Source organism: Hyaena hyaena, unplaced genomic scaffold (assembly GCF_003009895.1).
Source record: "Hyaena hyaena isolate Hyena2069 unplaced genomic scaffold, ASM300989v1 scaffold_332, whole genome shotgun sequence".
Classification (NCBI taxonomy): Eukaryota; Metazoa; Chordata; class Mammalia; order Carnivora; family Hyaenidae; genus Hyaena; species Hyaena hyaena.
Window position 1 is genome coordinate 1,140,099 of NW_024080964.1, and position 72,089 is coordinate 1,212,187.

At 39.1% G+C, this 72,089-nt stretch overlaps 2 protein-coding genes and 1 non-coding gene across 4 annotated transcripts in view; all 3 read right to left on the reverse strand.

The window, feature by feature from the left end:
• Window positions 1-1,240: 1,240 nt before the first annotated feature.
• On the reverse strand, window positions 1,241-1,347 carry LOC120243171. The gene has a single exon (XR_005531238.1). It is a non-coding gene; the product is annotated as a U6 spliceosomal RNA (small nuclear RNA).
• Window positions 1,348-8,350: 7,003 nt separating this feature from the next.
• On the reverse strand, window positions 8,351-34,630 carry CUNH2orf73 (chromosome unknown C2orf73 homolog). 2 transcript variants are annotated; one of them, XM_039249213.1, is made up of 5 exons: window positions 34,490-34,630; window positions 30,342-30,555; window positions 22,924-23,077; window positions 9,987-10,102; window positions 8,351-9,194 (listed from the first exon to the last, which is right to left on the reverse strand). In XM_039249213.1, the coding sequence occupies exons 1-5, from the start codon at window positions 34,513-34,515 to the stop codon at window positions 8,826-8,828; spliced, it is 879 nt and encodes a 292-aa protein (XP_039105144.1). In that variant the 5' UTR covers window positions 34,516-34,630; the 3' UTR covers window positions 8,351-8,825. The 2 variants fall into 2 exon arrangements, with proteins under 2 accessions (XP_039105144.1, XP_039105145.1); XM_039249214.1 differs by lacking the exon at window positions 30,342-30,555 and adding an exon at window positions 26,084-26,224 and having other exon boundaries at window positions 34,490-34,627.
• Window positions 34,631-54,952: 20,322 nt separating this feature from the next.
• Window positions 54,953-72,089, reverse strand: part of ACYP2 (acylphosphatase 2) — a 163,791-nt gene continuing 146,654 nt past the window's right edge. The window contains exon 4 of the mRNA XM_039249212.1: window positions 54,953-55,387. Within this exon, the coding sequence (XP_039105143.1) occupies window positions 55,273-55,387 (115 nt within the window). The 3' untranslated portion in view covers window positions 54,953-55,272. The remainder of the gene's footprint in view (window positions 55,388-72,089) is intronic.

Genomic DNA, 72,089 nt, shown 5'->3' on the forward strand with positions numbered 1-72,089 from the left:
AAGCACCCTAAAAATGGTTATTACAGAAAAACTTAATCTGGAAATTTGGTTTCTGTTAGTGCTACAATTAAGATGCTAGCCATGAGGGGTACTGGGTGGTTCACTTGGTTAAGTGTCCAACTCTTGGTTTTGGCTCAGGTCATGATCTCACAGTTTTGTGAGCTTGAGACCCGTGTCGGGCTCTGCTCTGGTAGCATGAAACCTGCTTGGGATCCTATCTCCCTCTCTCTTTTTCTCTGTCCACTCCCTACTTGTGCAATGTCTGTCTCTTTAAAAATAAGTAAATAAACTTAAAAAAATATATAGCCATTAAAACTTGGTAGGTCACATATTATTTCCATTCATTTGCTTAGGATTGTGAAACAAATTGCTGGGAACCCTAGGGACCATTTTTGGGGTATCTTTCTAATGCAAAATTGACCAGAGAATGAGGAAATTGTGTGATCTATAAAATTCCTTAAGAGTAAAACATTTGGCATTCTCTGTCTACAGAATTAACAAGTTGGCAGAGCAATTTGAAGAAAATTTTTATAATAGCTAATATTACAAGTAAGTAAAAAGTAACATGTTTTCTCTATTTCTCCCAAAATTCACTCCTTCAGAAGTGTTCAGTATTGTTGTCCATCTTTGATTTTGGTGGGCATGTAATAGCACTGGGCTCTGCCTTCTTGGATAAAATACTGTAGATGACCTTGATATAATTTATCACCAAAAAGCATTCTCTCCATAAACCTTAATAAGTTAGCAACGAGTTTCTGTAGTGGAAGGGGTTTTTTCTTCCTTTTTTACATTTCAATTTATAGTATGTCCTTCACAGGAGCCATGTTTGAGGAAAACAGTGATTCTCACTAAAGGTTACATGCAGCCTGTCGTCCTCACAGCATGAATCTAAATAACCAACAAAATATCCTAATATCAATAAATATTTTTTTGCATGACACACTAGTAATTAATTTTGCAGATTTGCTTTTTCAAAAAAAAATCTTTGTTGCACAATAGATCGATAGTTGCCAGACTATGATTTCACATACTAGGAAAATTACCAAAATTTTGGGGGGAATTGACATAGAGTTGTCAAATATTTTCTCTTGCCAATTAAAGACACTACAAGGAGAAAAAATCCCCTAGAATCTATTGTCAGAATTATTTCATGAAAGAATGTTTTGGGGTTAATACATAAGTTAATCAATATGATTTGCTGATTTAGTTTTTTTGGTTTTCTGCTTATATCCTACTTTTTCTGTCCAGGTTCCATACCAAGCTTTTGGATGTCATCCTTGTGCAGGAGCCATGCAAACTTTCTCTGGATCCTTTCAATTTTAGCAGATGTGCTGCTAAAGTGAACACCATATCAATCTTTTAAATGACATCTTTCAGGGGCACCTGGGTGGCTCAGTCGGTTGAGCATCTGATTCTTGATTTTGGCTCAGGTCATGATACAGCTTCATGGATTGGAGCCCTGCATTGGGCTCTGTGCTGGCAGCTTGGGGCCTGCTTGGGATTCTCTCTGTCTCTCTGTCTCTCTCTCTCTCTCTGTCTCTCTCACTGCCCCTCCCCCATTCACACTGTCTCTTTCTCAAAATAAATAAACTTTTAAAAAAGACGTCTTTAGGGGCACCTGGGTGGTTCAGTTGGTTAAGCGTCCAGCTTCGGCTCCAGTCATGATCTCTCAGTTCATGGGTTCGAGCCCGGAGTTGGGCTCTGTGCTGATTGCTAGCTCAGAGCCTGGAGTCTGTCTTTGGATTCTGTATCTCCCTCTCTCTCTGACCCTCCCCTGCTCACACTGTCTCTCTCTCTCTCTCTCTCAAAAATAAATTTAAAAAAAATTTTTAACATCTTTAAAAATAAAATAAATGACAACATCTTTCAGTACTTTCATTGAAGATGAGTGATTAAAACCCTGGAATCTGAAGCAGAATGCCTGTGCTGAAATCCCAATTTGGCTGCTTACTAGCTGTGTGACCTTGGGCATGTTACTTAGCCTTCCTGTATCTTAGTTACATCATCTGTAATATAGTACTATTAATAGTATCTACCTTAGAGGGCTGTTGCAAAGATTATGAGTTAAAATATATAAAGCACTTATAACATTGCCTTGTAAAGTTGTATTATATAAGTACTTGCTATTATTGCCAATCTGTGTATATCTGACAATGTCCATATTTTGTCCTCATTCTTGAATTATAGTTCAGTTAAGCATGGAATTCTATGTTGAGCAGTATTGCCTACCAGCATTTTCAAGATATTACTTCATATTCTTGCGTCTCTCACTGCGGATGAGAAGTTTGTTTTTTCTTATGGGTAACAATCACTTTTCTCTCTGATTTGCTTTTAAAGTTTTTCTCTGTACAGTTGATGTTCTGTGGTTATATTATTCTGTGTCCGTGTGTGGATTTAATTTCATTTTTTCTAGCTCAAACTTCATTTTGCCTCTTCAAATAGAAGATTCACATCTTTCTTAAATTATAGAAAATTGTCAATCATTGCATAAGTTACAATTAGATTCTGCTGCAAGTGACCTTAAAAAACAACTCTAAATCAAAGTGCTTCATACAAGATGGAAGTTTATTTCTTTTTCACACAGATTAGGCTATCCAGGTGGTATTTGATGGTGTCAGGGGCTCAGGGGCCCTATAATTTTATTCTACCATTCATCCACAGAAAGTAGATTCTCTAATCAAACTTAATACCATCAGCATTTCAGCTACTAGGAAGGAAAAAATGGAAAATCCTACCTCCTCCTTTTAAGGACATTTCTGGAAGTTGTACATGCTGTTTTAGCTATATCCCAGAACATAGTTGTATGGCTAATCCAGGTATAGGGGAAACTGGGAAACATTGTCTTCACAATGGGCAGCCAAGTTCTCAGCTCAAAATGGGGGATTCTATGAAAAAGGCAGAGGGGCAGATTAGTTATTGGGAACAGGTAGTGTCTACCATAGCCATTTTTATTGCAGATTTCTCTCATATTCCCTCTATTGTGTCCTTCTGGAACACTTAGTAATGTTCTATTCTCTGTGCCTCTTTCTTTTTAATATTTCTTTTTATCTTTTTGTGTTTCATTCTGTGAGATTTCTTCAACTCTCTCCCAACTTTCTTTTAAGCTATGTTTAGTCTACTGAAATAAGTTTTTTATTTTTTGTTTTATCTACTGAGTTAAGTTTTAAAAAATGATATGTATTTTTTATCTTTAGAATTTTTATAGCTTTTATTCCCTGAAATATGCCTCTTATTTTTTGGGCTGTTCTGGTTTTTCTGTATCGTGTTTATTCTTTTATGTCCTGAATCATTTAAGCTTAGTTATTTTACAGTCTCTTTGCTCTCTTGTCCATTATCCTTGGGGCATGAATTCTGCTATCTCCCTCCCCTGAAAGATGGGTACATTTTTTCCATCTCTTAGGTATTGCTTTCCATCCTCTCTTGTCTCCTGTACCCAGGGTGGTAAAGGGGCAGTATTATATTTGTCTCTTGTCTAAACTCGGGTCCTTCATGTTTCTCTGATTCTTCTGGTTCTTTGGTTATCAGGTTTTCTGTTGCAACCGTGGTTTATGTTTTCTGCACTACTACTCAAGAATACATGCTTGGGTCCCATTTTGTGCACAGGTTCGTTTCAGAGGTGTGTTGTCTAGGTGGTAATCAGTTTGTTTCACTCCCTACCTTGCAGTCTAATGAGAGAGAGGTTCTAGAATCCTTTTCTTTTTTTTTCTCTTAAATTTTTTTTAAATATTTTATTTATTTCTAGGAGAGAGAGAGACAGCGTGAGCAGGGGAGGGTCAGAGAGAGAGGGAGTCACAGACTCTGAAACAGGCTCCAGGCTCTGAGCTGGCAGTCAGCACAGAGCCCGACACGGGGCTCGAACCCACGAACCGCGAGATCATGACCTAAGCGAAAGTCGGACGCTTAACCGACTAAGCCACCCAGGCGCCCCTCTAGAATCCTTTTCATAGCAGCAAAACTCTTCTGGAATCCTGGCTCTATGCTCAGCTCCAGTTCTACTGCACCTGGGACCTTAACCCCCATTGCAGCTCCTAAGCTCAGCTTCTGATTCCACTTCTCCAGGGGCCTCTGTAGGCTTACCTCTTAATCACCACTTATTAGCATTCTCTTTCTTTTTGGCACTTGAGGATTGCTATGTCTTGTTTTATTGTTTAGTTGTATACTTCAAAGGTTTTTGTCACATTTCATCCAAGCTTTGTCTGTGTAGGAATGATGGGGGCTTCCCACATCAACTTAGTCCATCATATTGATAAGAAGTCTAACACAGAGCCCTAAATTTTTTTAATGTTTATTTTTTTTTTTTTGAGAGAAAGAGAGCCCCTAAGGGTAGGGGCAGAGAGAGAGGGAGACACAGAATCCAAAGCAGACTCTAGGCTCTGAGCTGTCAGCACAGAGCCCAACACAGGGGGCTCGAACCCACGGACCATGAGATCATGACCTGAGCCAAAGGTGGACACTTAACCGACAGAGCCACCCAGGCGCCCCTAATAAAGAGCATTTTAAATCCCAAAAAGCAATAAAGTGACAATCTCTTAACAAAAGTTTTGAAGTATTTTCTTTGATACTACTTACGCTGTCCTTGTTTTTCCATTTGTCATGGGCCAGCACTGCCCTGTGCATCGACATTTGGGAGCCTTGGGAGGCTTAGGTTCTGGCCCTGGCTTTGCTGCTTGTTAACTACAAACTGCCAGGGGGATGGGAGGGACTCCTTCAGTTCTCTGAGCCTATTATTAGCTGTAAGATTGGTATTATTATTTGCCCTGTATCATAAGATTATTATAAAGATCCAATGAGATAAAAGATTGGAAAATGCTTTAAACCTTAAAACATACATATATGGTATTATTAATTAATAGCATTGTTAAGGACTGAAAGCCATTATTAGCACATTTGCTAAGATATTTTAAAAATATTAAATTTTATGAAGAACCATGTGTTTTTGTTGTTGTTGTTGTTTGGTTCTCTTTGGTAAACAGAAAAAACAACACTCAACCCTGGTAAAAGCTATAATTCCATGAAAATACCTAATAATGGAACTGCTTGAAAGCATTCAAATATTCTTGTGAAACTTGAGAGCACTATTTGTATCAACAGGCAGTTATAACTTTAATAGACTATGGAATTCATTGTGGAGAGACACACCCTAGCAATTAAAAAAAAAGAAAGAAAAGACAAAAAGAGAATTGAAACTGGGAATCATCAGTGCATTTTGTTGTTACGTGTTTTCATAAGCAGTGGATACTGTTTTGTAAAGAACCATAAGCTTTTTTAAGTGCAGAAAGCATGTCCCTATACTTGAAAACATTGAGAACCACTAATCTAGCCTATGATAGTAGTCCACTAACTGGGCTATTTGACCCCAGACCCTCCATCTCTTGCTAAAATATATTCCCTAAGACAGAAGGACTATGTCAATCCTCAGTGATGTCTGCCAGTCAACTGTGAGGTCTATTGCAGAGAATGTGTTAATTTCCTAATGGTTAAAGTACTAGGTTTGCAAATGATTTACTTAAAAGAAAATAAGAGACTAATTCAAGATGGCAGACTGATTATACACATCTACCACTTACTGCTCACTAAATCTCATAAAATATATGCAAATAGATACTGATAATAAAATATAGTCTAATACCATTGGAAGCCAGGGAAACCTATTATCAGAAGAAATATGTTTTTATTAAATTCTGAGAGATATTACTGGTGGACGACTGTTTGGAGGAGCAAAACTAAATGAAAGAAAAACCCAACACATGTATAGAGATGACTGCTGTTGAGGTAGGATGGATAGAACTACGTGCTTAAAGCCATTGGATACTAAGAAGTGGAAGGCACTCCAGGGCATTTATCAATTTGAAAAGTTAGGAACTGTATTGGAGTAGGAAATCAGTAACCCTTACCTGTTCTGCATGTGTGAAGCACATGTGGATGAATTGAATCATATAATGGGGCTGGAAAAGCAGACCAGGGCTCAAGTAACTACTGACCTCCAGGAGAAGCAAAGATACCATCACACAAATCATCCTTAGATTCTGTCTCACTATATATCCCAACCCTGTCCCAAAGTCAGGCTGCAGTAGACAGAAACAGTTTATACTGACAGAGATCTGGAAGTCAAATAATCAAAAAAGAGTATACAACCAAAAATCACCAAACATTTGAGAAAAAAACTACAATACCAAGAAGGAGGCATTATGCTCAACAATAGAAATTAACAGAATTAAGGGAGCAGAAAAAGATATTAAGCTTAATTACAATATTTTAAGATTATCATATTTATAATATAGGAAGAGTCATATGTATTCATGAAGCATTTATATATCTTGGAAATTAAAAAAATAAAATACGTATTACAAAGTTTTTTTCAGTAGATGGCCTGGAATAACAATTGACATGGCTGGAAAGCAAATTAGTTAGTATAAAGTTAGTGTCAAGGGATGCTTACATTCTTAGTGGTAAAGTACCATGAGGAGGACAATGAGAGAAAACCTACAAAAGATAGAAGATAAATCCAAGTGTTCCATCATTCACCTAGTAGCTGTTCCATAAGGAGAGAAGAGAGAGAATGGAGGGGATGGAAATAATAGAAAAAGGCTACAGAGTAAAATTTTCCAAAGTGAAAGAAAGACAAGTATCTTCAAATTGAAAGTGTCTTAATTCTGCTCCCTCTAATTTTGAGGTTTTTAACCATTCTCTTTGTTTTACCACAGACTCTTACTCAGTTGGGTTTCCTTTTTGTGTGTGATTTGCAATTATTTTTGTGCCTCACCTTCAGTGGGGACTGTTTTTTCTGTGGTTTATAGACATATCTCTCCAGAAGGGTTCTGCATTTTCTTTAGTCAGACAGCTCAGTGGTATCACCAGCAGGACGAATTTTTATGTAAATTTGGTGTCCTATGAAACGTTCTATATGTGAGTTCATAGCCCAAACTGGAATGTGGCACAAACTTGAGATTTTACTTTCTCACAAAGATTTTAACTATCTATATAGCTGTAGGAAGAGGCAAACTTTTCTTGCATCTGCTTGGTTACATGAGTGAAGTTCTTCTAGTCTGCCTTGTACCAGTAGGCCAGCTCTTTGAGGGTTGTGGCTTTACGATAGTTTCAGTCTCAACTCTGTACTATGGAAGCCATAATGTTCCATCTCTATTCCAATCTGGATTAAAATTCAAGTGTCTAGCCTTTAAGACCTCTCTCTCCATCTTTGCTGTCAAACCCCATCTCTGCCCTTTCCCTACACATAAAGCTTGCATTCTTTTTGCTCCAACGCTGTGGTATAACTATACTATGGAAGTCTATTCATCTATTAAAATAATGACATATTCTACATATGTTGATAAAAGATCTTCAAGATATATATTGATACACAAATAATCAAGTTCTCTATTTTGAATCATGAGGGTTTCTCTGTTTTGTGTGCTTGGCTATATATTTGTTTCTTTCATTTTATTCAGCATTTCAAGCTGTTTGTAATGAAAGGAGTTCACTATTACCCTTTTTTTTAAATGTTTTTTTATTTATTTCTAGGAGAGAGAGAGAGAGAGAGAGACAGCGTGAGCAGGGGAGGATCAGAGAGAGAGGGAGTGACAGGCTCTGAAACAGGCTCCAGGCTCTGAGCTGGCAGTCAATACAGAGCCCGACGTGGGGCTCGAACCCACGAACCGCGAGATCATGACCTAAGCGAAAGTTGGATGCTTAACCGACTAAGCCACCCAGGCGCCCCTCACTATTACCCTTAATCTGCTGTAAAACTGAAAGTCTCCAATACACAAATATAGAATAATGGCATCCATTCCTTTGCAGTCTATTAAAATATCTTTAGTGAAGGAGAAATGGATAAAGATATACCTGTAGTTTTATCAACACTACATATGACAGTGTGAAACTGATATATTGCCATGGAGATGTGCTGGGCGTATACTCTCTTGGCACAGATACTCCACCTACTTCCACTTGTGTGCAACAGAACATAGCTTCGGATAGATACATTTTGGCATACCAAATGTGCCAAATACAAGAGCTGGTAGAATTAACTATACCAAATGCATCTAAAAAGCAAAAATTGAGTTAGTGCTAGAAATGTTCTAAGCAAAATAGAAACCAATTTAGAAAATGTTTTTATATTCTATAAAAGATACCCATGTGTCTTTGAATTAAGTGTGCGTGTGTGTGTGTGTGTGTGTGTGTATGTATAAATATCCTAGGAAAAATGTTTTTAGATTTTTCACACTCTTAATTGTATACAGAGGGACTAAAAGTTGTAAAATAAGGAGGAAAAATTAAGGTTATAGGAGAATATTATCCTTAAGTGGAAATTTTAATTATAGTAATAGTAATGATGTAATTACATGGGTCACTTAGCGATCAATGTACATAATCTCATGCTCCCTAACCTTGAGAAGTTGCTATTATCCTGATTTTACAGACGAGGAAACTGAAGTCTAGAGAGGTTAAGTAACTCACCCAAAGTCACACAACTCATACATGGTGGAACCAAAATCTAACCCTGGTTTGATTCCAGAGAATGACTGTCTCATGGGGCCTCTCCTCTAAAAGTATTATATTTGTCAATTATGTTCATTTTTGTGCAAAACAAAGTTGTTTTGTTTATAAATAATATAACGTAGGAATATGTCTCATAACCCACCACTCATTAGGGACAATTCTAAAATTCCTGGTGTATTTTAATTGTCATTTTTTCATTTTCCCATTTATGTAAATTGAATTTCTTTAGTTTATTGATAACAGAAAAAGCAATTGTGAGGGCTTGTATGGTGATTCTGAAATTTGTCTACATTCCAAGGATTAGATTTTCATCTGAAGAAAGTAATTTATCCTGATTTATCCTGGCTTTTTATTGGTGGATTTAAAGGATCATGCCTGGGGAGAAGAGCATTTACTGCAGTTATGTGGAAGATGTTTGCAGCCTTCTCTCTTCTCTCAGGACTTCGGGGGCATGCCTTGGCTGCCTCTCCGACGTCTGTTTCTGATAAGTGAGTTTCAGTCTCTAACAGCTCTGGGGAATTTTGTCGGCAGAGACCCGGTGAGGTCATTTTGCTTTCCGCTGAGTTTCCTTTCTCTGTTTTTTTGGACTGTTCTGATGAGCATGACCCTGGAGCATTCCGTAATACCTCTGTTCCCGTAGGAACTATTGGCCTACTCCCTGGTTTTATCTCTGTCTGCACAAAAGCTCCATGTCGCTGGAAAAGAAAACAAAGTTGACATTAACCAGGGCACGCAAGTTGCTGGAAGATGCAGCTGGGAACTCAGTTCATGTGTGAGCTCAAGTCCTGGCAAGACAGGTACTTACTTATTTCTCTGCCGTCACTTGACTCCAAAGCTGGAGACAGCGACATAATCATTATTAATGAAAGTTTTAAATCACTTATAACATAGGATGTGCCAGAAAATAAATGAGAAGGGAAAAGCAGAAAGTCAAAGAAGCAGCATCTACTTTCCCATTCTCAACATTTCTATCAGTTGGATTGTTTAAGACTCGTCATGTGAAATTTCGTTTCTTGCTCTATAAGTTGTAATGGATACAAGGGTAACTATGGTTCATAGACCTAAGGATTTGTGACTGCATCCCAAATGCCTGTTAGCTTCAACGAAAGACTTAAGGTTAAATATGGAAACAAACATCTGCAGTTGGAAAAAAAATCCAGCAACTATTACATTGCTGTTTGGCTTTGTAAATCTTAGACACATTCCCCGGCCACGCCCACATGAGCATATCCAAAAGCTTATCAAACTGCTTTCACCTCAAGTGAATGATTATAATAATTTAAACCAAGCCCCAAAGACTATGATCCAAAATTCTGACATCATTCCTTAGCTTAAACCGCTATATGTCGTTAAGATTTTATCCTATCAGCCATGCTAGTTTGTTTAAATAGACTTTTAGAAAGATGGTTATGACTTGAGAAGGCATAGTGTTCTACCATAAATCTGTCCCATCCTAAAATATTAAATAATTAATTCTGAAAACTCACCTTTCCCCGGATGGGCTCATTGGGACTTTTCCTAGCATCATATTGATGTAAATAAGAGATACATTCTATAAAATTCTTTTGAAGTTCTGCTGATGCTTCAGGAGAGGCAAGTGGAACTGAGAAAAAAACAGATTTTGTGAAGTCAAGACAAAAATTAGACTTGTCTGTGGAAATATAATCAATATTCATAATCATGCCTTAACAATGATAATAAAACTAAATTCTTTTAAGTATGGATAAATATAATGGATGCATCAACCTTTTTCCATAAAAAGAACCAAATCCAAACAATCAAATTAGCCCCATATGTGGAATTATTAGTAAATTCTAAAACTAATATCAATGCAGTGATGGCTTTAAAAGTCTATTAGCGGGGCGCCTGGGTGACTCAGTCAGTTAAGCATCTGACTTTAGCTCAGATCATGATCTCATGGTTCCTGAGTTCGAGCCCCACATTTGGATCTGTGCTGAAGCGCAGAACCTGCCTGGGATTCTCTATCTCTTTCTCTTTCTCTGCCCCTCCTCGACCAAAGTAAATAAATACACTTAAAAAAAAAAAAAAAAAAAAGCCTGCTAGAAATGTTTCTTGTCCAGATACCAACCAAAACTTTAGGAAAAGTATAAGTACAATTCATTTGTCCACTTATATTTTTACTACTAGAAAGGCTATGAGAAATTTATGCAGGAGTTGATTCCAAGTTAGCACGAACAGAATGAACTGAAGACTCCAGTGCTGCTGGAGTGATTCTTTTCATTTCCCATTGACAGACATTCTGAAAATTTGTAAGAATGTTAAACCCTTTAAAAATTACTTTTAAATAATCTTTCAAGCTGGGCAATGGGTATATAGGGGCTCATTAACTCTTAAAATTTATTTTATTTTTATTTTTAGTATGCAAGTTTATGTAAGGATCAGAGCAACTCCTAGTTTTATTAGTGAGGTAAATTATGTCAAGGAAAAATAGAAAATTTCTCCCTTTTATAAAAAATTGATACATAAGAGGTTATGTTCACCTATCATATCACTGGAAGAACATTCAAGAAACTGATAAAGTGATAGCTGCAAGGGGGAGGGAACTAGGGTGACAGGAGCAGAAGAGATTCGCTTTCACCATACATTCTTTTGTGCTGTTTGAATTTTGTCTCATATACATGTGTTAACTATTTAAAAAATGAAATTAATTTTTTAAAAATCTTGCCTTTAAAATTAGGGAGAATATATAAGAAGGAGAAATATGTTAGTAAACTCATACTTATTAAGCATTCATGAATTCAATTCAACATTCAGACATTGATATAAACTAACGTTAGTAGCAAGAATGAGGAGTCTTTAAGTGTTTATATATTTATATGATAGGAAATGGAAATCTTTTCCTCATTAGCAGTGAAAAGCTGCTAACTGATAACATCCTCTTGATTTCTTTTTTAAAGTTTTTAAAATTTATTTTTGAGAGACAGAGAGAGAGAGAGAATGAGTGGGTAGTAGCAGAGAGTGAGGGAGAGAAAGAATCCCAAGCAGGCTCCTCACTGTCAATGTGAAGCCCAATGCAGGGCTTGATCCCATGAACTGTGAGATCACATCCTGAGCTAAAATCAAAAGTCAGATGTTCAACCCACTGAGCCAGCCAAGTGCCCCAATTTTCTTGATTTTTAATTAAGATCAGTAATTCAAAACTCATTTTCTTCTTAAACATTACCATTTTTTTAGGATTTGCTAGTGCACTAAGAAACAAGTGCCAACAAGTTATTAAAAATGTGTGGGCAACTATGACCCTGAGACGATTCTAACCATAACTTGCACATATTTTTTCTACCAGTTGGGAAAAGACTTCCAGGTTTTGGGTGAATACCATGGTCCAGCTCACAGAACACTAGTGTTTTTAGAAACATAGTTTGATAACTTCTTGAATAAAATGAAACAGTTCTAAATTCAGTTATTAATCAGGTGGGGTTAATGGAGTGTCCAAAGCATGGCTTTGGAATACGATAGACATGTTCTCAAATTCTACACCTACTGCATATCCTAGTGGTGTACAAATCACTTACCTTCATTGAAACTCAATTTCCTCCTCTCTAAAATGCCAATAATAATATGCTTTCAGAACGGAAAGATGCTAGATCAAATTAGAGAGGGTCTTCAAAACTAGGCAAGGAGCCAGGTCTTTTGTATCTTAATGAAAGGGGAAACTGTGAAAGGGAGAAGAAGCAGGACTCTGATGAACTTTTAAGAAATTCAAAAGCTATAGTGGACTGGTGTGAAGGGTCAGTGGCAGCTGGGACTGGAGGGTAGGAAGGTCAGGTTTGGCCAAAAGAGAATAAGTGGGGAAGAGGTCTCAGCACCTGCTGTTGACTTCCCCCCACACTGCCTTCGGAAGATCATTGCTTGCCTCCAGGGGCAAGAAACTGGCAGCAACTGCCCAGCCAAGTGTTGTCAACTTAGTAACATTCGAACAGCACAGAAATCTCTTCAGGTAAGGAGCTGATGAAAATGGGTGCATGCTGTCCCCTTGGGCATTTGTTCTGCTACCATTCCCCCAGCAACCATCAGTGCTGGCAGGGTTGAAAATATCTAGGGATTGTCTTTTCTTGTGATGCCTCTTTATAAGAATTTAAAGTACGGGGGAGGTATGGTGTTATGACTAGAGGACTGGCCTAGTACAGGGAAAGCAAATGAAAATGGTCAAAATTGGTTTTGTGGGGTCTAACACTCTCTAGTTTCATTTCCTTTTCTTTCCTTTAAATTCACCGAGAAGCACTTAAGCCAGACCCTAGTCCTTCGACTTTTCCCCTACAGGGCCGTTGACCCCTTGGGGAACATGACCTAGGATAAACTAGACAGACACTGTAAAGAAAGACAATAAAGTTTTAAAACATGTATTAAGTGAGGCAGAGTAATTAAGAACTGGTACTCCAAGAATTTAAAATAAGCATATAAAATATCCTCAAAGACACAGAAGGTATTATTAATATGAAGCAAGAAAGGTCATAAAAAAGAATCATGTAAATATCAGAAATGAAAGAAAATGTAATAGCTGAATTAAAAAAGATGAGATCAATAAAAAGACTCATAAACTAGAAAAAGAAACTCTCCCAAAAGGCGGCAGTAAAGGATAAAGAAATTAAAATATAAAAGAAAAGTTAAAAGATATGGATGGTAGAATTCAGGAGACCTAAAGAAACAGAGGGAAGGAAACACTTTAAAGAAATAATGATGATAGGGGTACCTGACTGGCTTAGTCCACACAGCATGTGACTCTTGATCTCAGGTCATGAATCTAAGCCCCACGTTGGATGTGGAGTCTATTTTTTAAAAATGATAAATACCCAAGAATTAAAGAAAGATCAAAGATCTCAGATTGAAAGAGCTCAAATTACTAAGCATAGTGGTAGGTCCTGTAATAAGTTGAAGCAAAGTGAGACCCATGGGATGTAAAATTGAGGGAGGCATTTGCATAGTCCTGGAACTGAGTGCCTCAAGTTTTGCTCCCTGGGTCTCTCATTTGCCTCACTCTCCCCACAATTCTGCAGGGTACATAAGGAAAAACTCACATCCAAGACTCTTTATAAAGATAATAAGGTCATCTGGGACAAAGAACATTCTAAATGCTTTGAAAAAGAGAAGGTAGATTACTTTCAAAGGAGGAAAAAGCAGACATATTAGAATTCACGGCAACAATGTTGGACACAAGATACTAATTAATATTTTTTAAATGTTAAAGGGAAAAGAACTTTAAGCCTAGAATTTTTATGTCCAACCAATGAGTCATGCAACTGTGAAGCCAAAATAAAAAATATTGGGAGGCAAGGAAGTCCTCAGACTATTTCCCCATAAAACAGACCAACCTGAAAAAAATTCTAAGAGGAAGAACTCAACTAAGAAGAGAAATAAATCAAGGAGAGTGTCTAAGATACATAGAAGAAAATAACAACATTTTAAATTTCTTTAAAAAGACATGGACTAAAGAAAAAAATAAATATTACATCCATAACAACTTAGAATGAAAATTCTACTGTTTATTAACATATTAATGGTGATACTGGTGAATATTTTATATATATATGAAAAAAGTAGTAAAATGATTGCAGAAGAAGAGAAAAACTGTCATTATTTGTAGGTAACATGATTACCTGAATATATAAACCACTAGAATCAACAAAGTATAAGACCAAGAATATAGGAAGGTAAGCAGTTAAGTGTATAAAAATCAAAACCATAATCTACTAGATAACAAAACAAAAAATAAGATACATTCTCTATGGGAACAAAAACTGTACAATATCAAGTTTTTAGAAACTAACAACTAACTTGCAAGACATCTACAGAGGAAAAAATATTTAACTCTATTAAAGACATAAAAATAGAACTGAATAGGGGTGCCTGGGTGGCTCAGTTGGTTAAGTGTCCAACTTCGGCTCAGGTCATAATCTCACAGTTTGTGAGTTTGATCCCTGCATTGGGCTCTGTGCTGACAGGTCAGCCTGCTTTGGATTCTGTGTCTCCTTCTCTCTCTGCGTCTTCCCTGCTTGTTCTCTCTCTTCTCTCTCTCTCTCTCTCTCTCTCTCTCTCTCTCTCACACACACACACACACACAAATAAACACACACACACACACAAATAAACATTAAAAAAACATTTTTAAAAGTCTATTCAGACTTTTCTATTCCTAGATAGGATGAGATAGTAGGTTACTGTAAAAATGACCATTTTCCTTAATTAATCTACAATATCAACACAACCCCATCAAAATTCTACATGGATAGTTTGAGAAATGTCATAAACTCCAAAGATGAAATGGAAAAATAAAAGTCAATAGAGAGGTCAATTCTGAAAAGGAAGGGCAAAGAATGGGGATTTTCCTGATCAGATTTTCCCTTTTAAGACAAGCTAAAAATCCAGAAAATTAAAATACGTTAGTACTAATCCAACTCCTAAAATCTAACCAAAGGAACATAATGGAGAGTTCAGAGGCAGACCCATAAGGGAACCTAACATACAAGTAAGGAAGTCCAAGTCAACAAGGAAAACGTGGATTGCTTAGTAGACGGTATCCAGGAAACATCTTCGCTCCATGGAGAAAAATGGAATAGGTTCCCTATTTAACACTGCACATAAAGGCAGGATTAAAGACATAATTATGGAAGGTAAACTTATAAAAGCAAGGAAGAAAATGTAGGAGAATTATTTTTGTGACTTAAAGATAGGAAAACTCTTCATAGACACCCAATGCACAATCCATAGGTGAAAAGTTCATAGAACTCGATTACATCAAAGTTTAGGCCTCCTGTTCAGCGAACAGCATGGCAGACAAAAATAATAAATAGCAACATTGGGAGGAAACATTTTTAACCTGAACACTGAAAGGTATAGGATATCAGTGGGAATGGCAGAGTAAGAGACTTTGTTTTGTTTTTTTTTTTAATTAAAAAAAAATTTTAAATTAAAAAATTTTTCCTTAAATAGTTTATTGTCAAGTTGGTTTACATATAACACCCAGTGCTCATCCCAACAAGTGCCCTCCTCCATGCCCATCACCCCTCTTCCCCTCTCCCCCAGCCCCCCTCAGCCCTCAGTTTGTTCTCAGCATTCAAAAGCCTCTCATGGTTTGCCTCCCTCCCTCTCCCCAACTATGTTTCCCCTTCTCCTGCTTCGTTCTCTGTTAACTTCCTCCTAATCCACCTATATGTGCAAACATGTGATATTTATCCTTCTCTGCCTGACTTATTTCGCTCAGCAAAACACCCTCTGGTTCCATCCATGTTGCTACACATGGCCAGATTTCATTCTTTCTCATTGTCATGTAGTATTCCATTGTATAAATATACCACATCTTCTTGACCCATTCATCAGTTGATGGACACTTAGGTTCTTTCCATGTGTTGGCTACTGTTGAGAGCGCTGCTATGAACATTGGGGTACATGTGCATCAGCACTCCTGTATCCCTTGGGTAAATTCCTAGCGGTGCTACTGCTGGGTCATAGGGGAGTTCTATCGAGTCATAGGGGGAAATAAGAGCCTTTGAAAAGCTGCTCCTCCATAATAGCAATGAGAACACTAGCAAAAATAATCAAAATAAATGTTTCAGAACTCTGGAAATTATGGTCACTTGTGTGGCTCAGTTGGTTAAGCTTCTGACTCTTGATTTCAGCTCAGGTCATAATCTCATGGTTCACGGGTTTAAGCCCCTCTTTGGACTCTGCACTGACAGTGCAGATTTCTCTCTCTCCACCCCTCCCCTGCATGCACTCTCTCTCAAAATAAATAAATAAACTTTAAAAAAAGACTCTGGAAATTAACCAAAAGTTCACAACAATCCAAGGAGCATTTATTTAAGAAAAGTGGCATTTTAACTTGCCCAATTTTCATGCTTCTGTTCCAATCTCTACAGAACCCTTAAAAACAAATAGCCTCTCAATGACAGTGAAACAATATTTAAAAATTAAAGGCTTAAGAAAGAAATATTTTCCATTTGTAATATTAAATCTAGAATATTAATTTAAATAGTAAGTAACTATAAATAATTCTTTCTATATACAAAGTCCCCTTTAGAATATTAAAAATCTTATACTGAAACATATTACTATTGAAGGATTAACAATTGGACTTCCTGCAAACTTGAATACTGTAATAATAGGATCCAGCAGACAATGGAATAATGTCCTCCAAGAATAAAAGGTAAATAACCATAAGCTCAAAATTCTATGCCCAGCTGTACTTTTACTCATTCAAGTGAGGGCAATTTAAAGACATTTTCAGACAAAAGAAAAGTGAAGAGTTGGCTACTCCTACACTGTCATGGGAAGAAGAGTTGAGGGACATTGTGGTAGTCTGTAATATAGATAGCCCTGATTTATTGGTCTCCCATTATTCACATCCTTGTACAATCCCCTCCTTGGGGATATGGGCTGGACTTGTGATTAGGTTTAACCAACAGAACATGGCAAAAGTAACACTCCGCCAGTTCTAGGCATAAACCTTAAGAAAGCCTTTCAGCTTCTGGTTTTGCATTTTTGGAAACCTTAAGCTGCTATGTAAGAAGTTCCGCTACCCTACCGGAGAACCCACATGGAGAGACCACATGTAGAAAGAGAGGCCTGGTCATTCCAGCCTCCTAGCTTAATCTAGTCCTCAGATGACCTGCCAACTTAATGCAGCCACAGCAGTGTCCACCACCAAGACGAGCAAAAGAACTGCCCAGCTGAGCCTAGCCCAGATTACAGAATCATGAGCAAGTAAAATGATGGTTGTCTGAGGCAACTAAATTTGGGGGTGACTTCTTATGCAATTAAGAAACAGAAATACTTCAGAAGGAAGTCAATTAAATTGATTAAAATGGCTTATCTTTTAAATAGTGATCTAGAACCTCCCAGAATCTCAAAAATAACAACTTAAAAGAAACACTTCTTCATGGGGACTAATAAAGAGAGAGGAAAGGAATCTGAGCTATTAGAGAAATTCCTTACCCAGACATTATATCTATTAAAATTAGACATAACTACCACATGAATTTATGCAGATATATGAGACTTATAAACAAACCCACAATAGTAAAGAACATCTAAGTAGGAAAACATCAAAGAAGATATTCAAGTTCTTAGTGGTTATTCTACTTCAGAATTCAAATTGAACCCAAAGTAATTACTTAAAAGAAGCCTTGTTACATGAGGATTACAAAACATAAGGCAAAGTCCATGAAGAATGTTTGAAATCCATTCTCTGTTTCTTGGAAACTTGATCTAATTAAAATAGAAATTTTCTAAACAAGGATACACCAAATAAGTTGGTGTCTAGCCATCTATACTTATGAACAAAGCCAGGATTTATTCAAACACACAACTTGATCCTTGTATTGGTGGGAACGTAGCAGCTTTTACTTTGAGAAATCTTCTTAACTTTTTGTGTCTACTTAAAAAACATTCATCAGTAATGTTTTTCTATTAGAAACTCCATTCTTCTAAATGGTATTTATTTTAATGTTATATAAAAATAATATTAGTGTAAAAAATAACACCATAGATGTTCAAAATACAGTGAAAGAAACTTGAACGTATTTATTTAGCAAGAAATCATTGTTAAACTACACTTTGGGGCAAAAGAAGCAACACAAAATAAAACTTACTTCAGAAAATTATTTTTAATAATAATCTGAATTTCAATTAAAAAAACATTAAAATAGCAAGCAGTTGATAAACAGCCAAAGTTTCATTTAAATGTGAATGACTTCCTTCACAAGTTAGATCAGCCTTTCCAATTTATAAAGTTTTATTATATAAAACCCAAGATGAACACTTATTCTTACAGGGACTCAGATATGATGGAGCATAGCCATTTGTTGAAGTGACCATGGATGGCAGCCAGGAAATTGTGTGGTAGTACAAGAATAAAGGGCACTTTCATTATCAGCACAAGATGACATTGCTGAAATGCCAAAGACCAAGCGTAATTAAGTGGGCTGATGGAACAGAATTACCAGGAGATGACTTTTAATTGGTATTATGCATGTTTACATACACATTTTTTATGTCTGTATGCATGCATATACATATATATATATGCAAATCTGAATTATACAAACTAGTATATATACACATTTTAAAATGCTACACTAAAATATTTTCTTTTAAAAACCCTTTTCATAGTTCTCAAACACCATCTAAAATATGAATAAATTACAGGCCTACATTGTAGTGTGTGTTAGTTTAAATTACATGATGTCTTTAATCTGTTGAATAGTATGTAAAGTTACCATTCTTCGATAAGCCTTTGTGAAATCTAGGTATCATACTATGATCTGGGACACAGTAATGAATTTGGCAGCGAGAAATACCAATAAGAGAATTGAGAAACAAAGGAGCAGGAGGTGGGTGGTGAAGGCAGATGGAGGGCGGGGAAAGGGAAAAAAGAGACTTCCACACCTGGTTTTCAAAGCTAACTTCCAACTAAACACCTAACTTAGTACAATGCAAAATTAATAATAGAAATAACTTCCTTTGTTGTCTACTATGTACTAACATAGTACATAATGCTCTGTGGTAGGTGCTGTACATATTTTTATTTCTCATAACAATCCTGCAGAGTGGGGATTATTATTCCCACTTCATGAACTGAGTAAATCAAATGATGAAATTTAAGTAATAAGTCTACAATCAAACCACTGTAAGTGCTAAATCAATAGTAAAGTCTCAGGGGAGTGAGTGCTGATGGTGATAAGGTGACCGTGATTCCCAGTTAAACGTGGCAAATTCAAAATGTGCATTTTTCCCCTATTCCCTGCCCAAACACCAGTAATGATAGTAGAGACATTAAAGAGCTTCAGTCCTTAGAAAAAAAGAGAACCAAAGGAGAGCAAAGATCTTAACAAATTTGGAAACTGGAAAGCAAATGGTTAGGCGGCAAATACAATAACAAGTACACAGGTACACATCGGTTTAGAAACAACCATGACTTTCACAGAAATTCTCTACTTCCTTGGCCTGAGTTACATGCCCCTTTTCAAAATCCCCCTATCATGATGTCATGAGCAATAGGAGATAGATTGATGTCATAGATTAGACCACCATCTAAGCCACTACAAACCATGAGAAGTAACTAGAGGATCTAAGGGAGGAAAGTTGTATCATTTGTGTTTTTAAAAGATCCTTCTAACAATGGTGTGGAAGACATATTTTGGAGGAGAAAGAGAGGAAGTGGGGTAAGAGAAGCTTACCAACAACATTGGTAAGAAGATTTGGGGTATATTTTGGAGATAGAGGGTCAAGATTTGCTGATAGATTGGATAAAGAGGGTAGAGAGTTTTGGAATGACCTCTAGGTTACCAAAACTTGAGGAGGAATACAAGTGGCACTTATTGAAAAGATGGGTTTGAAGGGGGAAATGAACCATTCTATTCTAGCCATGTTCACTTTGAAAGGAGATTAGCTGTCCAAGAAAAGATGTTAGGTGGTGACTGGATAGGAGTTCAAAGTTCAGCAGAGAGGCCAGAGCTAGAGAGATAAATCTGTCCTTATACTAGCTCCTTTGATTTCAATCTTGAACTTCTGTTGCTTGCTTCATCTATTTAGGGTAGTATCTTGAGTACTCATGTTAAATAAAGATATTAGCACCTTTCTCTGATACTCCCCATCCTCTATCAACTGGACATGTGCTTTTCTTGGTAAGGCTAATAACATAATTCTGTTCTGTAATCACATTTAATATTTCCATATTCTGTCTATATAATGCTAAAAGCTGAAAACTATGAAATAGCAGTTATGATGTAATTATATGAATTTTGTTCACTTAAGGGTGAAATATTGAGCTAGGACTACATTTCTTTCTTGGTGGGTTCAATGCCTGGTGCCACTTGAAAAAGAATGGTTCTAGTATTTGTGTGAAATAAATCCTCTTTCCTAAGGAAAGAATCTTTTCCCCTGGAAACTTTGAAGACGTAAATTCTGCTTTTGCGTCAGTGCTGCTTAATTCCATACTTATTTCTTAGATGGTGACTTATTTTTCTTTCTCTTTATGGGAACTGATAGAATCTTCTTTTTATAGTTGTTGCTTTTCAGTTCTGTAATGGTGTATAGTTTATATCTTTTTCCCCCCTTCCCACTTGGAAGTACTCACTAGACTCTTCTAATGCCTCCTTTACATATTGGGAAACTTTCCTAGTCCAGGAGCTGTGTAGAATACTGGTATAATTATAGGTAGATTGAGTTCAAATAGCAGTTGTTTGCTGTGTAGCCTTAGACAAGTTATTTAAACTCTGTGCTTGCTTTCTTACCTGAAAAATGAGAGTATTAATAAAATATTACCATATTAATACATTTCAGAGGGTTGGTATGAGAATCGAATGAGTATTTAGAAAGTTCCATAAAGTGCCTGGCAAATAGGATGTGCTCAATAAATGTTACATGTTGATAATTATCTCCACTTTCATTTTTTATTCTTTGCTTTTCTGAAGCTCCAGAAAAGTTGGACCTCATGGACTGATTCTCCATTTTGGTTTTATTCTCTCATATTTTCTAATTTTGTTGTTGTTGCTGTTGTTGTTTTATGCTGTGTGTTATTTCTTTGACTTTACCCTCCAAACATTAAAAAAATAATTTGGTATAATTGTACTTTGGCTGTCCATTTGTAAACTAAGAATGGGATAAGAGACCAGCTTGAATTACAAAAAAAAAAAATAATAATAATAACTGGTGTGGTAATTGACATCTGGCCTTGACACTGGGCTCAGCTAGTCTTAATGTTGGCATAGAGTAGAGTGTTCATGACTAGAGTGGTTATTTAAAAGACAGACTTTCAGGGCACCTGGGTGGCTCAGTTGGTTAAGTATCCAACTTCAGCTCAGGTCATGATCTCACAGCTCATGGATTTGAACCCCACTTTGGGCTCTGTGTAGACAGCTCGTAGCCCGGAGCCTACTTCAGATTCTATATCTCCCTCTCTCTCTGCCCCTCTCCTGCTCATGCTCTGTCCCTCTCTCAAAAATAAATAAAAAACATTTTTTAAAAATTAAAAAAGAAATAAAAGATTTTTATGTAACCCTTGGACTGCCCCCTCCCCCCTTCATTCTTGCCTGCTGCTATGCCTGTTGACTGAGCCTACAGCCTACTTTGGGGTTTTGTCAGGCAGATTGGCTCTTTGTTGCATTACCCTCTATATTTTCTAGGCTATTGCTTCTTTGCTCTCTTTATTCTATCAGCAAGCTTTCAATCCTTCCCACACCACAGAAAGTTCTTCTTTCCATTCTCTTCTTTATGGGTTGATTGCTTTGCTCTCATTGAAGAGAGTCTTGGGAGGTGGGAGATTTAGATGTCTGTGTTCAGTCTACCACTTGAATCACAAGTGAAAACTTCATTACCTTTCTAAAGGAGAGACCATGTTACAGATGATCTAACAGTTCTCTCCATTAACTACTACCCTTGAGGTTGAAATCATGCTGAATATGACCATTTTCTATTGTTTTGACCTTGAATCTACCTGCCCTTTGTATCCTTCACTAGACTGGCCAAATTACAGAGGCCTGAAGGCTAAAATTAAGTAAGGGCCTGTTAACTACTAAAAGTAACCCTTCGTTGTCCACTGTCATGTTCAGAAAGTTATTTGAAGTTTATGAACTTTTGTATGGATTTGACTTGACCATGCACTTCTTTCAGACTTGCTAAATCCTACTCCAGCAGTAGAGATGACTAATACATATGGTAGGAAACAGATACCACTTGACTAAACACGAAAGACAGGTTATTATTATGACATTGTCAGGTAAATAATTTTTAGACCTGAACAATGTTTTAGTGGTCCATGTTAATAGTATGTCCTACATTGTTTGGTGGGATTCCAGTCCTGTAAAATAATCTTCTGGAAAAAGAGTGAGGTGGTCAATAAGTGGGGAAAACATAGCATTCTTTATCCCTTTTCTTGGAATGGATGGATTATGCTTGTGCTCACAATAAAGGTTTTAAAAGTTCTGTGGTTTAAAATTTTTTTTTTGATGTTTATTTATTATTGAGACAGAGAGAAACAGAGCATGAATAGGGGAGGGGCAGGGAGAGAGGGAGGCACAGAATCTGAAGAAGGCTCCAGGCTCTGAGCTTTCAGCACAGAGCCCAATATGGGGCTTGCACCCACAAACCATGAGATCATGATCTGAGCTGAAGTTGGATGCTTAACTGACTGAGCCACCCAGCACCCCAAGTTCTGTGGTTTTAAAATATCTGTTCAACTTTATAGATTCAGTTTTTGCCTTTATAGCAGTCATCTCTCCACACGTGTTGGGTTTTTCTAACAGTTCTCTCCGTTAACTACTACCCTTAAGGTTGAAATCATGCTGAATATGACCATTTTCTACTATTCTGACAGTAGTTTTGTTCAAGAGGTACCAGTATATCTAAACTATTTTAATTTGAGAGTAACCTAGGAGAATGGGAAAGAGATTTTATCATAGCTAACCTTACCTATTCCACAAGAAGGCTTTTGCAACTTGCTGTGTTTGACTGGCAAAACCAATGGACATGTTGGTTTTTGAAAGTCACTCCTCTGGGTGCTCTTAGTGTCATAAGGTGGTTGGAAGGGATGTTCCAGTCCTTTACCATGTGACCACCAGTCACCCTTTAAGGAAAAAAAATGGAAACATAAAATTGGATACTGTAGAACGTTTTCATGTGCTGCCTGATGGCTGTGAATGTTTAGTAGTTTGATCCAATAAGTTCTTGGATAGTCTAGTACTAAATGGAATTCTGAAATCTAGGAATAAGTATATTTTTTCAAGGACTTAATTTTTAAAATGATACTTAAAAGCAAATTACAACATATTTTTAGCTAAAATATTGCTGCTAAATTCTTAAGCTACTTTCTATCAACAGATGGAGTGGTAAAAATCAACGAAGTAGTTATATTTTTCTATTTTATACCACCATTTTATTATATATATGTATACACATGAGTGTATATATAATGATTTAATCTAAAAATTATGTTCTATACTTTTCATTATGAAAATACAAATAATGTATTATCATCTAAGATGGTGGTTTTCAGATTTTAGTCCATGATCAACATCATGAAATACATCTTATGTCATGAAAGGGCACACAGTGCATATACATATGCATAAACTAAGTTTCGCAAGACAATATTTATTCTTACTATATGCAGTGTACTTAACTGTTTTTCTATTTTATCATTTATCTCTTCTATTGCATTTCACAGTGCTAGTTACAACCCACATTTATTTGGAATTCACTGATGCCTCAGTTTGAAAAAACTTTGTTCTAAGGAAAAATGCCTCCAATGTTACTGAATTTTTGATGGTAAAACCTGACTTAGGTACCCAGGAAAGGGAGAATTGATTGATTGTCCATTAGTACATACACAATCTGATCTCTTAGAAGTTGTGAAAACAGTGAGGGGAACTGTTACTCAAGTTAATCTTAACTAAACATTTTTTTAGATCTGGTTGATCAGTTAGACCAGAGACAACCTGGAGAGAAAACAACTGTGACAACTAGGAGTTCTTAGATATTATTAGACAATGAAAGTAACTTTGGGTATAATCAGACATCTACCTTGGGCTTTGAGGGAAGAGATCAGGCTTTTAAAAAATCAACCATGATGTTATAGTCAGAGACTTTAAAAATATGATTCAAGGAGGATGAATATGAGACTCAAATAAGTAAAATTCTGACAGTGCAATTGAAGCTACACTGATATAAAAAGTAAGAGGCATTTGAAGACATCTATCTGGCTCCATAGGCAGTCAGCTCCCAGCTTAGTTTCTAAAAAGACAGGCATGTGTAAAAGAGGTGCACAGGATCAAATTTTAAAAAATAATAATTTCATCGAGTCAACTTGTCAGGAGATTGTCAGGAAGCTTAGATAGAAGAAATTCATGAAATATGCCAAAGGCAGCAAAAAAATAGGGTTTTCTGCAGGAAAAAAATCTGTTACATCAAAAAAAGAATCACAGAAGGGCTAAGAATTTGGAGAAGAGTACAGAGTTCAGAGCTGAAAGTCAGAGCTACTCAACTTTCGGTTCTTCGTTAAGTGAATTATCTTCAAACTGAAAAAGACAGGATGAACATGGACCTAAGAGGGAACTGAGCCCTGACTAATTAAAGAGAGAGCTAGACCTCCCTTGGCAACCTTAAATGAGTGCCAGTTTTCAGGCCAATAACAAATTGTTACCATGGGTAATGAATAAGATTGCAGAGATCAAAGAAATTTAGGAAGTAGGGAATTTTGGAGAATAGAAGAGATAGGCTAACACCTCATTTTTCAGAAAGAGCTGAAAGGTGAATTACCAAAATTAAGACCACTTGATGTCGATCCTGGGAATTCTAGAACAGATTACTAAACAGATGGTGTCTTCTCACTATCTGGCTGAAAATAGTCACATCTAACTGTTGTCAGAATGCGGGCTTCTTGCAGCCCTCCTCCACTGCATGATTATCATAGTGCTTATTATGCCCCGAAGTCTAAGATTTATAGGCCTTCTCTCACTTATCCTTGTCACGATTCTGCAAGTAGATATACCCACTTCACAGATGAGAAAACTGCTGAGAGATTAACTTCCCCAAAGGGTATCTGTAGCAGGCAGCAGAGCTGTCCAAGTCAGGCCCCTGCCCCCATGTGTACATGCCTCTCACATCTGTGCTACATTGCTTAACAAATCTGTAGAGGGGTGCCTGGGTGGCTCAGTCAGTAGAGCATGCAACTCTTGATTTTGGCTCAGGTCACGATCCCAGAGTTGTGGGATCGAGCCCTGTATAGGGCTCTGCCCTAAGCATGGAGCCTGCTTATGATTCTCCCACTGCCCCTCTCTTGCGTGTGCACACTCATGCACTCCCTCTCTCTCTCTCTCTCTCTCTAACAAAACAAAAAAACCCAAAAAGCTGTAGAATGCAAAGCCAGATAAGCACAAACCTACCTATTTCAGAAGTAACAATGTAACAATAAAGAGATTTTAAGTAAGTACCTTGAGAAAGATCTTCTGGGAAAAGGTTTAAAGGAGCTCACTGTGTATTATCTTCTTTTGTTGATCAGAAACTTATTTTGCTAACACCCAGGTTCCTGGACAAATGACTCTGGGAGAAGTAAACCACTAGGATACGCCTGGAAGCATGTCAAGTCAAGTCAAGTGTTCAAGTCATTTCTTGAACAAGAGTATAATATGAAAGTTCTCCTTAAAGCACGAACTTCAGAATTTTACCAAAATGGCCTCTTTAGTTTCACAAAATATAATGGGAAGAATGAATAATGTTTCCTAAAGTGTGACTGATGACTTGAAGACCTCAGAATTGGTGGAGGTATTCTGATTAGTGTCATAAATTGGATGAATCTTCACTTCAGCAGAAGGAGATCCTACAGTTCAAAAAACCCTGTTTTTCTCTTTTCTATTTCTGGAGAGCCTGCCCTTTGCCTGAAAAGTCTGGTTTGTTCCTGGAAGAGGGAGAATGTGTATGGGCCCATGCACATGTGCATGCCATTTTGGTCCAAACATTTGCTCATAAGAGATTATAAGATTAAGGAGATAGGTGGAAGCTTGTTTTTTTCCCTTCGCTTCATGCGAAGCGAAAGACTTAATAAAAATTTACTACTCTGTGGACCATCACTTACTTGAAATAGGTGGTGAAGGGTTGACATGAGTTATTTATGATGCAATAAGCCAAACTGGGAAAAGTCCTCTACTGTGACTGCTTTGTCTGAACTTCCGGGGTCAGCCCATATTTTGTGGATTACAGATGGAAAGGGTTTTGCCTAAAATGATAGTTGCTGTAAGTTCAAAACTTTGTATCCAGAGAAAGGAGGCTGTCTTCCCTTCTAGCCCAAGGCCTGCCTCCTTTCCTGCCCAAGGATCACAATCATTGGAGCTCCATGTATGAAGAGATCCTGAGGAGGAGGCTCCCACTAATTCCTGTCCCTGAAGGCCTGTTGGCCGTTACCCTGTGAGCTCCTTAGCCACAGTGGAAACCAATATGAGACCATCTTTCTTATACTTCTGCTATCTCTAAGGGTTCAGAAATGCATTAGGAGGCATTAATTACTTTCCATTCCTTGGGAAATTAAGGGAGATTCTTTGGGGGAGAAGTAGTAAAAGCAGTCAGGGTGCCCTGGACAAGCTGGTTAAGAGAATGCAAGAGCTAGGGACCAGACCTTCACAGCAGCAGCCTGGCAAAGATGGCTGCCGGTGGGGTGGCCATCTGTGGAACACAGAATCATGCTTCAGGGGTTCCCGGGGAAATGCGGACTTCTGACAACATCTTATAGAGAATTATGTTTTCTTAGTAGAGCTCAATGGCTTGAACAAATTGAAGTGCTACCAGAAACAGTGGAGGCTCGCTGTAGCTATGTTCCTCTCTGTTTTGCTGTGGAGACCAGTGCTGACAACACTTTTAAGCAATTCATAATGTCACTGATAAGTTATTCCTAAATTGTGTTCTGTGGGATACTAGTTCTGTAGCATATTAATAGGTAATATATACAAGATTCCCAAGTTAGATAAATTTGGGAAATATTAGGAGAAATAAAGTTAAATAAGTTTATCACAGGATTTCTTAGAGCCTTTATGTACAAATGTGATTTGTGAAATTTTAAGATCTAAAAATTCAGCTTTTCCAAAATGTATTTGACTTGGGAATTTTATTTTGTTGACCATGTAGGCAGGGCTAATCCTTTGAAACATACACTTTGAAAATAATGACTAGTATAATCTCTTAAAATACCAATACATTTAAAAAATTTTTTTATTTATGGGGCCCCTGTGTGGCTTAGTCAGTTAAGCGTCCGACTTTCGCTTAGGTCATGATCTCGCGGTTCATGGGTTCGAGCCCCGCGTCCGGCTCTGTGCTGACTGCCAGCTCAGAGCCTGGAGCCTGTTTCAGAGCCTGTGACGCCCTCTCTCTCTGACCCTCCCCTGCTCACGCTGTCTCTCTCTCTCTCCTAGAAATAAATAAAACATTAAAAAAATTAAAAAAAAATTTTTTAATTTATTATTTGAGAGAGAGCATGAATGGGGGAGGGACTGAGAGAGGGAGACACAGAATCTGAAGCAGGCTCCAGGCTCTGAGCTGTTAGCACAGAGCCTGATGTGGGGATTGGACTCGTGAGCCACGAGATCATGCCCTGAGCTGAAGTCAGACACTTAGCCGATTGAGCCACCCAGGCGCCCCTAAAATACCAATATTTAAAAACACAAGAACACCAAGCTGTTTTCTTTGGAAGTGACTGAACTACAGCCCCTTTTTCCTTTTTTTTAGCACCCCCAACTTTATGTCCCTAGGTAGAACTGTGTGATTGTTTCATTTAAATATGTTGTAAATAAGTAAAATCAACCAACCTGGTGTTAGGTTCTTAAGATATTATCTTAGCAAAATACATAAGATGGCAGATAAATCCATTTAAACATGAGACAACTTTATTTTCTTTACTTGTTTTAAAGCCAGCACTACTACAAACCAGTTAATTAAAAACATAAAACAAAAAACCCCTAACCTTTAAAAAGAAAGTTGTCATCTTAAATAAAGGAACAAAGTGTACAGACCTTAACATGAACATTACTTCCTCCTCAAGTATGTGGAATTGAGGTTAAGGTTGTTGTTTTGTTTTTTTAAATATGACCATTGCCTTTACTCCACACCCAGATCATATACTCTCTTAACCCTGGGACACACCTTCATTCATTCTCTCTACCTCCTCACTCATACCCACAAGCAGCCTTTCCTACCCATCCTCTTCCTTCCTTTCACATGACGTCTCACCCTCTTGTACAGGTGTCCGGCTCATTTCGCCTTTAGCACCAATTAACAAGGATCCTACTACCATGATACTCTGTTGCCCAATCTTTTTTTTTTTTTTTTTTTTTTATTTCTAGGAGAGAGAGAGAGAGAGACAGCGTGAGCAGGGGAGGGTCAGAGAGAGAGGGAGTCACAGACTCTGAAACAGGCTCCAGGCTCTGAACTGGCAGTCAGCACAGAGCCCGACGCGGGGCTCGAACCCACGAACCGTGAGATCACGACCTAAGTGAAAGTCGGCCGCTTAACCGACTAAGCCACCCAGGCACCCCATCTGTTGCCCAATCTTGACAGCACCTCCTAACATCTATTTTTTTCCCCAAGACACCTACAAACTAGGAGTAAGAGAAAAGTTGTTGGATTAATTTTTGAGATTTTTACATTTTATATCTCTATTCTCAAACCCACTTGTTTTCTTAGTATCTCCAGGGTAAGGATAGGTTCAGTTAACAGCTGGGTTTTAATTCAGCCCTGAATAAAAAAGCTCAAGAGAGTTTTTCATTAACTTTGTAGGAAACATGGGAATTCACTAACCTGGATTTCTGTACTAGACTTATTTCCCCAGTGTAGGCCTGGACTATCAATTTCTTTAAATCCCAAATTGCTTGTTTATAAAATAAAATGGCCTTAAAGCTGACCATGTAAAGTTTACTACATGACATTAAAGCATATTTGACTACAGGAATTCCTACCCCAAGAAGATCTCCCACTCACAGACAGTGCTCTAACATGCCATCTATTTTATGACAAGAATATTCGATGTTACAGATGTGAAGTCAGGTCACTAAAAGCAATCTCCATTTAAATGTAAAGTTAAATCACAGCTACATATAAACTGAAATGACAAAAGGAACTTTGCAACTACGATGTTTAGCTTTCCCAAGTTAAACATTTTGGGACATTACCAGGATTATCTGGGTGGGCCCAATGAAATCACAAAGGTCTTTGGGAAAAGGAGGCAGGAGAATCAGAGAGATTTGAAGATGCTATGCTATTGGCTCTGAAGAGGAAGGGGCCAACCAGCCAAGGAATGCAGGCAGCTTCTAGAAGCTGGAAAAGGCAAGGAACTGGATTTTCCCTTAGGTCTTCCACAAGGAACCAGCCCTGCCACTGAGACTAAATTTGGACTTCTAAGCTCAAGCAATGTTGAGAATAAATCTGTGTTTCTTTTTTTTTTTTTTTTTAATTTTTTTTTTTAATGTTTTATTTATTTCTAGGAGAGAGAGAGAGACAGCGTGAGCAGGGGAGGGTCAGAGAGAGAGGGAGTCACAGGCTGAAACAGGCTCCAGGCTCTGAGCTGGCAGTCAGCACAGAGCCCGACGCGGGGCTCGAACCCAAGAACGGCGAGATCATGACCCAAGCGAAAGTCGGACGCTTAACCGACTAAGCCACCCAGGCGCCCCAAATCTGTGTTTCTTTAAGCTAGTGTTTAAATTTGTGGTAATCTATAACATCAGTAACAGGAAATTAATACAATAAATTAAACCTCAACAAGACTAACTTTAAAGAAATAAGATAATGGAATATATTTAGTATGACAGTGAATAAAAGGTGGTTTGACTAAACCAATAGTCCTGGGTCAGAAACACAACTGTAACATTATAACATATCTCAGATATGTTAACTTACTTTTTTGTGTTATGTTATCACCCGTAAAATATTTCTAATAGTACCTTCTATATACCTAATATAAAACACTTAGCTCATCCCTAGCACTTCATACACTTTAAATAACTGGTAGCTATTACTTTATAGAGAGTATCATGGGAAATTTTTGTATTAGAATGTGACACAAATACAATATTATAGATTTCTTCAGTATCTGCCAAGCTCTACTAAGTGTCTATAATCTGACCCAATCTAGAAAAACGATTATTTGGATTCCTTCCTTATTTATATATTATTTGTATGTGACAGCTATCTGTAAGAAAAGTTCCAGGTTACTGCTTTTCTTTTAACTACTGTATTATAAGAAGTATTGGTCTGAAATATGTCACATCTTTATGTAGTCTCTGACCAAATTATCCTGCAAAACAGCTTCTGAATCTAAATCTGTATTTGTATATAAGGAACATCCATCCAACCTGTTTTTCTGGCCCTTTTTGGGGATCTATGTAAGGAACTGGTTCATTGAGTGTTCTTGCATTTGTATGAATGAATTTTGCATAATATACACGTCCTCTCCCGACACATGGTTTTGAACGCTGTACACTTTTCCCAGGTTTTTTGTCATGTTTGATTTCTTCTTTTCTTTCAGTTACATACGCTATACCAGCATCTTCTATATTTTGATGCTGTCTGTAAAACAGAATTAAATAGTAAATAATTTATCCCAGTGAGCATTTCTGTACTGTGACATGATTGTCTAAAATAAAATTTAAATATATTTCCAGTATCAGTCAAGACATTTAAAGCTTTATTAATAGTTATAAGGGAGTATTAAAATATAAAGGGGTATCTTTTCATTTTAAGTCATGTAAGAGATAAAGGGATATGTGTTACTACTGATTATTTATAACAGTGTGTCAGTGCAGTGCACAGACTTGGATGTGCTTGGAGTAAAGTATGAGTAGGGATTTGATCATGGTTACAGGTCATGTTTGCAGTTTCATCCATATAGCTAAGTTACATGCTAATCTGAATTCATCTTTAAAAGTTATTTAGTAAAAATCGGTTACTGGGACGAGGATCGCTATTTAATTTTAAAAGTTCACTTGCCAAATTTATAAAAGCTACAAATGACCACTATAAGTTATTTTTTCAGGAAAAGAGCACTGTATAAGGGTCAGAACAGTGAACTGAATCTAATAACTTTTTGCTTTTTTGTACACTGGTACAAAAAATGAACATTATTGAATTTTTTAAATGTTAAAAAATGCTTAGAAAAAATTTATAGCATTTTCTCCTTTGAAATAGTGATAGACATTATAAAAGGCACTATTTTAAAATTTCACATACTAGGAAAATAAATGGCAAGGATGAAATAGATGAATGTTAATGCTTTTTTACATAGAAGCATTTAAAATCAAAGCCCTGACCCATGAAAGATAAATAGGATTTCAAATTTGTAAAGTGAGTAGTTCTGCTTAGTCTTGGCCCTTAAAAATATAACCTCTGCCTTAACTTCAAACCAAAGCTGGGTCCATCTTTTCAATTAAAACCCCCAAAGGGAGAGGCACATGGGTGGCTCAGTCAGTTGAATCTCGAACTCTTGATTTCAACTCAGGTTATGACCTCACAGTTTGTGGGATGGAGACCCATGTCAGGCTGCATAGGATTCTCTTTCTCCCTCTCTCTCTCTCTCTCAAAAATAAATAAACTTTAAAAAATTGGTTTGTATTGCATTTACAGTGAATATTGCTTCCTTATCATAGCTCTGAGGCCACGTGACCCAGTTCGAACTAATCTTTTCAAAGGCACTCAGACCTCTCTCCCCTCCCTTCTCCAAACAGCCTGTCTACTTTCAGTTCCTGGAAGCACAAGTTTTTCCCCTTCAGGGCATTTGCACACACTGTCCCCTCTCCCTGGGCAGCTCTTTGCCAGCTCCCTGCAGGACTGGTCCATTATGATTCAGGTCTCAGCTTAAAAGCCATCATGAGTCTGCCACATGCAGTCTCTATTTTAGTATTTTCTTTCATAACACAATTTATAATTTATGTACCTAGATTTTTGTTTGTCTTTGGTAAGCTCTATAAATACCCTTTACTAGTCAGTGAGCTCCATGAAGGTGAAGACTGATTCATCATGACGTAGCCACATGCGGAAGCATCCTGTCGGTCACAGGTAAATGGATGGCCGTGATAATATTTGCATATTTTGGTGGATCTGTTATTATTCTGTTTTATTTTTAATGTTTATTTATTTATTTTGAGAGGGAGAGAGAGAGATAATTCCAAGCAGGCTCAGAGCCTGACTCAGAGCTTGATTCCATGAACCATGAGATCATGACTTGAACCAAAACCAAAAGTCTGATGCTTAACTAACTGAGGCACCCAGCACCCCAACTGGAATTGTTTTTCCGTCTGGCTGAATGTAGCTGTATACTGTTAACCCCCACTCCAAGACACATACAAACAATATTCAACAACCGTGGATTCTAGTTCCTTGCATCCCAACAAAAGTTGCTCTTTGTAAAGGGTCTCGAAAAACTGATTGCTGGTAAAATAGAAATAATTTCTAAGGCTTTTTCTATTACCTTTCCAGATACAGAGGTATTTGCTTAAAGGTCATGATTGATTTATTATAGACTTCTGATGTCAGTTTTTTTCTATCTGCTTCTCTTGGTTGTAACTCAGCAATACAATTGTATTCCCACCAGGTCCTTGAATGAAGGACTGTGGCAATATGCTTACATATGTATGCATTCCTTCCATTAAGTATTTGTGATGTGAGTAGTTATGGATTAACACATAAACGTGAACTATATGATTTTGTGGTGATTTCTTACTAGAAGGGAACACAAAAATACTAATAGGTAGTGAAGAAAGAGGAAAGTTGGAACCCCAACTCTGCCATTTACAATCTGAGCCTTGGTTTCCTCGTTTGCATGGTAAGGGCAGGAATACCTATTGTGAGCGGTGTGACGATAATGTTGAATACGTCATTCTTTCAGCATGTATTTACTGAATTATGTGCCGGGTGCTGTTCACGGCACTGAGGATAGAGGAATAGCAAAACCAAAATTCTTGCCCTCACAGAGCTTACATTCTAGTCAGGGAAGGCAGATGAGAAATCAAATAATAGGTAAAACATACAGTCTTTTAGATGCCGTTAAGTGCTAAGGACAGCAAGAAAGCAGGGAATGGGGACAAGGAGTATATGTATGTGGGAGAGAGCCTGCATTTTTAGACAGGGTGGAGGCTGCATTATGAAGGTGGCAACTGAAAAAAGGAAAGAGGGGAGCAAGCTAAGAGGATATCTGAGAAAGAGCATTCTAGCAGAGTGAACTGTAATTGCCAAAGCACTGCAGCAGAAGCACCTGTCCTTAGGTGCTTCTCAAAGTGTGGCATCAATGGTGACCTTGTTGGAAGTACAAATTCACTGGCCCCATCCCACCCTGAGGCAGGTTTCCTGGGAAACTGTTTTAACCAGCTCTCCAGGTGATTCTTTTTTTTAATGTTATTTATTTATTTATTTATTTCTGAATGAGAGAGAGAGAGAGGGAATCTGAAACAGGCTCCAGGCTCTGAGCTGGCTGTCAGCACAGAGCCCAACGCGGGGCTCGAACCCACGAACTGTGAGATCATGACCTGAGCTGAAGTCCGACGCTTAACTGACTGAGCCACCCAGGAGCCCCTCCAGGTGATTCTTATATAGGTTAAAGTTTGTGAACCACTGTTTGGTGATGAAAATAGGGCTTTGGAAGCAGATACTCCTGGCTCCATGTCATGTTAAGTTGTAACACCTTGGTCAATAGTTTTCAAGATTTAGGGTACATCAGGATCACCTGGAGGACTTGTTAAACCCCAGATCGTTGTGCTCAACCCCAAATTTCAGATTCGGTAAGTCTGTGGTGGGGAGCCTGCAAGGGTATGCATTTCTAATCACTTCTCAGGTGATGCTGGTGTGGTTGGAGGGCCACACTTTGAGAATCACCGCAGATGACAGCATGGAGGTCTGAGTGCTGGAGAAGAGGAGTCAGAGGATAAGCAGCAGATAAGACCAAATAAAGGAAATGGGGCAGGTACACAGGTCCCATAGGTTACAGCAGAGGCCTTAGCTTGCACTCTGCAATGGCCTATGGAGAAGAGTGATCTAACTTGCATTGTAAAAAGGATCAGACCACCGTGCTGAGGACGCTTCAGGGGCAAGGGGAGCAGCAGAGCCGGTTACCACATCCAAGTAAGAGACGCTTGTAGTAGCTGGGCCAGGGCGGGATGATAGTGGAGGTGGTGCATAGTGGTGGATTTTGGACATGTTTTAAAGGTGAAGCCTACAGGATTTGCTAATAATTTAGATGTGGGGTGTGAGAAGGGGCAGATGATTCGACAGGACTTGAAGAATTTTAGGCCAGGCAGTGTATGTAAAGTGCCCGACACAGTGGGTGCCCCAGTAAACAGTGTGTTTTTAAAAGCATCACTGTAAGCGCTCAGCTACTAGAAAGGAGAGGTAGGGTGGAAGAGGAAAAGCCTTGCTGGCCTGAGAACCTACCCTTCGGCTCTCGCTTCACCCTCCCCCAAGGAGGGAAATATTTTTCGGAAGGGGAAATAGAAAACCAAACCCCAGCACTTACTGCTGCTTATCCTCCTTTCCCTCCATGGGCTCCCACGGCCTGACACGAGGCAGCGAGGAGCCTCACGAGAAGATCAGGCACTAAGTCCTGCTAGGAAAGGGGTGCGTGGAGAGCCGCGTCTGTGACTCTCCGCGTTGCTAAGCGACGGCGGCCCCCAGGCTCTCCGCCTCGGAAAGCGGAGGGGGGGGGTGGAGCCGGAGCGCGCAGGCGCAGTGACTCGGATCGGCTCCGCAAACTAGCGCCTGAGACTGCTCGGCCGGGCGGGGGCTGCTGGCCGGATCTGTGGGCGGCCTTTCCAGACACGCCCCAGGCTGGACCTTTTGAATTTGAACTTGGTCTTTCGTATCCGGCCGAGCAGGGTGTTTATTAAGGCCCACCCAGTCCTTGGGGATCAGCGAGGGCGGTTCCCAGAGCCTCCCCGTGGCGGTAGTCTCTGGTGTCGGAGACGGCACCGCCTGCCTCTCCGCCGAGCTCCGCAGGAGGCCTCGCCGGCGTTGCCCACGGCTGCCAGAGGTGGCTCCAAAAGTGCACGCAGGCAGGGCAGAAACTTGTTTACGTGAACCGTTATATACTGTGCAAGCTATGATTCGCTGTTCTGGGCTGGCTAGTGATTGCTGGAGAAAGCTTGGCTGTCGCTATTCTCCGCGATTTCTGGCAAAACTTCCTTCTCCGGCCCGGCAGCAAGCATTAAAATAGAGCAAGGGAACACTCATCTCCTGCAAATGAGGTTCCCCGCGGTGTGTGCATCTGCTCCAGCCTGAGTGGGGTTCACAGTCGGGCGGAGGGGGCTGTAGGCTGTGGCAGCAGGTTGGATTTCGTATGCGTAGCACTTAACCAAAAAGAGCAAGTTCCTGGGAAGAGCAGTTGATGACTTGCGACCACCTTCTGGCCCCGGATTTTCTTACCTCATTTCACCATTGCTTCCCAATTTCCACTAGCAGAGCCAAATGTCTTTGGCATCAGTCATGGTAACTCTTGCATTTGCCTGGGTAATGGGAAAAGAAGAATCTTTATTGAATTGAATTCGGCTGTATAACCAGGCTATGCATACACGTGTGTTTTGTAACCCAGAGCCATTATTAGTGAGTATGTATTTACATTTACCTGGAGTAATGTGGAGAGAGCTGAGTTTGGTTCCTGGACTCATTTGTACATATGTGTGCTTAAATCCTTCCTATGAGGAAGAATGTATGAATAGAAGTTTAATAGCTAGTTATCTACCCACCTAAGATGGTAAAAATAGTGGTGTGTGTGTAAATACGGGTATGTCTGTTTGGGGAATAAGAACTTGTGGGTAAATAAATACGGGGAGAGTGGGTTGCAAACCCAAAAGTGGGGTAACTAGCATTAACTGAGCTCCCGCTTGGGGGCCGGGCGTTTGTTTGGCACTGTATCAAACAGCACATACTTAAGTGGTTTTATCCTAAGCATCAAACTCTGGGAGCATAGGCCTTGGTTAAGTGTTTGAATCCTATTCCACCTGTTAGTAGCAGCTTCAGTTGGGCACATGACCTAATCTCTCTGAGCCTCAATTTCCTTGTCGAAAAATGAAAATATTCTTAAGGTTGTTCTGAGGTGTGGTTGGCTTAATACAGACAGAGTACTGACAGGAGGACCAGGCTCCCAGTCAATCCTTGGTCATTATTAGCTAGGGTTTTGATTGAGTAATTTGATGTGAATATGCACCCACATGTCTTTAAGACTCAGCTCTCTCATCATTCTCTCTAATTTTTGTTCCTTTGCCGATCTCTTCAAGCTCCTAAAACCACTCACTTTTGAGTGAGTTGGACAATCTCAACTGCTTCCTGTGAAGAAAGGAGGAAGTTCTCAACTTTTTTCCTTTTCAAAACAACAAATTCACCTGCATCCTAACGACAGTTGTTGAGTTCTATTTTGAGAACTCAAACTATTTGAGTTGTGTAGTATGAATCTAACATCTAAATAGATTTATGTCCATCTCTTTCCATTTAAGCAGTTCATATATGTGTAGGTTTACTGAGGGATATAAGAAACATTTTTAAAAGATAATTGTGCTTACCACAGAGAAGTCTCAATCTAGTTAGGAACACAAGACGTACGTTCCAGAAAAAAACTGTGAATAGCAATGGTACATGATAGTACCATGTAACTGATAGTCACAAGTGTCAAATTTCAGTACAGAAGATAATACAGTATTAAAAAACATGCCAGTAATTTTTTTTTAATGCCAATTACTTATTGGTACATCCTCTGCAGGGCACTGCAAAATAATGTGGATTTTATAATAATTACTGTCTTTTTCATGTAGAAAAAGCACTGGGCTGCTGTTTTTTTCTCCTATTAACTAGCTTCTCTGACCCAGGAGAAACACTTTAAATCTTTCTGCCTGTTGTAGATTCTTACTTGTAAAAAGAAGTGGTCAGATTATATAATCTTTATGCTCCCTTTTAGCTATAAAATGCAGTGATTCCTCTGGGAAATTCATGCCTGAAAATCAATGAACACACTAGCCTCAGTAATACATGTAGTTTTCTCATTTATGTTAGGTAGTTTGGATTCTTGTCAGCAAAGTAATTCAAAGTGGCTTACTAATAATGTGCAAGTTAAAAATACCAGTGCTATTTGAGCTAGAACACCATATGTGAGGAAACACAATAGGATAGAAATTGCTCATCCAAAATGTTATAGATGTAGAAAATTGTCAACAGTTTTTTTCGAACCCTAGGAAAATGCCAAAAAATAATGAAGGTACAGTCGTATAACCTGATAGGAAAAGAGGGTCCACCTTCCTCTCATTTCATCCTTCAGTGATGTGATACCGGTGAGGATCTCAAGAATATGGCACAAAACCAAATCCATCACTACTTTTATTTTTTTACAAGAGAGTTTATTTGCCTCATATATATGTATTGTAAAAATTAAATGAGAAAATAACACACAGAGAATTTATCCTGGCACATTGTAAGGACTCATTATAAGTTGGCTGTTAGTATTCTCCCAATTTTTATAACTAGTAGGGTAGAGGTTTCATCAAGTACATGCATTATAATTACCTTTGTTTCATTACCTTAGACTAAGAATTTTATCATCCCAAAACATACATTAATTTGGGGCAATGGGAATGAGAAATGTTAGTGTTAGGTTTGCCTAACTTTGAAAATGAATAGATTCAAGGGACTTAGAGATAGCAAAGGAACCCCGAGTTTTCCTCTGGTCTGAGTTTAGAACTAATTGATTCATACTGTACTTTTGAGAAGAGATTATAAAACAAGCATGAGGTGTTACATCTGTTGAAAGATAAAAGTCTCTAGTATATGAATCCTATAGAACACTCTGATATAAGTGATCCTGGATATATGCATGAACATGTTTATATACATAAAATGTCTACATAAAAATATCTCTTGAAACAACAAAAATAATCATAGACAGCCCGGCTTACTCCATTATCATTGTTTAGAAATCATGAGTTTGGAAATCTACCTGATTGAAGGAAGTAACCTGTATTTTATGAATGTGGAGCTTTCTAGTCACTTTTATAATTTCATAACTCAAGGTTTATTTTGAAATAACCCACCTATGGTGTCTTATATAGAAGCTGTACAACCAAAGAATGAGTGAAGAGCTGGTTTCAGGCAGCCATTAGTAAAGGGCCATGTTGATGCTAGAGTGATGTCCTCAATAGAGTGGTCAGGTAGTAAAGGTTTGTTGAAAGAACAGCTATGGAAACAGGGTGCTTAGGTGGCTTAATCAGTTAAGTGTCCGACTCTTGGTTTCAGCTCAGATCATGATCTGATGGCTTCATGTGTTCAGGCCCCATGCTGGGCTCTATTCTGACAGCACAGACCCTGCTTGGGATTCTCTCTCTCTCTCTCTCTCTCTCTCTCTCTCTAGCTGCCTTTCCCCCACTTGTGCTGTCTCTATCTCTCTCAAAATAAAGTTAAAAATTTTTTAAAAATGGCTATGGACACATGCCTTGAGAAAGGAAAGCAAAATGAAACATGGTTGTTTGTACACGTTAGGAATCCCGAGTCTAAGCTGTCTAGTTTTGATGGTTTTCTGTGTTAAAGCTTACTTTGGGGGCAGCTTTCCTTGTGCTCTATGAAGAATTCCAGAGATGTGATCATCTTCCTTGCAAGTCATTATTACATCTTATTATCTAGTTATTGAGCAACCCAACTTGTATGTTGCACCGCGTACATTCTGGCCTATTCTCACTGGATCATGAGATTTTAGTTTATTCATTTAAGATTCTCAGCACCCAGGAAAGTACTTTGCAAATAACAGGTCTTATCAGTGAAATTGACCCAGAAAAAAATCTTCCTTATGGCCTACAAAATATATTGTACGACTTCGAACTTTTCGGTGTTTTTTTGTGGAAAATAGTAATTGTTTAACAAACTTCTTAGAGAATCTCCAGATTTTAAAAATGGTAATTAAAACTACCTTCTAAAACAAGCAACTTAAGTTCTTCAATTTCTTTTGGCCCAATAAAATCTACCTTTAATCCCTTCAGTGATACAAACTGCTATTCTCTGTACTTTCTCCAGAAGAGGAGAACTAATATTTATTGTAATTCAGGGTTAGGGCAGACTTTAAGTCCTAGCTCCATGGGTTTTTTTTTTTTTCTCTTTAAGTGTATAGAGAGATGGAGACTGCAAGAGTGGGGTAGGGACAGAGAGAGAAAGGGAGAAACAGAGAATCCCAAGCAGTCTCCTTGCAGCCAGCACAGAGCATGATATGGGACTCGAACTCACAAAACAGTGAGATCATGACTTGAGCTGAAACCAAGAGTCAAACATTAACCAACTGATCCACCCAGACACCCCATGTCCTAGCTCTGTTTTTAAAGCTCTGTGATTCTGGGTAAGTTACTTAAATTCCTTGAGCTTTAGGTTTAGACTAGGTCTATTATTAATCTTTTTAAAAAATGAATAATACACCAAAAGATTAGGGATAAAAGAACTTACCATATAGAGCTATTCTATTAAATAAGTGTAGAGCACCTTGCACAAAGTAGGCACCCAATAAGTATTGTTTCCTACCCCTCTCCCCTGCCTTACCCATTGTGGAAACTCCCCCAGCTAGAAAGTGACACTGCAAGGATTTGTTTTCAGATCGTCTCTTTTTTTATTTATCTTTATTTTTTATCTTTATTTTTTATTTTTAGACCTGTCTCTCTTTTTTATATCCCGTTGACTCGACACATAGTTTCTCTACCTCTTGTTTAAATCATAGCCATAAAAACGTACCATAAAATTCAAAATAGGGTCTTCCCAAGGTTACTGTGGTGTGGGAATGGGTAAAAATAACTAGAAAGAATTAAACCAGCAGATGTTTCAGGAGTGGAAGCCTTCAAAACAGGAAGGCTGTGATGGGCGGAGGGGAGAACATTCAGAGATGGGCGTATGGGGTGTGTGGAAAGTGAAAGTTTGCACAGTCTCCTTGTGAAGAAACATCACCGTACACCGTGTATTGTCACAAACATGCTGCAGTTAGGGCTGATGTTGAGGTGCCACGGGTGCTAAAAGAGAAACCATACCAATCAAAGTATATGCCCACAGTCACCAGTCACCACCACTCCTGGTGCCACAATGTCCCACTGTGGCGATGAGCTGGTAAACGATGGTAATTATTTTTATATGGATGGGTAGACCCATGATAAATTTAAAAATGGTCTTCTTAAAAACACAAGTGAAGAGTTAGGAGATAAGCTTCCATTTAAGGAAAAATGAGGGTTTGACCTAAATGGCGGAATATACCTAAAAAGGAATCACCGGTGAGGTTTTAAGTAGAAAAGTACAGGGGCACACGGGTGGCTCAGTCGGATGAGGTCTGTCCTCGGCTCAGATCATGATCTCGCAGTTCTTGAGTTTGAGACCTGCTTTGGGCTCTGTGCTAACAGCTTGGAGCCTGCTTTGGATTCTGTATCTCCCTCTCTTTGCCCCCTCCCCTGCTTGCACTCTCTCTCTCTCAAAAATAAATAAACATTAAAAAAATGTTTTTAATAGAAAAGTACACTTTTAATTAATAAGTGGTAGTTTACATCAAATACTTCCTAGGCCCATCTTTTTGATATGACATGGCAAATCAACATTTCACGGGTGCTTGCTTTCAAACTACTATTCTAACCTATCCTTTTCCCCCTATGTAATTATAACGGTATTATGTGCTCCAAGTTATAGTTAATTATTTTGGTATTTATAAGATTTTCAAGATTTTGACAACTTAGCCATTTTTTTTTAATCGTCTTAGGGTAAGCAGGGAGCAAGCTAGCCACTCTCCTGATTTAAATTTCCTTTTTTTTTTTTTTTTTTTTTTGCTTTCTCTGCCAATGTTGCTCGGACACTTTAAGAATGGGTTGTAAGGTTTAAGATTCAGGAAAAGGTATCTTACAGGATTTCCTACATTTTAAGAGCAGGAAGGCAGCATTAGAAAGAATCCTGGTATTACTGCAGTTGTTTTTGCCATGAAGAGAAAAGGTAGGGAAATACTATTGTCCTTAAGTTATCATAGCTAGTTAGCATCGTGGGGAACACAAGGAAGCCTTGCAAGCCATCATTGAAGGTACCGAGCTGCCACGATGAACAAGGGCCTGGGGTCCCCTGTCAGAAATCCAGGGGACAAGTCTGACCTCCCTGTCCAGACACTGGGCTACCAACATCTCCCCTGCCAGCCCCAGCAGGGCTAAAGAAACAGTTGCACACCGAAGGACTTTGCTAAACTCCCCTTCATTAAATGCAATGGTTGGGCCCAGCTAGAGTCCTAACCTCACCCTCATGGGATGCGTTGGACGGGACAAAGCAACTCCCCACATGTTAAGTATAGTTTGCATCAGCAGCAACTTTGGTAACAGACTCTCCTGCTTGTATTTGCTTTTGCTTTTTGTTCCTATTTTAGCTCCTGCTTGCTTGTTGGGTCTGATGTTAATCTTTATTTTAAGCTATATTTCACCTGGATCAAGACTGTGAAACTCAGAAGTTCTGCCATAAGATCATCTGTTCTAGGGGTGCCTGGGTGGCTCTGTCGGTTAAGAGTCCAGCTCTTGATCTTGGCTCAGGTCATGATCTCTCAGTTGTGAGGTGGTGAGATCCAGCCCTACATGGGGCTTCATGCTCAGCGTAGAGCCTCCTTGGGTTTCTTCTCCTTCCTTCTCTCTCTGCCCCTCCCCTGCTTGCAAAAACACACTCACTCTCTTAAAGTAAATAAATAAACATCAAAAAAAAAAAAGATTATCTGCTCCAGACTCCTATTTCTCTCTCTGAAGATGGGTCTGAGTTGTGTAGAAGACAGGACCAAATAATTAACTTTAGACCTTTGCTTTAACTGGAGTACAGTTGGATTAGATTGGGTGAGAACAGAAAGCTTCACTAATAGGAAAATGGAATGATTTTAATTGTTATTTCCCTAATGAACATTTGAGATTATGTAAAATAAAATATTTAGGAGCCATAAAAGTTTATCTTGGCCCTACTTCATGGGGTTATATACCAAAGTTATTATTTTCTTGCTATCATTTTCTGCTCATGTCAGAGTTGTGATTCCCCTCCCCCCTTGGGATTACTACTCTGTAAACTTTCTCTTTTTTACCTTCTGAAAGAAATTTTTTTTATACTTTTAAACTTAGATCCATTATTGTTTTTTTCTTCTGAAATGAGTATAGACAGAATGGAAATTGTACTTCTTTTTGCTTCTCATTCAGTATTTATAGGAATTTACCATAATAGTCACAAACCGTGCCCGGATGCTGGAACCACATAAATTTTGTCTTTCTGAACCTTAATTTCCTCATCATAAAGTGGTAATGATGATCATGCCTGCTTTCCTCACTGTGTTCTTGCGAGGCTGAAACAAGATGGTCCTGCCGTCTAGCGTACTGCCTGCCGTCTCGCACGTGCTCTGCTCCTCGTCACCTGGCAGCGTTACCATCAGAAAATAAATGACCTAAAAGTTGGGATTTTCTCATATTGTTCTCTGTGCGCCCAGCCCCAGGCACCGTGCTTGGCATCTGGCAGATTCTCAGTAGATGTTTCTTGAATAAATGGCAGAAATGTCCATTAAGTTTTATACAGTCCCCGTTCTTTCTCTGCCGGCCCACTGGTGTCTCCCTGCTTCCAGAATTTTTCGTGGAGAGTTATGGCTACCAGAGACTGAACTCCTGAGTGTCCTAAGACATTGGTGTTTATGCAAGAAAGGTTTAAATTTTTTTAAATCGGACTGCCTATTTTCACCAGAGACAGGGGTATTTTTCAATCCCCTTTTGGCTTTGCACCTGACACTATCACAAGACATGGCTCTCTGTCTTGACACTGAGCCTACTGATCTCATAACTCCATAGTTTGGATCCTCTGGTCCAAACAGTGTATTGTACCACAAAATCATCTTCATTTCTGCTTTACTCTGTTTGCAGATATAGTTAATTTACCCGGACTGTGTTCCCTCCTGTTTGGAAGAAGGAACCTGCTTTCCCCTTTGTTCATGGTTTGAAAGGAAACCGTGGCCCTAATTGTAGCATCCCTCTCTCCACCCACTTCCATTATGGTGGAGAACAGACTTGCTCAGCAGGCTGTTAGAACTGAACATTTTGCCAGTCGGTAGAATCATTGTGTTAAAGGTCATTGCTCAGGGATGGTGTATTTCCTGTTTCGAGGAATTCGACAGACCAGACAGGGTCTATCTCACCTGGCCTCGCTATTTTAACTCTCTCTTCTACCTGCAACTGCATGGAGCTGATAGACCATTCATCCATAATCATGCAACTATTTGGAGAGGGTGTAGAGCTCAAGAGAAAGCTCAGGGGAGAGTAAGAAGGTTCCCTTTGGCCTCCTACTCTAAATAAGATTCTGTAATCTAGCTTTTACTTGTAGTCTATTTTTATCTCATTGTTGAACCGGGTCCTTGTCGCATGAATGAAAGTATTACTTTGCTATTTGGCTATCACTTCTTGTCTATATACTTCTTAGGCACTGAATCCAAAAGTAAGACCAAAGCCATGTGCAAAACCGAATCCTTAACATCATTCGCCACCCAGACCAGTCTACTTCACAAAAACGTTTTAGACAGCACCGTAAGGGTCTTTGTCTAAAACTGGACCTTTTGCAGTATTAAGAGAGGTAGCCTATTCTGCCCCCCTCCTATTTGCCCTGTTGATGAGGGAGAGGTTGCTGCTGTGTACAGTAACAGTAATGTTACCTGGCATTGGACGGATGACACTAGCAACAATTTGCTAGTCACACTCACAGCCAAGGGGATGGACACCAAGCCATGCAGGGCCACACAGGGATTGCAACAAGAAAAGAACGAACAACCAGGGGCTGGGAGGCAGGCAGGGTGAGGTCACCCCTGGTTTCCACTAGGGAATGTGATTGGCTTGTATGGATAATTTTGCAGGCCAGCAGGGCCCTGAAACTCGCTACTCAGGGATAAGCAGGAAGTGCATCTGGTCCCTTGGAAGGAGGGTTGTTTGGCTAGGGGACTTTCCATGGGAGCAGACTGGGAAAGACATTTTGCACTTAGGCCATTTAAGGCCTTTTGGATTTCATCAGATACCAAGGCAGCTCTTAATATCGGGCCTTAATTTTTTAGGATTTGCACCACACAGACCATATTAACATAATGTCGTTCATTCATTACCTTGGAATTTTACTGTAGGTGTGTGTTTGTGAAGTTCTTATTTCCCAAATTGTGAGCTACTCAGGGACAGCCAGTACTTAAAAAACAGTGCCTCTTATAATTTGGAAAAACATGATTTGCAGTAAAATGACCCATTCTATCTTATCTCAAAGTGATATTTTCAAATTTAGTCTTATGAGTACCCTTTAATACACTCAAGTTTTGTCTTTGGACGTGATTAATTTTTTAAATGTAGAGAAACTTTTAGTACCACAAGATGTGCTAGGTAGAATTTAAACTTGTGTCCGTGAAGAGTTTGAACTCCTGGCTGGCCACGTTGCCCACATACACACATACCGCTGAATTAAAGCCCTCTGATGGGTCATAGATTGACAGCTCTACACATTTAGAGTTACCCGTGTTTGCTGACATTCGAGAAGAGCTAATGTGGTCTTTTCCACTCTGTTTTCAAACAATGGGTAAGACAATAAAATGAATGGAACATTGGCATTCTTTCTAAAATCAGAGTTAAGCTAAGGCCTAACTACCAGAATGCTGATGTCTCAACTGTATTATTCGGGCTGCATATTTTAGGCACTAATGGGGCCCACAAAGAGGTCTTATTGTTGCTACATTGAAGCACTGGTGGGAAGGAGGAAAGGTGAGGCGGTCAGGTGGTAGACCTTGAAAGAATTTACAGTATATCCCCTCCATTTTCTAAAACGCTAATATTAAATCTTTTATTTATCTCAGGTTGAGTCCTTTAAACTGATTTCATTTTCTACTTTAAAATATTTAAAATATTTTTAAATTCTATGCACCTATAAACACAAAGCTCTTTCCCTTTTGTGATATACAATTAGACAAATGAATGGAAGTTTCACAACTTAGCTGATTTTTTTTTTTTTTATTTTTTTTATTGTCAGGGTAGTCCAGTATGTCTCTGAGATAGAATACCTTTCTCATACTACTTAGAAATAATCCTCTCTGGATCCCTCACCATGCAGAGGAAATGTTAGTGTTGTTAAGAAACTACTCATTTCACTTGCACATGAAGACTTGAAACTAATTTCCTTAAATTTAAATGAGATTTCCATTTTCCTCAACTCCTTGTTGGTGCAGAAATTCCTATCCAGAGATGAACACTGCTTTGAAGGATCAATTGCTAACTCCGCTAACTCAGTTTCTCTACTATTAGAGTTTGATGCTAAAACTTTTTCTGGTGAAATCTCCACTTATAATTCCAAGTTAGGTATTAGGAATTTGAGATACACATGTTTTCAATAGGTTTTTTTTTTCCCTATTACAAAAGAAATGCATGCTTATTGTAGAAAAATTTGGTAAACGTAGATATATATTAAGTACAATTTGACCTGCTAGAGACCACCACTGTTCACATTCAGTGGATTTGTTTCCATTTTTCCCTCATTGGTCTAGAGCTGGGCTGTCTAATATGGTAGGCACCAGCCAAGTGTGGCTGTGTCTCCCTAAACCTCATTCTGTCTCTTCTCTTCAGCAAGGCCTCCAGGCACTTCGTGCTCCCACACTCTGGAAATTACCTCTAGGCAGAAAATAATGGCACTTGTAGGGCTCACTTCATTTGTTCTCCTTTCCTGGGGCATCATGGGCCTGCACTGCCTGTTGTCCTGTGTCTGAAACCACTTATTCTGTACTTTTTGTGCAGTGTTCTGGTTGTTTACCATGGGAGGCTAAGTCTAGTGCTCGTCACTACATCACTACAGTTTTTCTTTTATATGTCTCATAATCAGCATATGCTTAGATTATGGGAAGAGTGTTGATAGGGGAATTTAAAGCATTTTTTATGTATTTTCATGAAGATACAGTCTTCTGTTAGTTTAAGCCTTGAAGAACTATTTGTTTTTTCTGTATCTAATTCAACAAACACTCTTGAGGCACCTGGGTGGCTCATTTGGATAAGAGTCCACCTTTGGCCCAGGTCATGATCTCATGGTTCATGGGTTCGAGCCCCGCATGGGTCTCTGTGCTGACACCTCAGAGCTGGAGCCTGTGTCCAATTCTGTGTCTCTCCCTCTCTCTCTTCCCCTCCCTCACTCGTGTTCTATGTCTCTCAAAACTAAATAAACGTTAAAAATTTTTTTTAAAAAAATCCAAACACTCTTGAGCCCTTACTATGGCCACGTGCTATCTTAGGTGCTGCAGATATAGAAGGGCACAAACTTAAATAAATTCCTGCCCTAATGTCGCTTACATTGGGATAAAGACAATAAATTAGGAAAATGTGGAATATTAGTTAGATGGTGATAAGCACCATGGAGAAAGAAGTAGCTAGGGAGTTAGGGGAGTGAGTGTGTTTGACATTTTAAGTAGGTGACCAGGGAAGGGCTCGTTGATGTGACATTTACCCAGAGGCTTGGAGTGATAACTGTGGAGGTCTGGGAGAAAAGCATTTTAGTCACAGAAAATAGTAGGTGGAAGGGCCTGAATGTAAAGGATGCCTGGGACTATCAAGCAACAGTAAGGAGTTCCATGAGGCTGGAACAGGGGAGCAAGGGGAAGAGCAGTAGGAGAGGAAATCAAAGACATAAGGGGAGGCCAGATTGTATATGATTGTGGCTTTGACTTAGAGTCAAATAGGCTACAATCAGAAGGGTTTTAAGCTGAAGAGTGTCATGTTCTAAATTTTGTTTTTTCAAGGCAAAGTCAAGTCATAAGCTCAACCAGCTGAGCCACTCAGTGAAAATTTGTTTTAATAGTATGGCTGAATGCTGTGTCAAGTACAGGCTGAGGAAGGATGAAGGCAGAAGCAGGGAGTTCAGTTAGGAGTCCGTTAGAGGAACAATGGGGACTAGGATCACTAACCTGGAGGTAGTGAGAAGTGGCTAGATTTGAGCACATATATTTTTAGCTCTTTGTTATAGAAAATATAAACAAAGGAAATGCTAAAGAATGGTCTAATGATCTATGTGCTCCCTTTAGTAATTGTCTTAATCTTGTTTTACCTATGCCTCCAGCCACTTTCTGTTCCTTCCTCCCTCCTACTGTATTATTTTTTTCTAATGTTTATTTCTTTATTTTGAGAGAGAGAAAGCAGGAGGGGAGGGGCACACACACAGAGGGAATCTTAAGTAGGCTCCATGCTGAGTGTGGAGCCCCATGCAGAGCTGGACACGGGGCTCGATATCATGAAAGGAGACATCATGACCTGAGCTGAAATCAGATGCTCAACTGACTGAGCCACCCATGCACCCCATCCTAAGCAAATTAAGGACATTTGAAGATAGAGACAACAGGGGAATGAATGAAAGAGAAAAGTTAAAGATGACGGTATTTTCCTCTTGAGTTTTTACCCCGAGCATCTATTTCCAAATGTGGTGTTGCCACCATCAACAGAGATGGGAATGTCTGTAGGAGAGACCACTGGTTGAGGTGTGGAGTCTGTTGAGAGAGTAAAATTGAAAAACAAATTGGGATATGAAAATTTGAGATGTCTGATAGAACCCAATTGGCAATGTCGAGTGGGCTGTTGGTTTTATGTACCTAGAGTCAAGAGGATAAGCCTCGGTAGGAAATGTAAATTTTGGAGTTGTCACCATGCTCATGGTACTTAATGATACGAGGCCGGATGATATTGCCAAAAGGACTAGTACAGAGTAAGAAGAGAAAATGTCCAGGACCTGAGCTCTCGGATCCTCCAATAATACAAGGTTAGAGAAATGAGGAAGAATCGCCAGAAAAGACTGAAAAAGGTATCAGTGAGGTCAGAAGGATATCAAAAGAGTGTGAGTCCCAGAAGCCAACTGGAAAAAAGTGCTGATGGGTTTAAATAAGAGAAGACTAGAGAATTGACCAGTGGAGTTAGCAACAATGAAACAAAATCATTCAGGATAATAAGAGGAGTTTGGGGCGCCTTGTGGGTTCGAGCCCCACGTCGGGCTCTGTGCTGACTGCTAGCTCAGAGCCTGGAGCCTGCTTCTGATTCTGTGTCTCCCTCTGTCTCTTTCTCTTTGACCGTCCCCTGCTCACGCTGTCCCTTGCTTTCTCTCTCTCTCAAAAATAAATAAAGCACTAAAAAAGAACTTAAAAAAAAATAAGAGAAGTATTGGTAGGAGGGGGAACAAAAGCATGATGGAAACAGCTACCAGAATGGAGAGACTAGACTGCAGCAAGTGTAGATGACTCTTGTTTTTGGAGGAGCTGATCTGGAAGAGGCAGAGCTGGGGCGGGGAGGGGGGGGGGGTAGTGGGAGGGGTCAAGAGAAGAGAAATAATAACATGTTTGTAGATGGATGGGGAAGATGCATTCAATAGAAAACAAAAATTGATGGTGAGGAGTGAGAATTGTAGGAGCAGCATCCTGGAGGGTATGGGATCCAGGAATTGCCTTCATTGGACTCCTGGATGGTTCATCTACAGTAAGAGAGGAAAAAGAGAGAGGAAGTACTTGGTCACCAGTGTGGGTAGGTTGGTAAATGGAACAGCAGGAGCTTATGGAAGTTCTCTCTATTGATGGAAATAGGAAGTAAAGACCTGGCTGAATGAGGAGTAAATATGAAATCATTGTTTAGGAGGGTGGGGATTAGAGAAACAGGACAATTGCTAGGCAACAATTAGGTTCTTGTGAGGTGAATCCCAAAGGGCTTTGTCTTAAAAATTAATTTATGTTTTAGCCAGACTTTATGTATGAGCCTCTTTTCAGTAATTTGTGCTTAAAACTTAAGTCTTTCCTAGCTATATAACTTGCTCTTTTTTTAATAGTTTTTTTAAAATTTATTTCTCAGAGATAGAGAGACAGCATGAGCAGGGGAGGGTCAGAGAGAGAGGGAGACACAGAATCTGAAGCAGGCTCCAGGCTCTGAGCTGGCTGTCAGCACAGAGCCCCACGCGGGGCCCAAACCCACCAACTGCGAGATCACGACCTGAGCCGAAGTCAGCTTAAACCGACTGAGCCACCCAGGCGCCCCTGGCTTTTTGTTGTTGTTGTTGTTGTTAACCCTGCTGTCTATCATTGATTTATTGGTGGGTTGGGTGTGTGCTCTCTTTCCTTAAACCACTCATTTTCACACTCGCATTTTCTTTTCATTGTTCTTTGTTTCACTTTCCTGATGACCTTTTTAGATTTATTCTCTACACCAGTGTTTGCAAAGCCTGCCTGATTGTTAAAATTACCTGGGGGTATTTTTAAACCTGCAGATTCGGGAACAAAAGCCACAGAAGATTCTGGTTCAGTAGGTCTGGGTTGGCACCTAGAAATATCTGTGTTTAAAAGGCTTCCTAGGTAATTCTGATAATCAGCTGGCATTAGCAACCACAGCTCTACATCACTAATGAAATTTGCCAGTTTTAATAATTCCAGAATGGATTGCAATTTCCCTATTCCCTTCTGAGTTTCCTGTCTGTCCACAGCTTGAGTGTGTCTATTTGTGTATGTTGCCTGCTCTTCAGAATATGATTTTTACATCTCAACTAATTTCCCTTAATTCATATTTTTTATTTTAATCTGCACATCTCCCCTCCCCCACAATGACTCACTGCTCTTCTTTGAAAGATCAATTTTCATTATATGCTATTGATGACAAAAGCAGATGTTCCCTGAAAATATTTTTCTATCATAAATAACTTTTAGAGGTGTATACTTTGCCTGATAAAGGATAATGTTCCATTTACCTTAGCTATGGTGCTTTTTTGGTAAATTTTAAGGCTAATTTGGCTTATTGTTTATCATTTAATGAGGAGAGTTTGATTACATACTGATATTTGCCCTCAGAGGGTGGGTATCCCTCTCAAGTCTAAAGCCCTAGAATGGTTGATCTCTCTTCCAGTATTTTGTTATTTTGCTATGAGATTTCTAGGTGTAACTTTTTTAAATTATGGAATACACATATGAAAGGATATATAAAATAATTTATAAAGGTCAAATCATTTTCAAGTGAACACTTAGGAAGCTACCTGGCCTTGCTTCCATGCTTTAAGTAAAGGGACCACCCAGTATGTTACTAATTGGGTCCTTCTCTTTCTGTTGTGCTATGATTGAAAAGTTAAATTATCCTAGTTAATGGAGAAGGAATGGAAGTTGGGACCAGAGATCAGAGAGAAAGTCTGATTATGCTTTTGTTACATCAGAAAATAGTACCCAAAACGTAGGATTTGTGTTCCATTTGTTCTGGGTGTGGTAGATACTGCATCGCAAAAATAATGGTACGTTGTGTCTGCCCTTTGATGCCAATTTCTTGGTTACGCACTGCAAGCATGTTGTTAATCCAGATTAATGTGCACTGAATTCAGTAGAAATTCTGTCTGGATGCTTGCAAATGACCAAATGACTGACTATAATCCTTTTGATACTTGTTTTGAAACAGAAAATCTATTTCCAATACAATTAATCTCTTGCATCTTTTGCTTCTGTATGCGTTTTTAGTATTTGTAAAACATGAGAGGGGAGGGGGATAAAAGCAGCCACCGCCATATGGGAAGCTGGTATCCAATGCTACTTGCAGCATCCATTGTGCCAATATGGAAGATAAAACTAATAAAAGAAAAACATAGTTTGAGGATAAAAGAAGCATATTGGACATCCAACCAATAATCCATCCAAATGTATGCAGCAAAGAGAGCATAAATCATGGGTCTACAATGGGGGAAAACTCACTTTCTGTAGAAAAACCTGCCAGTGAGATCACACGCTAAGACTTCAGACTTTGAAGTCTGATAAAAATTTAATAAAATTTTAGAATTAGACTTTGGTGTTATTCAAAAACAACTTGAATCCGTTAAGAAAAGGAAAATTACCTCTTAGACATAATTCTAAATATCAGGTTAAAAATCTCCAAGCTATGCTTCTAAAATACATTTTAATTAAGCCACTAATTATATACTTGTGTTTCCTCTTGCATATTTTTCATTTTGGCACATAGAAACAGAAGACAACAGAAATCGATTTCAGAAATAGTTTAGTCACCATGGAACTTTATGGTGGCCACTATGAAAAATTATTTCCCATAGTGCTTTTCATAAATTCCACATTTCAGTGGAAATAGCTGAAGGTAGAGTATACATAACACAATGGCTTGATGGAAGTAGTCAAGAGAACAAGAAATGAATTTGAGTTTAACATGTATAGAAACTTAGAAGACACCAGATACTAAATTCAATGTCGATGTGTTGTTGTTTGTTTTATTTGAGAAAGAATTCTTCTCAGAAGATGTCTTACAGAGAATTCTAATGTATGAAGGAAAGGAGAGCAGGGCTGCTCTGATTGGAGCAGGTATGAGGACCCTCTGCTATCCATCTTTCATATGGCCCTTCTGTATCTCTCCCGGCACCAACTCCCGGGAGGCCTCTGGCTTACTGGAATCCTGCAAAAAGTCTTGATTTAGTTCAAATTCTTGACCTAGCAAATGCACCTAGGCATACAGTTAATTAATGGATAGACTGGGCCCAGAATGCAGTTCTTCTGATTCCTATTTTCTACTGCACAGAGTTGCCTATTTTCAGTTCCTGAAATTTGGTCCAGCTATAAAAATCTCTTCCCTTTACGGAGTGAACAATTCTTTGATATCCAAATTAACAGAGGCCAGAGAGTGCAACCATATGAAATATATTCGTGATCTATATACCTTCTAATTACAGGCTAATTTTCAGAAGTAGACTCTGGTTTTCTGTTGTCTTTTCTGTTGTAATTATGAGCTTAGAGATAGGAACTTCTGAAAAATTCCTTCAATAGACTAAGTTAAAAATATTTAGTCATAAAAAGAGTGATCAGTTGGGGCGCCTAGGTGGCTTAGTCGGTTAAGTGTCCGACTTTCGCTTAGGTCATGATCTCGCGGTTCGCGGGTTCGAGCCCTGCGTCGGGCTCTGTGCTGACTGCCAGCTCAGAGCCTGGAGCCTGTTTCAGTCTGTGACTCCCTCTCTCTCTGACCCTCCCCTGCTCAAGCTGTCTCTCTCTCTCTCTCTCTCTCTCTCTTTCTCTCTCTCCTAGAAATAAATTAAAAAAAAAAAAAGTGACCAGTTTACAGCACCAACTAGTGGGTGTTGCTGTATCCCCTGACACCCCCACCCCCACCTGGGCCAGCTGTTAGCTCTCTCCTTCAGTGCTTCTCTGTTCTTTAACATAAGTAGCTACCTCTGAAGCACAAGGATCCCCCAGGCTGCAGGATATTCCCCTGAACTTAGAGATTCCGTGTCAGATGAAACTTCAGTTGCTTCTTCTCAAACTTAGAAGCACATACTCTTCCTAAGGAAAAAAATCTCCTAAGTCTCTCACACCCTAGTTGCTTCTAGGCACCCCACCTGGTATGAAGAGTCTGTCTTTTGCATATTCCCTCCAGCCAAGAAGTCTGTCCTGAGCTTTACTTCCTGAGCCAGCTTTTGAAAAGATGGGCATTTTCGGGGCACCTCAGTAGCTCAGTCAGTTGAGCATCCAACTCTTGATTTCAGCTCAGGTCACGATCTCATGGTTCATGAGTTTGAGCCGTGTCAGGTTCTGCAAGGACAGCGTGGAGTCTGCTTGGCATTGTTTCTCTGTCTCTCTGCCCCATCCCTCCTTGCACTCTGTCTCAAAATAAACCTAAAAAAATAAAAAATAGGCATTTTTATATGAATTTGGAAAATAGTATTTAATATGCTTTTACAGATCATACCCCCAATTCCAATGTGTGTTTCCTGAGGAGGGTGTGGGCATGTGAAGTGTTGTGACATCTGGTTCATAGTCATTGAAGCAGATACCCACCTTTTGCTTAATTTTTCTCTTGCTTTTTAAAATGTCTAATTCTGACTAAACTTGTCAAGGTTTATTATCTAAAATACATAAATTTAAAATTCCCTGTGCGCATTCACTGTGAAATCTGACATATCAAGTTTACTGGTAAGATGTGTGCTCTGGTCTTGATAACATGTTTTCACAATTGTTTGACCTTTTTTCCCCTCTTACTTTCTACCCATTCACAAACACCTACTTTTAATCATTACTACAACACTTTTCATCCTGTAATAGAATCTCATTATGTGCTACTTATTAAGCGGCCTTGACTAATGTGATTCACTTTGTGCAGTCAGAAGATTGTGCCAGCAAAGTATGATTTTCTTATAAAGACTGTTGGGAAGGGATCTACCAAGGGTAGCAAGGTAATAAAAAGTGACATATTGGTGTCATTTCTGAGATGGTATTTTTCTAAAATCACTTAGCCATCCTATGTGTAAAGAGATGCAGATTTTGTTTCAAACTTGAGTGTGCAAGAAAGGTCTTGTATTTTCTGTAAATCAAATCAAGCTCATTTCAAATCCCATCCTGTCTTATCTGTGGGAGGTTAATTCTGTCATCCCTGGGATTGTCTGCTGCCTTGCAGAAGGACCACAGAAAGGGTTTCATGCAGACAGAACATTCAGGAAAGGCTTCTCTGGCTTCCAGTTCATTCCAGTTGCCAGGACTACTGTCCGAGCCACCATGGTCCTCTGTAGCAGGATGCCTTGTGGCACTTCTGGGGGCAGGAGTCTTGCTGGTCCTGGGAGTCCCTGGGACCCCACTTCTCTGGGTGCTCAAGCTGTCCCCCTCTCAGGCGTAGCCATCCTGCAGAGGCACCGCTGGGGAGAAAGGCACAGGTCTCCATCTCTTGGGAAACCCACAGCCTTTGGTCCCTTTCAAAAGCCTTGGATAATCTCTCCCTCTTGACTCTTGCCAGTTCTGCTTCTCTTTTACTTGCTGAAGGCCTAGTGTTGATCTTTGTCCTCAACTCATAGCATCATATGCCTTCTTTAAAGAAGTTGTCTCTAGGACCCTAGCACCAAAAGCTTCCCTGAGCTTACGGGACACAAAAGCTTTTTTGCCTTCCTTTAGCCAGGAGTAGGGAAATAAAAAGGGAGCAAAATTCAAGTGACTATCACAATAGATTCTCCTGTATAATATTCGACGTGTTTAATGCTTAACATGATGATGACATTAGAATAATAGGAAGGTTCTTTACTCCTTTAAGTGTGTTTGGAATGTTCTAAAAAATATCTCGGTCATTCCCTGATTTTGCATTGTGTTGTGTATGGTAGATATCAATATTACTGTTATCCACAGAGTTAGCCTTTGAAAGGAACAATGCCCGTCCCGCTTCATTTCCTTTTCTCAATTCTTTGCAGCAGAGAAAGGCCTGAAGTCTTTGTCCATGCCATGAAAAGTAGCAGTGGAGATTGGTTTTATAGACAGAAATGGTGGTTTCTAATGCGTATTCCTAGGGGATGTGAAATTGTCCAAGGCAGACAAGATGCAGGAGGGAAAGTGAGACCGAGCATGCAGGGCCCCAGGGACCTCCATGCCCATTTCATTCATACTAGTTGTGCTTTTTCACTTACTTCAGGTATTGAATTCCATGTAAAATTTTGTTTTAATGAAGGATTCCATTGGTACAAAAATTAGGAGATCATTGAAGGACATACGTGTGTATATACCTATAACATTTGAAGTTCCCCGGTATTTTGAGTTCAAGATCTTCTTTTTTCAATAGTATAATTCTATGGCATAGAAATGAACCTTCCCCTTAAAATATCCTGTTGCTTAATTACAATTGACATGTGAAAACCCCTAAAGAATAGATTAAGTTGAGGGGACAGTATGATTTACTTGGACTCTCAGTTCCTCTTCTGGTTAATAGGACATCCACTCTACATAGTGTTTGACATAAATCTTGCTCCTTGTAGTAGTGAAATTGTGGGTTCTTAACAGTTACCATCACTCACCTGCTCCCTACACAGAACAGTAAAGTTCATAGATGGCATGAAGTTACTCCAACCCAAATACTGAATCATGTCTCAACCATAATTTTAAAAATTCTTTATTGATATTATGGTTATACTGATCATCATAAACATTTATATCTAACTACTGGTTCTTTTTGTTAAACAAATTACTCAAATTTAATCAACTATTATTCAGAAGGTTTTTAGAATTCAATTCAGACAATGCTTAATTTTTAAATGGTTAGCTTTATTTTATACCTAGCCCAATAACATTTGTTATAATCATTAAAGATTCCACGAGACCAGTTTAAATATTCATACTAAATATTTTGTAATGACATTTACTTTACAATGCTAAGTTTTTGCTTCTTAAAAACATAGTCAAGTAAAACTATTTCAGTGTCAGAGCTTTTTAGTAACATATATTCTGTTGTAGCTTTCAGAATAAAGTTTATACGGTGTTTGTTGTGTAATATAAGCATTAAAAATTTTCTGTTAATATCGAATACTAAAATTGGAGTAGTCAAGTTTAGAGATGGTTTTTTCATTAGAAAAGTTTGTGCGGTCAATGCGAGAACTAGGACTTCCAACCTTGCTCAGCCAGGACATCCTACAAAAAATAAACAAATACATAAAAATTAGCATACAAAGCATATGTGGACTAGCTAAAGTGATCCCACCACAGGTTACAATGGTTTACTTTTACTAGGTAGCTTTTGCATCTAATGTGAAATACAATTTTTATTTACCTTGTATACATCATGTATCAGAGTACCAGAAAGTTTAACACATAATTAAATATGAACAAAGAAAAGCTTAGAGCAAATTAAGCCCAGTAAACTCCTGATGATTTCATATTGGGGTTATTGTCCCCCTCTTAAAGCATTCAAAGCCATTAAAACCGAGCTCTTATATGTAAAAGGACAATATTTTTACAAAGAGGTAAATAATTAAAACAGTTCACCATTGTTTTTTCTCCTTACTCAGCACATAGTAGGTGTGTACTTATATGTATATATATGTGTGTGTGTGTGTATACATACACACACACACATATATACTGTGCAGACAAAGAAAAAAATGAAAAAAATGTGAAGAATGTGATTTTCTACAAACATTTTAGATGAGGAATGCTTGGTTGGCTCAGTCAATAGAGTATGCAACTCTTGATCTCAGGGTTGTAAGTTCTCAGCCCCACTTTGGGTATAGAGATTACTTAAAAAAATAAAATTTTTAAAATTTAATGTTTATTTTTGAAAGAGAGACAGAGCATGAGCAGGGGAAGCACAGAGAGGAGACAGAATCCAAAGCAGGCTCCAGGCTTTGAGCTGTCAGCACAAAGCCTGACATGGGGCTTCTCCTCTGTTACCTTATTCCTCTATTACTGAAACTAATCTTAATCAGTCTAAGGAAGACTGATGCCAATGATTCAAATTGCCTTTGGATTACTTAACCTTTCCTTTGGTTCTTGTGACAGTTTTACTAGGTAAGGTGAATTTTCATGTTTCTCCTGTTCCAGGAGCTAAGCCCAGTAACACATCTTATTTTCTTCAATTCATTTAGTTAAAATCTTAAAAGCTGAAATTGCACGTGTTCAAGAATAAAAGTCAGTTATTAAGAAAAAGAGCCAGTGGGTTCAATTTTACTCCTCTTAGCTACTTGAAATCTTCTAGAAAACAAAGGTCAGAAATAATAAAAGCTTATTAAGTATATTAAGCACTACTTGCTCTGCATTGTGCTAAGTTCTTTACATGGACTCTTTCCTTTGATCCACACACTAACCCTATAAATTATAGTCCATCATTACTCCCAAGTTACTGATGAGGAAAGAGAAAAGAGTTAAGTAATTTGCCCAGGGTAGTAGCAGTGGTGGTTATGACAAAGGACCATATTCTGGATATGATTTGCTGACAACTGGACATGATGTGAGGGAGAGAGTATTCAAGGATGACCTCAGTTAGTAGTGAAAAACTACTTGGTAATGGCTGTAATTCATTGCAATGGAGAGACAGTGTGAAGAGCAGACCGAGGGGATGATTAAAACTTCAGTTTTGAAGAGCCAAATTATGGAAAGAGCCCACATGTCCATCGACAGGATGGACAGATGGATAAAGATGTGGTATATAAACACAATAGAATATTACTCAGGCATGAAAAAGAACCAAATCTTGCCATTTTCAGTGACATGGATGGAACTAGAGAGCATAATGCTAAGTGAAATAAGTCAGTTGGAGAAAGACCGATACCATATAATTTCATTCATGCAGAATTTAAGAAACAAAACTGATGAACAGAGGAGAATAGAGAATAAACAGGTTGATGGAGGGAGGTGGGTGGGGGGTGGGCTAAATCGATAATGGGTATTCAAGACGGCACTTGTGTTGAGCACTGACTGTTAGAATTTAGTGATTCGTCACTTATATATATTTCTGAAACCAATAATACACTATATGTTAACTAACTAGCATTTAATAAAAACTTTAAAAATATTTCCTAAAAAAAAAAAGTCCAGCTTTGGAATATTGACTTTGAGATATCTATTTAGACATCTACATGAGATGTTGAGCAGGCAGCTGGTTCTTGGAGTCTGGGTGGACAAGATAATGTTGGAATTTGTCTACAGGTAGTCAGTACTGAAAGCCATAAAACTGGGTGGCATCACCAAGAAAAAGAATATAGGAAAGGGAAGAGGTCCCGGGACTGTGCCTTAGGACACCTCAAAGTTAAGAGTTCAGGAAACCGAGGAAAAGCCAGCAAAGAGGAGAAGAAAGCGTCTAGGGGATAGAAGCAAAACTGAAAGGGCATCCTGTCCCAGGAAACCCTCCAGGAGCAGAAATGGATGAACTGGGTCCCTGCTGCTGGCAGGTCAAATAAGGTGAGGACTGAGTATTGACCACTGCATTTGGCAACATGTTGGTCACTGATGACGTTGATAAGAACAGTTTTGGTAGAGTGAAAGCTGTATTTCAATGGGCTCAAGAGGGAATGAGTGGAGAACAGTTAGAACCAGTGAATCGAGGACAAGCACTCGTGGGCCTATGAGTTGCAATAACTAATCCACCTAGGATTATAACTCAATGTATTTAGCTAGTTGAGAGCCTGGCTACCTACTTGTAACTGATCTTCAACACCATTAAGAAGTTCACCAGCCAGAAGTAGGGCCAAGGAGAAATATATGCCACTGGTAGGGGCAGAATGGTCATGCCATTTGTACCAGATGCAGCGGGACCACTGTGTGCCATGGCTCCATGCATGCCACTCCTACTGCTAGGAGCCATCTTGCCTGACCTGCCTACTTACTGAAGAGTGTTGTGGTCACCTGTCACTTGGCAAGCCCTGACTTCCCTCGTGTGATGTTCCTGCAGTCAGCCCTTTATAGATGTGGTTCAGATCTGGAGGTAACAGAACTGAGAGTTCTCCTAGCTAAAGTGTTTTAATTTCACATCTTTGTTTCAAGATGTGTTAGTTAAAAACCACATAATCAAACAGTATCAGTTAATTCATTTCAATTCATTAAATATTTACGTAGCATTGTAGGCAAGGGGTATCCTTGATATTGGAATGTATGTACAGATACCTAAAATAAAGTTTCTTTCCTATCCAAAATATATAGAGAACTTACAAAACTCAACACCCAAAAAATGAATAATCCAATGAAAAAATGGGCAGAAGATATGAAGAGACATTTTTCCAAAGAAGACCTACAGATGGACAATGGACACATGAAAAGATGCTCAACATCACTCATCATCTGGGAAATTCAAATCAAAACTACAATGAGATACCATCTCACACCTGTCAGAATGGTCAAAATGAGTAACACAAGACACAACAGGTGTTAGCAAGGATGTGGAGAAAGGGGAACCCCTCTTACATTGTTGGTGGGAATGCAAACCAGTGCAGCCAGTCTGGCAAACAGTATGGAAGTTCCTCAGAAAGTTAAAAATAGAACTACCCTATGATCCAATGGTTGCACTACTATTTATCCAAAGGATACAAAAATACTAATTTGAAGGATACATGCTCCCCAACGTTCATAGCAGCATTATCCACAATGGCCAAATTACAGGAACAGCCCAAGTGTCCATCAATTGATGAATGGATAAGGAAGTGGTGGTATATGTACAATGGAATGTTACTCAGCCACACAAAAGAACAAAACCTTGCCATCTGCAACAATGTGGATGGAGCCAGAGAGTATTATGCTAAGCAAAGTAAGTCAGAGAAAGACAAATACCATCTGGTTTCACTCCTATACAGCATTTAAGAAATGGAATAAACAAGCAAAGGGGAAAAAAGAGAGGCAAACCAAGAAACCATAGAGAACAAACTGAGGGTTGCTAGATGGGAGGTGGGGGCATGGGTGAAATAGGGGATGGGGATTAAGAAGGGCACTTGTGATGAGTACCAGGTGTTGGATTTCAGTGTTGAATCACCAAATTATATAACTGAAACTAATATTACACTGTATGTTAACCAATGGAATTTAAATAAAAACTTAAACACCGAATCTGTGAAACTGTCAGCCAAGAGAAGCCAAAGGACACATGATGATGAATTCAGTATCCTGGAAGGTATCCTGGACCAGGAAAAGGCCATTAGTGGAAAAACTGGTGACAGATGAATTAAGTATAGAGTTTGGTTGAAAATAAAGAAATAAAATGAAGTTTCTTCCCTGAGTAACTCACAGTCTAACAGAAGAGTTTGGAGAATAATACAACTTACTATAAAATACTTCATAATGTGATGCGCAATGTGATTTTTAATATAAGGGCAGAGGAAATGGATGGAGTTAATTTCTGGTCAAGGTACTCAGGGACATCCTTGTGATAGCAATGGCACTGCAGCTAAGTTTTAAAATGGTATTGAAAATTTCACATCTTACGATAGGGAATGCCTGCTTAAGCTTGACAGGAAACCAAGAAACCTAGGGAAAAAATGGATAATGTTAACCAATTAAAAAATGTAAAATTTGTGAATGGTCAACAAACGTCTTAAGCAAAACCATAACAAAGAGCAAACTGGAAAACTTATTTTCAGTGTTCTTACTATACAAAGCGCACTCAAAAACTAATACATAAAAGATAGCCATTCCACAGAAAAATGGACAAAGAACATAAACAGATGAGAAAGAAATATAAATGGACAGTAAATATGTGAAAATATTCTCTTACTCATAATTTTAAAAATACAAATCAAACAAGAACAAGATACCATCTGTTACTTAGGAAATGGCAAAGATTTGAAAATTTGATATCTAGTAGTGACCATTAAGATGTGGGAAAAGAGGCACTTTTCTAGATTGATGGGAATACAACTTTGTACAGCTTTTTAGAAGGGCAACTTGGGGGGCACCTGGCTGGCTCGGTCAGTTAAGCATCCGACTTCGGCTCAGATCATGATCTCACAGTTCGTGGGTTTGAGCCCCAGGTCAGGCGCTGTGCTGACAGCTAGCTCAGAGCCTGGAGCCTGTTTCGGATTCTGTGTCACCCTCTCTCTCCTCCCCTGCTCATGCTGTCTCTCTCTCTCTCTCAAAAACATTTTAAATTTTTTTTAAAAATTAAAAGAAGGGCAACTTCATATTACCTACCAAATTTTAAATGTCCATGACTTACAGACATGCTGTCATAGAGAGGGCAGCCCTGGGATACAGACTCTGAGATGGAGATTAGTTTGTAGGGATTGCTCTTGGATTCAAAAACTGGGAGGCATGGAAAGTAGCATGGGCCTGAGGGGGAAGTTGGGTGAGATACAGTCTCATTGAAGACCTCTGCCAACACCCAGGAGATCTGAATCTGGAAAGACCCTTCAGGGCTACAGTGAGAGGGCTGGGTCTTTATCCCTCATATGAGCCAGTCATTACAGAAGAGCTACCCAGAGAAGGTGTGACTGTTAGTGTGGTGACTTCCTTCTCCTGGGGCAACTCCTGAAGAGGGCTGAGGGCCACTTTCCACAAGCGCTCCTGGCATGTGGAAAATAAGCACACATATTCTCACAAGTGGGGTTGGGAATGAAGAAATGGTATGAAGATGCAAGACAAAGAAATAGTAATTAGTGGGACAAAGCCTCAGAGCAGGTAGGTAAGCAGATTAATTAGGTTTAGAAGCAAGGAAAAATCTCTATACAGAAGAGAATAGGTCAAAGAAACAAAAACAATAACAATTTAGATAGGAAGAGGCATTGACATAAGATGGCCTCCATTTTCTTAGTAAAGAGGTAAAGTAATTTACTGAGAATTAAGGGAGGTGAGGTAGGATTGAGGAATTAAAGTGAAAACGGTATTAATAATTGATATGGGAGGGGCACCTGGATGGCTCAGTGGATTAAGGTTTGATTCTGAATTTCCGCTCAGGTCATGATCTCACAGTTCATGAGTTTGAGTCCCACATCTGGCTCTGTACTGACAGTCCAGAGCCTATTGGGGATTCTCTTTCTTTCCCTTTCTCTCTGCCCCTCCCTGGCTTGCTGGCTCTCTAAAAATCTTAAAAACAAACCCAAAAATAATAATTGTTATGGGAGTTAGTTGCTGAAGAGCAAGCAGAGCCCTTGAGGGTGACCAGATTGCCAGGAGTGGAACATGTGCCTGCCTGCAGTGTGCTTCACTCTACTTCCTTAGATACCTGTCCTACAAGCACATTGGGACCAGGGATCAGCGCTTGGGCCAAAGGCTTCTCCCTAGTGACATCCCATCTTAGGGGCAGAGTAACAATTCAATCCCATGTTTCCCATAGTGAGCAATGGAAGGTAGGCCTGCCCATCCCCCAACCTCGGATGGACTTCTCCCCCTGCAGAGCTGTGGTCTTAGATTTACTTACTGGAGTGAGGGAAATAAACCATTTCATGGGGGAGCCTCAGATTTTGGTATCTTTGTATCTCTTGGACTGGGCAGGTCCTCTAGAGAAGGTATGTCCAATGTAATACCTAGAGTCTATAAATTTGGCGATGTGTGTGCTCGGAAGAAGGGTAAAGGCCTCAATATTTAGTGTGTAACTTTCATTCAATATCTCTTATCAGCACTTTATCTTTTTTCAGCTGTGCCTAGAAGACCCTCTCTGGAGCTTGAAACCCTGGCTTCCACCTGGGTGGGTGGAGCAGCCCCTCCCCAGTAAGGGGTGGGAGATAATAGCTTATTAAACAAATTTTAAATCTCTGTATTTTTTACCTCACATTTCTGCCCACTTCCATTTGCCCAAGCCTTGGGGGGTTTCCACTGTGTTAAAAGGACCATTTTTCTGTTTCTCCCACTGGGGGCTTACCATGGAGGTGTGACCATTAGCTCATTTGCTTTCTAATTTCCCACATTTTATTGCCTTGTTTTCCAAAGTTTGGAAGCTTTCTCTCTTGTTCTTTGTTCTTGTGGGTGTTTAAACCTTTTTTTAAAAAAACAGATTTTACTCATACTAAGTGGGGTTTAGGTGGGGGAGGTAAATGCATATGTTCAAAATGTAACACTTTAATTGAAAGTATGGCCTTTTCCTTTTTATTTAAATCTTTAATCCATCTGGAATTATGTGACTGCATTATATGAAAAAGAGATCTTAATTTTGAAGGGTTAGATATTTTCCCCAGCACAACTATTATCAGAGAATGAATCTGTACGTATACCTGAATCGTTTTCTAGACATTCTATTTTACTCCACTGATAGCTTTGGTTAATCGCTATACCACTACCAAACTATATTAGTTTTTACAGCTTTAGAATATATTTTAATGCCCAGCAGTCTCTATGCTACCCACACCCACCCCCGCAACCTCATTATTCAAGTTGTCCTTGTTTATCAAAAAGTCTGTTATGCTAAAGTCTTTTAGTATAATTTTGTCCAATCCCTTCAAATCCCCTTTTAAATCTTAAAATAATTTGGAAAGAACCAACATTCTAACACTTAATCTTGTCATCAAGAGCAACAGATTTTCCCTGCTTTTGTTCAAGTCTTTACATTTCTCATCAAAATTTTGTAGTTTACTTAATTCAGGTTCTGTCTATTTCCCATTCAGGTTCTAGCAAAATGATCCTGATAAGTTAATACGTATGTTCTATTTTTCTTGCTATTTTGAACAAGATGTTTTTTAATCATCATGTTTTTAAACGGGTACATAGGGAAACTCGTGATCTCTTAATCAGATGCTTTACTGAAGTTCCTTAGATTAGTTTCCTTTGGGGTTCCTGAGATAAACCACCCTATGTAGTGCTCCAGAATTCATTCTGTTTGTCAATTTTTATCACATTAATTGGATAATTTCAAATTGCTCTTTATTATAGGCTATCCAGTCACATTTTGGTTACTAGTTCTAAGCCTTTCAAGAATTGCTTTAGTACATGAAGAAAGAATCATGAACAGTGTTCACTCAGTCAAGGGGCCAGTATGATCATGGTACATTGCTCTGGTTATTGCATATTTTACCTATTAGGTCAGTAGACTCCATAAACACTGAATGGATGGTTGGATGGATAAGTGAATTATATTTGCTTGAGAGACACTGAAGTCTAATATTTCTGCTATAAATCTGAATCTGATTTGTGTGTGTATATCTTTAAGGTATTCTTATTTAACATGATCCACTGGTAGGCTTTTAAAGTCATTTTTTTTTTTCAAATAAGAAAGTTCAACTAATACAAATGGAAGAATAGGAATGGAAAGTGGAAAATTCTATTGACAGAAGTTATGTTACTTGATAAACATGTTCTCCCTTCACTATTTTAAATGCTGTATGTAGAGACTTTGAAAATGAAAATATTTCTGTGAAGTCTAATTCTTTCACCAAAATTATGTTGCCTTTAACAATTACAAAGTAATAAGAGGACATTTCTTTATAGATGCATTTCTTACATGTTTCATGAGGATTATACATGGTTGTAAAAATAATTTTTATGGAGTGGCAAAAGAAAAGGCTCTTGCATGAATTTTAAGTATTCTTCAGGTTATCATTGCATGGGGGGAAAAAAACCCAAACAGTGCTGATAAATGTTACATGACCAGAGAAAAACCCATTCATTTAATAAATTTACTATGTTGTGTTTTTCTGTTCCTACTCAGGCAGTCACCAACTACTGGTCCCCTCAAGGGCTTTCACAGCATTCTATTCTTTGGTGCAGATGACTCACATTTGGCTATCCAGTATAGTAAAAACCATACATTGATGGCCTCAGCAGCCAGCAAAGAGGCCAGCTGTGGCCTTCTAGAATGCACTTAGGTTTTCCCCCTCCCAGAGACCCTTCTCTGACTGCCCCTATCTACAAAAGGCCTGCCTCCAACTATTGTGTGCATCAAGGGAATTGTCACATTCTGTAATTGCTCTGTTCATGTAATTTTTGATGAGTTCATTACATGCCTCCTCCATATTAGGATGCAAATTCTGTGAAGACAGAGGATGAGTCTGACTACTGCATCCCAAATATCTAGCATAATGCCCTATGACAGGGGGCACTCAGTAAATACAATACATACCAAATGAATCCAGCTTTGTCATTTGTCCACCTTCTTCAGGTCTATAGCTTCCATGCATGAGAAAAGGGGCACATTCCTAGGGTCTTCCACAGTCCATACACAGAAGGGGGCCCTAGGCACTAACTTTTTAACTTTTTTATTTTATCTCACGTGAAACAACCCCTCCCCCGTTTTTTACACACTTTGTAAGGTAAACAAATAGGTGCTCTTATTACAGAAAAGTGATAAAATTCATGTCTGTCCCTATGAAATAATACAAGTAATGGCTATGTTCATCCTCAATAAGGAAACTGGAGGCCCATGGGTCTGACCTAATAACCTGAATGTAAGCATGTGAACCAAGTTTATTTGTGGAATCAGTTCACTTATTTTTGCCAACCCCCAAATTTTACTGAAGTTCTTGTGATTTTAAGCTCACTCATTATATATGAAAGCATAGTAACTGACTTCACCCAGCGTTTAGAGTGACTATTATAAGACCCCTGGAGGTCCAAGTCCATCCTGCAAACCAAGTCACGTAACATGCCACCATCTCAGTCAAATTCAGTGTATAGTTGCTTGTATATGCTCAGATGTATTGTAATTATCAAAAATCCTTAGACATTGTTCTTGGTATCCCAAAGCTCTACAAACACCTATCATAGGTGTATTTACTCAGGATTTTAAAGCTTTATAAAAAGAGTCCTTTCTTCCAACATAATCTTGCATGAAAGCTTAATGCTTATAGAAGTGAGGTGCTTCTCTGAAGCAAGGGAATGGCTGGGGATGAGGTACAGAACCTCCCTGTCAGGCCTCTCTCTTTCCCAGCTATACCTTGAGCATCTCTGGAGAATTCCAGGGGCTTGGAAGAGCTCAATTTAAAAACTGCCCTCTTAGAGAAGGACAAATATCATATGTTTGCACGTATAGGAGGATTAGGAGGAACTTGACGGAGGAACAAGGGGGAGAAGAAGGGCGGAAATGGTGGGGGAAAGGGAGAGAGGCAAACCATGAGAGACTCTTGAATGCTGACAAAAACTGAGGACTGATGGATGTGGGGGGGAGGGGGGATGGGCATGGAGGAGGGCACTTTGGGGATGAGCACTGAGTGTTATGTAGAAACTAATTTGACAATAAACTATTTGTAAAAAAAAAAATAAATAAATAAAAACTGCCCTCTTATCAGTGAGCAAGGATATATGGGAGTGGAACGTATGGAGAATCCATCATAAGTAGAAGTGAAAACCAACATAGGACTGTCTCTTCTATTACTCAAGTCATTTACTGTTTCCTACAAAATGTAGTAAGTTCCTGGGGTGATAGGAAAAATTCCATTTAATATCCTTATTGAAACACAGGGGTGGATTAAAGCGCTAGAAAGCCAACACTATTAATAATTCATAGCAGTTCTATTTCCTGGGACTGAAGTGGGGCGGCATAATCCTTTTGGACATCTCTAACACCAGTGCAAAATGCAGACCGTAGCAAGAAAGCAGACAGTAAGAAGAGACAGCTAATGAATTAAAAGCTAACGTGATGCATGCTGGAAAATACTGAGTTGCCTGCCCATTTGAAGCTTTTAAACTAGCATTAATAATGGAAGAATGGCACATATTATTTTTGCTATTCTCCTTTCTTAAGCATGTTTCTTATTCAGTTACATGTGGACAAATACTACCATAGGCTTCTTCATTATCAATATGAGCTTTTAAAAAAACACTTAACATTTATGAGGGACAGAGGGAGAGAGAGCACAGGCAGGGGAAGGGCAGAGAGAGAGAGAGAAAGAGAGAGAGAGAGAGAGAGAGAGAGATACAGAATATGAAGCAGGCTCCAGGCTCTGGGATGTCAGAACAGAGCCTGACACGGGGCTTGAATCCATGAACCGTAAGATCATGACCTGAGCCAAAGTCAGAGGCTTAACCAACTGAGGCATCCAGAGGCCCCATCAATATGAGCTTTTTAATGGTATTTTAATAGACCATTGACCCTTGAACAATATGAATCTGAACTACACAGGTCCACTTACATGTGGATTTACAATAAATGTATTTTATTTTAATAACATTTCTAGCTTATTTTAAGAATATAGTATATAATACATCTAACATACAAAATATGTGTTAATCAACTGTAGATGTTATTGGCAAAGCTTCTGGTCAAGAGTAAGGATTAGAAGCCATAAAACTAATAGGCAACTGATGGAATGGGAAAAGATAGTTGCAAAAGACGTATCAGATAAAGGGCTAGTATCCAAAATCTATAAGGAACTCACCAAACTCCACACCCGAAAAACAGATAATCCAGAGAGAAATGGGCAGAAGACATGAACAGACACTTTTCCAAAGAGGACATCTAGATGGCCAGCAGACACATGAAACGATGCTCAGCATCCCTCTCATCAGGGAAATACAAATCAAAACCACACTGAGATACCACCTCAGGCTAGTCAGAGTGGCTAAAATGAGCAAATCAGAGGACTCTAGATGCTGGCGAGGAGGTGGAGAAACGGGCACCCTCCTACACTGTTGGTGGGAATGTAAACCAACAGCCCCTCTGGAAAACAGTGTGGAGGTTCCTCAAAAAATTAACAATAGAACTCCCCTAGGACCCAGCAATAGCACTGCTAGGAATTGACCCAAGGGATACAGGAGTGCTGATGCATAGGGGCACATGTACCCCAATGTTCATAGCAGCACTCTCAACAATAGCTAAAACATGGAAAGAGTCTAAGTGTCCATCAACAGACGAATGGATCAAGAAGATGTGGTTTATCTATACAATGGAATACTACATGGCAACGAGAAAGAATGAAATCTGGCCATGTGTAGCAACATGGATGGACCTTGAGGGTGTTATGCTGAGCGAAATAAGTCAGGCAGAGAAGGACAGATACCATATGTTTGCACGTACAGGAGGATTAGGAGGAACCTAACAGAGGACCATGGGGGAGAAGAAGGGGGAAAATAGTGAGGGAGAGGGAGAGAGGCATTCTCTTGAATGCTGAGAACAAACTGAGGGCTGATGGGGGTAGAGGGGAGGGGAAGGGGGGTGATGGGCATGGAGTAGGGCATTTGTGGGGATGAGCACTGGGTGTTATATGGAAACCAACTTGACAATAAACTTTTTTTTTTTTTTTTAAATAAGGATTAGAGAGGTTAGGTTAAGTTTTGGGGGAGTACAAAGTTATATGTGGATTTCTAACTGCGCAGAGGGTTGGTACCCCGACCCCTGCACTGTTTAAGTGGCAACTGTAATGTCTATAACTTTTGCCATATTGTAGCTCATCATCAGTGAAGAGTTCAGTGATTATCAAAGGGAATTCCAGCACTTCGATAATTAGCCTGAAACCAAATTACTCCTCTTTAAAATGGGGATAACCTGGGGCGCCTGGGTGGCTCAGTTGGTTAAATGTCCAACTTCAGCTCAGGTCATGATCTCACGGTTTGTGGGTTCAAGCCCCGCATTGAGCTCTGTGCTGACAGCTAGTTCAGAGCCTGGAGCCTGCTTCAGATTCTGTGTCTCCCTCTCTCTCTCTTTCTCAGAAATAAATAAAGCATAAAAAAAATAAAAAAATAAAATGGGAAAACCCTCACCTTACTGAGTCACTGAATGCATTAAAGAGAATGTATATAAACTGCCCAGTGCAACATCCGACACACAGTAACCCCTTAATAGCAGCTCTTACAGTATAATTGTTCTCTTTGCCAAATATGGCGGACTGCCTCTTAAGCAAGCTCTGTGACCAGCAAAGTCACACACCTCCTGTGCAATTCCACTAGTAAAACTTGTTGGAGTTACTGCTTAGCTGCAGTGGGAAATGACATGTCATTCAATCTCCTCACTTGGGAGAGTCTGGAAGAGCTACCAAGGCTAAGCACAGGATTCTGAAAACCAGCCAACTGGATCAAAGGGACTGGGAGTAGAAGAAGCAAAGGCAGTCACTTCTCTGCCATACAAGTGACAGATACTCTCTCCTGTTTTTATTTAGTGGAAAGAAAAGAGAGAGTGGTGCAGTGGTAATGGAAGTGGACTTTGGGAGCAGCTCTGCTCTAGTGCACATCCAGCTACCACTGGTCACGGTGGGCAAGTACCTTCAACTCTAAGTGCCTCATTTGTAAAATGGAGAGCCTGTCGCCTGACCTGGAGGTGTTATGAAGATGAAAGGAGGTAATCTGTTAAGTGTTTCAGAGAGCATGTAGAAAATAGTAAACACTCAAGATTTAGCTGTTGTGCTAGGGTGCCATAGCAGGTAATGAAAACCACCTTAGCTATTTTAGAATGGAATTTAGTATAGAGAATTGGGTCCTTACAAAATCACGATGAGTCATAGACTGGAAGAACATATTTAGATGGGGTCTGTTAGAGCAACTCTGTAGAAGTGGCTGCTCAAATACAAAATGTTAAAACTGTGAATCTCCTGCAAATATAGACTGGCCAGTGTCAAAGATTTCTATTTGACACACTAAGTAATGACAGAACCTGGTTCAAAGGAGAATGTAGACATATGTGTATATATACATATATATATGCACTCATGCAATCAGGGATGCTGAACCCAACTGGCTAATAGATGTGAAACTTTTAAATGCTATAGGGCAGGATTGTCCAATGCTGCTATTTTATGAGCATCGTGTACAATTCAAAGTCTTAAATCTTTTACCATATTAAGGTAAAAATAGGTGAAATTAATTTTAATATTTTATTAAGTCCAGTATACTTAAAATATTATTTCAATATATAATCCATACAAACAACTATTGACTAAAATGAGATAGTTTACATACTTTTTATATTGAGGCTTTGAATTCTAGTATTTTACACTCACAACAGATCTCCAGTCGAACTGGCTACATTACAAGTGTTCAATAATCGCATATGGCTAGTGGCTCCCATATTATGAGAGTTTTAGGGCAATAAAAAGCATGTTTGGTATTTTCTTTAGGGCAAAGTCTATTATATTTACCAGAAAAAAATTAACTTGCTTTGCTATGAACAAGGGGTATCAGCATTTCTTTGGTTTGCTACAAGTCAATTTCTACCTTAGAGTTGTAAAATAGCCTGGTTAGTAGAAAATCAAAGGTGCATATCTGTATAATCAGAAAATTCCTGTAAGTTCCCATGCACAAAACCCAGAACTTCCCTGAATGATACCCCCTAATCTCCACTGCTAAACTTTCAACAATTCTGTGTGTGCAATAGGCCCATGAGGCGATTTGTTGAGAATCAGGAGGCTGTCACCAAAATCACTGCATTAATGGACATGTTCCCCTAGCCGCAGTCTAGGCATCAGGAAGTCTCACCAGGATTGCTGGCTCCAGACCCACATAATATCTGCTAGCTCCTCACACTAGCCAATTAGATGACTCAGGCATTCCTGCTACTCCCTTTCCACTTATATCAATTTCAAATTCAGATTTCACGTGAGCACCGCTGATTGATGAGACCTACATCATGTTGGAGTCCTTAGCTGCAAGGAAGTCAGGGAAACACGGTTCCTGGATCTCCAGAGTCTGCAGTAAAGGAAAGGCAGGAGAAGAACTATGGAACCGAGAGTGAGCAAGTCAGTATGCCCTGTTTGCTGCTGCTATTATTCAGTTAACAAGAACTTGATGAACTTCTCTAGTATGGGATACAGAAGAGAAGCATTTTTTTTTGGTCTGTATGATAGAAACATTTTTGTGGGCTGACTCATACCTAGGGTTTCTCTAAGCACTACAACAGAATTCTAAGGAACACCAACTCTGAAGAAGACTCTTCCACCTGAAGAGTCAGGTGGAAAAGGAGCAGCAGAGGACAGGTAGAAGGAATGAGCAAAGAGGGGGATGTCCACAAAGTGTGGTGTTAAAGAAAACGAAGGGCACAGAGTATTTTAAGAAGGAGGGAGAAGTCAACTTCCAGATGCTGCTGAGACTCTAAGTAAAACATGAGTTGAAATGTACTTTGGGGACCTTAGCAGGATCAGCCACGGTGACGTGGTGGGGGTGGAAGCCACATTAAAGTGGTTTTAGGAGTGAGGGGGAAGTGAAGAAATGCAGACAGCAAGAATAGATCAATCTTTTGAGCTGTCTGATTCTGAAGGAGAGGAGAGACACAGAGGAGCTTTATACATCTTTAAGGTTCATTTTGGCAAGCAAGCCGCCTCGATTCTGAGTTTGATGCCTTCCAATATTTATGAGCACTTTGTCTCAGAAGAACAATATTAGAGGAGGATTGTTTTAATAACACACGGTCTAGGCCGTTTTCTATTCCAGATATGTTAAAATCTACTCCTACATGAAGCCAAATGAAAAGTCAGTTGGCCAGACTCCCGTGTTTTCACCCCTCACCCTGACCTCTCCGCCTCCCCCCAAAATGCTCATAAGAAACTGAGTTTTGAGGGGGTGATGCCATTAGTTGATGGAGGGCTACTAGATAGAGCCAAGCTGTGACCCATCCAGGGCAGAGGTCATTATTTTATAGTTTTTTTTAAGCCTTGTTTCTGGCTCTGTTTTATGTCCCCACCCTTATTTTTTGTCCTTTTTCACTCTTTTGTTATAGTTTCACATATTCTGACAAATCACTTTAGATTACGTTGGGAACAAAGTGAGTACAAACACATAAAATTGAGGGTTTCTTTTTTTTTTCTTACTGATACAGTTTCTTTGATTTTATAAAGGAAATTACTGCAAGGGGGAGGTAGAGATTTATTTATGGAGCTTTGCTTTACAACCAACTTTATTAAATAACGTTTTCCATTAAAGCAAGGCATGCAACGTTCTGAGGTCATAAAGACATGTATCTTTATGGCAGTGGTCTCTGTAGCCAGCTACCAGTCTGTTCCTGGCCTTGAACATCTCTCTGCATTGGCCCAGGGGCAAGAGCAGTGTGGGGTTGAATGGTTCTTCTGAGTCAGGGGTACCCTGACATTGCAGAGACCTTGAACATGGTACTGAGTGAGAGCTCCACTCAGCGCTTTCCTGGGGCTGCTGAGGGAAGAGTATCAGTTCTCCCAGGCCAGACCAACACCAGTCTAGTGGAAGCTTCACCTAGAGGTGGGTGCACAGGCTTTAAAGACAAATTCATGAAGCATCTTCCTGACAATCACTGAAAATAATTTGTGGATAATTCAATCCAAAGAATAGTTCAAAGGCAGAATGGGGAGGTAGGCAATAATGCAAGAACCACTGGAAAAACAAGAAATTTGATAGGTGGAAAATGAGGGAAAAAAATTTTAATGGAAAGAAGACTGTTAGTGCTGCTATAAACATTGGAGTACACATACCACTTCAAATCAGCATTTTTGTATCCTTTGGATAAATACCTAGTAGTGGAATTGCTGGGTTGAAGGGGAGTTCTATTTTAAAGTTTTTTGAAGAACCTGTATACTGTTCTCCAGAGTGGCTAAGTGGGTGATGGGCATTAAGGAGGGCACTTACTGGGATGAGCACTGGCTGTTATATGTAAGTGATGAATCACTGAAGTCTTCTCTTAAAGCCAATACTATACTGTATATTAACTAACTTGAATCTAGATAGATTGACTGACTGACTGACTGTTAAGCTGTCTTTTAAGGGTATCACTTGTGAGTACATATTGCACTACATGTTGTTAACCCTAGAGATGTGGGCTTTCAGAATGCCTTTAAAGATGTGCCAAGAAGTCAAAATAGTGAAACTCTCCTTTATTGGGATGTTTCATAATTCAGGAAATAGTGTATCTTTTGAACCTCTTAGGGTTAAAAAAAATTCTTTTAAGATTCTCATTTTCCCTAGGAAGGTGTTTTATCTTTAAATCCATGTAGGTGACTCGATTCATAGGGAGGCCCATGATAACATGTAAGAATGCCATTGAAAGGTTTCAGTTCATAAGCGGTCACCTTCAAGTGGTACTTGGATATTATACTCT

Coding starts and splice junctions, on each gene's coding strand:
- CUNH2orf73 (XM_039249213.1), bottom strand. CDS start 34,515: ATGGAGGGAAAGGAGGATAAGCAGCA. Junction 23,078..30,341: donor AAAAAGGGCCAGAAAAACAG/GTTGGATGGATG, acceptor TTTTCCTTAAAG/GGTGACTGGTGGTCACATGG. Junction 9,195..9,986: donor ATGAGCCCATCCGGGGAAAG/GTGAGTTTTCAG, acceptor TTTCTTTTCCAG/CGACATGGAGCTTTTGTGCA.